The sequence below is a fragment of the Electrophorus electricus genome, chromosome 21, assembly GCF_013358815.1.
Source record: "Electrophorus electricus isolate fEleEle1 chromosome 21, fEleEle1.pri, whole genome shotgun sequence".
NCBI classification, from domain to species: Eukaryota; Metazoa; Chordata; class Actinopteri; order Gymnotiformes; family Gymnotidae; genus Electrophorus; species Electrophorus electricus.
The window spans coordinates 3683678-3751850 of NC_049555.1; the positions used below are offsets into that span (position 1 = coordinate 3683678).

Consider the following 68173-nt stretch of genomic DNA (forward strand, 5'->3'; position numbering starts at 1 on the left):
ACCGTATACAGGGTTTCTACCCACAGAGGTTTACTGCTAGTAATGTGGACTGCAGAAACTGATGCACAGATTGTTTATTGATTCACATTAATGTAGTTGTAATGAATCATCAGGACACAGGTAAGTGTGGATCCAAATGCAAGAGTTTATTTTGACAACAGGTAGGAAGGAGTGGATAGGTGAACTGGAAAGATAGTCGTCAACGGGAGGGATCACGGCGAAGAGAAGGGTTGAGGTCACAGTCTGAAGTCCAAACCAATAGGCAGAATCCGAGGTCATTCAAAGGGCTAAGAAGGCGTAGTCTGGGGAAAAGAGAGGTCGATATCCGGGAGAAACAACAGAAATAAGGTATGCTCGGTATACATGGCAGTACAATACTTCATGAGTAATCTATGGGAGCGTGGAGGCTATAAAAGAAGCTGAAATGAGAGACAGGTGAAATCAATCAATATTCAGGTGAAGGTGATCTGTGTCCGGGCAGGGAAAGGCTAGTGGGCAGGACTGGCACTGTTACAGTAGTTAAAACATGATTTAATAACCAATTAAAATGCAATCACATCTACAAATAATGTTTTCAGTAATCACTGGCGATATTCAAAATTCAGCGGGAATAGCATGGTTAAGGGGTACTGGGATTACTAATACTCAAGGTACAATACAACACAGTGACTACACTGGCCAAGATAATAGGAATCAGTGCATATACAAAAGAAAACACAACATCCCACACATCATAACACACATTCCCGATGTTTAACCCAAAATAAAACAAAATACAAATAAAACCCTACACATAAATAGGGCACACATCAAAATCAAAACAAGAACACAGCCAATATTCCAGCACTAATCCTCTGTTCCCTCCGACTTAACCACACAGTCGAGTACTGCTGACAACGCTTAACAAACGTGAACAGTGATACTGATAAATACAAGTTAAAAGTAGTTAAAAAATAAAATGTCATTCCATCCTCACGGGAAGGAAAACACAAAAGAAGAAGCAAAACAAACAAACAAACAAAAAACTGGAGAGAGGAAAAAAACAGTGGCTTGCTCTGACGAACACCTCAATCCTGTAAAATACCACAATTAACATTACAACAGGATATGATTCCCCTTAAACCCATAGCATTTCCTATCCGTTCACGTATGTTATCTACCCTGATACAGTCTGCCGGTCTTCAATCACCTGAAGCTAAACAAGCAAGCACATACATCAGCAAGAGTGCTTCAGAACCAATACCAGTTTTATAACTCTGCCATTTGGATGTGCTTACCACCAATTGCGACTCGCACTTCATGACCGAAACCTCCTGGATCCCCAAAGTAATGTCCTTTATAAAGTTAAAGACATAATTACTCTCACACTCACATACGAGTATTAAAATGCAGCGCAAGCCAATGGTTATAAACAAACTCGAACATACACTTACGTTAAAACCAAGCACTGGACAAATCCCTAGCGCCGCAAAACATCTACAGCGTCAAGCCACTGGAAAGGTTAGAATCCAGGGATTGGGGGTATCGCAAACCAACCATGGAACATACACCGTTCTTTTTCAAATGAGAACAAATGTGAGTTAAATATTTCTCATGAGATTCCCAATCGTGCAGAGGCGATAACCTTAAAGGGACACAGCACACCAAAGGAGATTCAATGTATACGGGTCCTACACATCACATGAGTAAAATGTTTTTTTTTTTGGTGTTAAATGCTGCAATCAGTTCAAGCAATATAAGCAAAGAGACATAACCCTGGTCAGAAGCCAACAACGGGTCATTAACTACTTTAATCAGTGCTGTCTCTGTACTATGATGAGGCCTAAACCCTGACCAAAACGCATCATGTATGTTGTTCTGATTCAGCTAAGTTCTTGGAAATAAATGGAAGGTTTGAAATTAGCCTGTAGTTTGACAGCTGACATGGGTCGAGGTTAGATGTTTTTGGTAAGATTACTGCAAATTTGATTGATTTAGGTACGTTACCAATGTTTAGGGAGGAGTTTATTAAATTTAATAAAGGTTCGTTCACAGGAACAATTTCCAAAAATGTGTGGGCAGTGAATCTAGTAAGCAAGTTTAGGATTTTAAGTGTGAGATCACATGAGGTTCAGGCTCATGATTCAGGATTCTAGAATCTTTTTTGGCTTGGTTGTTCTGATCTATAAATATGTTTAGGCCTGTTGATGGCTACAGCTTGCCTGGTTAGTACATTCTAGATGCCGGCCAAATCTGGGAATGGCTTAAAGTTGTTCCTTAATTTATCGCTGTCATTTAATGACTTATAGCTTTTCTGTGCTTTTGTCGCTTTATTTTTTTTCTAATATCCTTGCCCTGACTGATGTTCATCAAGAGCCTTGTTTGAAATTTCTGCATGTTACAGTTTGACCAGGAGAAGCACCTGGTGTGTTTAAATGATCTCCCAGACACAGGAGTATTACCACTGAAATAACACATAACACCTCAACTGCACACATGTGGACTTCAGTCCAGGAATTGTGTTATCTGCAGAAGAGGAAGAGCTGAATGCTTATGTAATCAATTGTTTTCTGTTTTTTGTGATTTTGTTTTGTGTGGGTTTCTCACATTTTCATATTCATTTTTTATACTTTGACATTATACAGTGCTTTGTGTTGATAAAAGGCAGAAACTGTAATTTTGTGATGTATGTTAGTAAATTATGAAAAAGCCCAGCAGAAGTTGAATTCTACTTGACTTATCCATACTTGCCCCATACTTGCTCCACAACCACCTGCTGCACTGATCTGAGTGGAGATGGTGTGGGTTCATAGTGGCAGGAGTCCTGATCTGGACTGTGGCTCATGAATAACAAAATGACATTTCAGCCCATGGTATGTGCACAGTGTCAGTGTGAACCCATAAACTGAAATGAAAAGCAGACAGTGAGGATCTGTGAATTTGATTCTTTATTTTGATGCTTTGTAAAAATATGCTTCAAATCATCAAAGCTGCATTTAATCTTTCATTATTCAGGTTACAAAACCACATCAAAGTTTCTCCACGTGTCCCTCCATCAGACACTTAAAGACAAATGCCATGGTTGGTTGTTTTTGGTGACATGGTGATCACAGTGGAGATGTGGGAGGGGAGTGCTCTGGTTTATTCTTTCAGGACCTTTGTGTCCACGTCCTCGGTGCGTGAGACCACCTTGCCATCAACCAGCTCCTCGATCACAGTGTGTATGCGTTTAGTTATCACGGGTTCATCTGAAAGGGTGGAGAAGTAGACGTCATGAGGCTCTCAGCATGGAACACCGACATTCATAAAATGATTGTGCCTTGTCAAGCACTGCTGCCAGTTTAGTCTTTTATTCTCCTTTATTGTTTGTGGAACCATTTGGATTCACTTATTTCCAAGTTCTTATCCAATTACCCAAGACCGCTGATGAAAAATTATTACTTTAATTATTGCTGTATTCTTAATAATATCAAATAGCTTACGTTTAGGAGGTGGGGGAGGGGTGACCTTGGTTTCAACAACCCTGTTCACTGTGGTTTTCCTGGAAGAACATAAATAACAGTTCACAAGAATGGAGTGCATCAGTCGCGTGAAGCACCATCAGTTTCCTCCTTTTCCATGATGTGCACAAACACTCCTTGAGTGATAATAGCGCCCCCTTGTGGCAAACATGAGGTTGCTGAACGTAAGCTAATTTAAGCCAAGCAAATGAAGCGCCTTGCATTTAAAAAACTGAAACCGTTATGAAATTTTATATAATAAAATTCAAGACCTTTGTCTTGCAGATTTGTGAAAATAACCATTTTCTAGAGGGTACCATATGTATTAATTTGACCTTTTAATAGTGGTTCTTATTACAGTATTATTAGCAGTATTTATCTTTCTATGACTACTATCAGTAAAAGGTATATCTAAATTGTTTGATTGCTCAAAATAGTTTTACTTGTATCCACTTGAAACTATTACTAATTATAAATTGCATCAGGAAATGCTGAAGTAAACGTAGACATCATTTCAAAACTAATTCTGACAATTCCTTTAATGATGACAGTATTAATGCAGACTTACTTTAAGTCTTCTCCCTCTAGCAGTCTCCTGTATTCTGCGATCTCCATCTCCAGCCTGGTCTTGATGTCCAGGAGAATCTTGTACTCACTGCTCTGCCTTTCCATGTCATTGCGAATCTGGGTGATCTCGATCTGCAGGTTGTTGATCATGCCCTGCAGCTGGCTGAGCTTAAGGCTGTAGTGTGACTCCGTGTCATGCAGCGTTCCCTCCAGAGCTGCTTTCTGTCCAATCAGATAGGAAATGATGAAGCGATGAAGAGTGGGAGGAGGACCAAAAAAAAGTCACTTTGATTGATGGGGGTCTGAAGGGGTCAGTAAAACATAGTGAATTACAGCAGAGAGTGTCTACTGAGTGTCTAAGGAGAGCGAGAGAGAGAGTGCATGTGTGTTTGTACCAGGCTGAGCTGAGACTGCAGCTCAATCTCCAGAGTCTGTAGTGTTCTCTTGAGCTCACTGATCTCACTGTGAGACGTCTGCATCACCTGTGTTTTCTCCTTCACCTGCATATTTAGTTTATCAAACTGTCGGAGAGGAAGGAAAAGGGCAAAGGTCAGAAGAACAGCCTGACAAGGACAACTACTGCAGGATCAAGTGGCACTCATCTTCACCTTGGCTTTGTACCAGGACTCCATCTCTCGGTGGTTCTTCTGGATGATTCCCTCGTACTGGGTGCGGATCTCCTCCAGCATGCGGCCGAGGTCCTGCTGAGGCGGGGCGTCCACATCCACGTTCACTGAGCTGCTGGTAATGTTGCTCCTCAGGGCTGCCATCTCCTACAGAGCAGGGACATGAAAAACAGGCTCCATGTCAAACTCTCTCACGATATGGTTTGTCCTTCTTTAGTTCTAACATTACTCTCCCATGTGGAATATGTTGATCTCAATACTGCCCCTGTTAAAGATAATCTACACCATGTGGAATGCTTTTATTTTGGCATATATACATGTACAGTACAATGAAATGCACCTCTAGAGGTAGGATTCAAATTCACAATCTTCTGATTGACAGCCCAACTTCATACCCACTAGGCTACCAGTGCCCCAAGAGATGCTAGAGGTGTTTCAATTCGGTTTGAATAATAACATGGTAAAGCACTAGTAAAAGTTAGCATTGCAGTTAATAACAGAATGTGAAGATGAGCGGACCAGTCGTAAGAGGAGTGTTTCAAAATATGCTACAAGTAATTAATCTTTGTGACCCTTGAATTCTGTAAACCTGAGTATAAAGAGCGGCATCTACTGGCTCTTTGCATCAAAATGCTAGTGTGAATTTTGGAACTTTGGAATAAATGTATAGGGAAGCGATGGCTCACCTCTGTGTCATTTTACCCACTTAATTAACTTGAGCTATTCAAACTGTCTAAAGTTCTTTCTGAACTGGTTAAAGTTGTCATACAAGCAATAAAGCCACTGAATCTTCAGAGTAGCGTAATTAAGAAGTGAAAACGTGCGTATTAAATGGTGAGTAGCATTCAATTAAATAAAGAGAATTAGTGAAGGGTTAGAAACTTTTACCAAACCTGTTTTGTCTTCGCGCGTGCAGGAAAAGGGAAAGGAACATTTACCTCCTCGTGGTTCTTTTTCAGGTGCACGAGGTCCTCCTGCAGTTCTTCGATGCGGGTCTCCAGGTTCGAGCGTGTCACCGTCAGTTCGTCTAGGCCTGACCGCAGACCGGCGACGTCAGGCTCAACTAACTGGCGTATCGCCAGTTCGCTCTCGTACCTGATCCCCCCCCCCCAAAAAAAAAAATTTATATATATATATATATATATATATATATATATATATATATATATATATATATATATATATATATATATATATATATATATATATATAATCCTAATTAAGAAGGCTACAGTAAATTATTTCACAGAATAATCTGTCGATGACCATAATATTTTAGAAATTAAGGGCTATACATATTATATTTAAAAGAATAATGTTCTGAATAATACTGACTTGATTCTGAAGTCTTCTGCAGCGAGTTTAGCGTTGTCGATGTCAAGGATGACGGGAGCGATTTCAAGACTGGCCTTCTTGATCTGAAAAAGAGAAGTTTAGATTTTCCAAAGGCTGGGACATCCAAACAGTGAAAGCGTTAAGGAGAGAGTTAGTACGAGAAATATAAACAACTATAATGTTTTGTATAATATCCAATTTTCACGATATGCACAGCGAGAATATCAACAGCCAAAATCACATGTATATTCAACCGGAGACAAAAAACTGAACTGAAAGAATTCTATAGTAAATGAGTGCAAACAGAATTGTGAATTGTGAAAATAGCGCATTTGTGTAACAGTACCAGAGGGCATGGGTTGTCAGTTACTTTAGAATTATGAGTTTGCTGAATAATAATAATAATAATAATAATAATAATAATAATAATAATAATAATAATAATAATAATAATAAGAAGAAGAAGAAGAAGAAGAAGAAGAAGAAGAAGAAGAAGAAGAATGTACTTTAAATTATTTGTCCTTATTTTACTTTATGATCCACGTAAGCTTCTTTGGTCATTTAATTACTACCATACGCTACATTGTGATGGGTTTCTTACCTCTTCGTGCAGTTTGGCGATTTCAGCGAAATAGGGGCTGTAATCTCGGTTGACCAAGCTTTTCTTTTCGGAAAACTCCCGGATCTGGAATTCTAGTTCAGCATTAGATTTTTCCAGTGCGCGCACCTTGTTCAAGTAACTGGCCAGCCGATCGTTGAGATTTTGCATGGTGGTCTTTTCGTTCAGTGACACGTTGAAGCCATTGTCAAATGTTTCATTCAGGTCAAATCCTTGCTTCAAACGTCCTGCTTGAGACACACGCACGCCACTTCCGTCGGAACCTCCATAGATGCTTGACAAGCGAACGCTAGATGTGCGCGTTGAGTACCCCCCTGAGAGGGAGACTGAGGAGTTCAGACGGGATGCGGAAAAGTTGTAAGCCGCGCTACTCATCGTTTACCCGGTTATTTCAGCCTTAACGATACCTGACTGTCGAGGACAAACAGTTACTTGTGATGTTTTCGGTCTAGGGGGCTCTATATAAACGCATAACAGGGCGGGTCGCATGCATACAGGTATGCCCAGGGCACTGTCAGCAGCAATCGGTTACCCGCATGGAGCGTAGTGCGCATAACTACTTGCACTTTACTTGCATTTTTAAAGATGTTTTTGATAAGGTGCACGAGAAATGATAACACTTTCTGGTGTGGCAAGTTTTTGATACTTGAATTCAGTAATGTGCGGGCATGGATCAGTACTTCGGAAGCGACGACTTTGTTTTGTACTTTGCTATTTACTGCATGAAAAACGATCCTTACTAAATGACAATTAACATGAAAAATCAGTGACCATCACAAATATAACAGTGACATTTTAGAGTAAACAAAACAGCAGTTGAGCAGGTCATAGTTAGGGCACACAAGTAAATATTTTCTATTATTTAATTAACTTAAAATGATTTTGTACATAGTCCAAAAATTAAACAAATGAACTCGTTCCAAATGTTCAGTGCTGTTTTCATGTGGGTGAAAAGGAGGTTCAAGGAACAATATTAGAGTATCAAAATGATGGTTCTGTATACCTGCTGCCTTTTTGCTGAGGCTGATGGCTTTCTGTTCTAGTTAAAGCTGAAAAAGGAATAATCTGGTCTCTCCCTGATACATATTTGTCATTTTTGTCTGATGCTTTTGAGCTTCAAAATACATAATTTCTGAAACACAACAATGTGCTACACACACACACACACACACACACACAAACACACACTGGATTCTAAGTGAAATTCACTCCCTATACCATGCGCCCTAGACATCCTTAACATTTACAAAATTATATTTTTATGATAATGGAACAGGGGCCTCATACACATGTTTAAGTGCAAACAAAGCTTCAGGTAGGATCATTCTGGGTTTCTTAGAGGTAATGCGTTAAGTTTTGGAAAAAATCACCAAGCAATTCATGTATTGGACTAAATGGGTAAATCCAGGCCAAACATGTAAACACCCATGACAACCAAACTAATCAGTCCTAAGATTTACCACACTGGGGTCTTTTAATCTCACTAAAAAAACAAATCAATAAAACTCTCACATGCAGCCAAGAGATTTGCTGGGCCTGAGTTATGTGTGGACACAAAAGGTCACACCATGTCAATTCTCATTAAATGTTCCTGATAGGCTCAAGTTTAAATATAAATATAAACTGGAACAGAACTAGGTAGGATGGCAATATTTTCTGATGCATTTATCCACAATTTGCTTCACATTTTAAGATTTTAAGGCTAAGCAAACCAGCAAAGATTTGTACAAAATATCCTGCCTTCCCAGGATGTCACGTAAAAACTGGCTGGACATGGGCTGAATTGTTCAAAATAAGGTGCATGATCAGTGGACTCAGGGTCAGCCTTGAGAAGGCATTCAGCTATATGTTTTGGGTCATTGGCTTGTTTAAAGACAAATGGTCTGTGCTACTGGAGACTGCAGTGGGCTTTCCTCCACCCTTTCTGTATCTGCTCCATCTACTTAACTGCCTGCATTTATGAGTTGCCTGATCTCTGAAGATGATCTGCCTCCTGAAAATATGACGCTGCTACCACCATACCTCTCCACTGGAATGGGGATCTCTGTGCAATTTGCTGGGTTAGTTTTGTTCAAAACATTTGTTGCATAGCGTTGATGTTTCAGTTTTTGTTCTGATTATCTTGTAAAATCTTTTTTTCTCACATTCCTTCAAACAAAAGCCCACTCAAGATCTGATATGAGCATTTTTCTTTTTTTAACAAAGGATTATTCCCATACTTATGTACAAGCCAGAAATTTGATGTCTCATCAAGATTCTATGAAACAACTGAAAGACTGTAAGTCCTTTAGATATGTATAGGCCTCTTTATGGCTTGCTGGATGCTGGCCTATTCTTAGAATGTGTAAGGGTTGGCTCCAGGCCGCTGCCCCCTCCGTCCACCAGAGGGAGACCTCGAGTCAGGCACATGACCAATCAGGCTTGATGCCCAACAGCTGGGCTAGGTCTATATAAGCCCACTGACCCAGTCACTCAGTGCTGGGTCTTTGCTAAAGTTTCGAAAGAAACCCCTAGATGGTAGCTCTGGGTTTTGAGGTCTGTGAGCCTGTGTGCTACACCTCTCTTCTGCTCTGTGAGGTTGTCTGTTTTTACATGTCCTCTCCCTTCTCCTGTTTTCCCATCTCTAGTCTGTCTTTCTCCCAAAGCTCCCCTAAAGTTCCTCCCTGTCTTCTGGTTTTGTTTGGGAAGTTTTAGTTTGGTTTTCCCCAGTGCATCGGGGCTGCCATTCTTCCCGTGGCGTCCTTTGTTCTCCCTTTTTTCCACGCTCGGCGTGGTGTTTTTAGTTTTTCCTCTTGTTTTGTCGTCCTCCATTCCTTTTAAGTGCGACATACGTGTGGGTCATTTGCTGGCTGCCGAAGTCTAGCAGGAGTTCATTTGCCTCGCAGCAAAGTGGCTGGGGTTCAAACACCCCCCCCCCCCCCTTTGTTTTTGTTTTTTTCTTCCTTTCATTTTACCTGTTCTAAAATATAACTGTTTTGCACATGGGCCCGTCATCATTAAAGTGTGCTGGCTCACCCAGTAGACTGTTGGTGTCGTCCCCTATCAGACCTGCGTTTGAGCCCCATTACAGAATGGTTTAGATATTTTATATTAATGATGCTTTTCTGTGTTTTTAAATATCCTTGCCCTGGCAGATGTTTTTTAAGAACCTTGTCTCAAATTGTTTCATGTTGCAGTGTGACCAGGAGAAGCAACTGATATTTAACTGATTTCCCAGACACAGGTGTATTACCACTGAAATTAGACTGTAACGAGGCAGGCAAATTCAGATGCTAGCGGATAAAAGAGGTTCTGGATATTCCTGCACTAGTTAAACCAGAACAGTAGTCAGTACACATGCAAGGGTCAGAACCAGTAAGAGGTACAAACAGGTGGATACACAGTCCAGGACGTAAACCAGAAGGCAACCACAAAACAGGCAGACAAATCCAAAGGGGCAGGCAAAGAACAGTTGAGAGCAACACAAAAACAAGATCTGAAACACAATCAGACAAACAGGAGAAAACCGCTCAGTATGTATAGAATACACTGGAAGCAATACTTCACAAAGAAGAGACTGACTTGACAGGTTTAAATATACTGAGTTATAGAGAAACAGGTGTAAATAATAGTCTGGTGATGATGATCTGGTAAACTGCTTTTGATTGGATGGTTTGTCCTCTGGGTGACTTTAACGGGACTCCAGCCCGTTCCATGTGGACAAACAGGAGAGCCAAATATTAGAGGGATAACGTGGACAATACACGGGGTTGAAAGTCTTTTATACTAATTATTCAGCTATTAGAGGGAACAAACTTGTTGTTTGCTGGAGTGCTGTAAAATAATAATTGAAATTGTCTTACATTGTTCAGGGTGGCCAACTGACTGTGTAGAAAACTACTAAAGATAATGTATATGTGTAGGTATAGATATATTTATTATAATAAGGTAATGGGAGTTTGGGTTCAAAGCATATAACTACTTGTTTTGTTCAGCGGTTGTAAGGGGACGAGTCAAGAGTCATGCCCAGAATAGAGGGGGATTTGTAGTCTTTGGTTCACATTATTGGAGCAGGTAATTTTCCAAATAGAAAGGGGGAGGATAAAATTGTGATTAATGGCTCTGTGTTTGGATATGGGTATATTTATTTTAATAAGAGAATTTTGGATAATGGGAAAGTGTTTTTAAATGATGGTCTTTATTTTGAACCATAGGGGAGAAATATTATGAATTTAATAATTTATGTATCTAGAATGGTCTGGTCTAAGGGACGAAGACTTAATATAAGGAGTGGCATTTGGAAATCAATGGAGAGATGTGTTGGTTGAATACCATAATTGGAAGCATGTTAAGTAACCTTATTTGGGTTTAATTCTCTGTTGGCATTGAGGACTGAATTTATTTATTTTTTTCTTTGGGGTTTTTTTTTTGGAATTGAATTTTTTTGCCTGCTTATGGCATATGCTCCTGTCACTGGACTTTTTGGGGAAAATAAATCTCCATCATTGGCATAATTACTACCGGAATCACCCTCTGTTTGATCTTCCCCTGCTATCCTGTTACAGTGACGAACAGAATGTTGGGACTTGTAGTGCACTTAGGACACGGGCGGCATGACAGTATCCAGACGCCCCCCTCCCCAAGAATCCGGGACAACCAAGATACAAGGATGCCCGCGACAACCCACACCAGGCATGGAGGACACCGACCCACTCTGGCACCCCTCCGAAGGCAGTCGATGAGGGCAAGCCCCAGGATGGGGAGCAGGACTGTAAGGAAACCATGCATGGAAGTCGGAAAGGAAACTGGGATCATCACAGTGGGGCACCCAGCTTTGTTCCTCAGGACCATACCCCTTCTAGTCAACTAAATATTGGATGGAACCCCCCTTCTCCTGGAGTTCATGATGCTGCGAATGGCGTACACCGGGGTACCCTCGTACTCAGTCGGCTTAGGAAGGATGTTCTCAGGAAAAACCTCATCCAGGGGACCTGAAATAACCGGCTTGAGAAGCGAGACATTAGCTGCGGTAATGCAATGGCAGATCCAATTTATAAGTAACTTCATTTACCAAGTATTTTAAAAGGGTCGATATATTTGGGTCTTAGTTTATGTCAGGAACTGGGATTACGAAAATCTCATGTAGAGCCATACGCAATCCCCAGGTTAGTATTCCGGGGTCTCAACCCTCTGTGCCGATCAGATAGTTCCTTCTAACACTGCAGTGCGTGTTCAACACGTTGATGAGTCTCCTCCAACACTGTCTCAACCAACAGAATGCTGGGAGTTGTAGTGCACTTGGGACACAGGTGGCATGACATAGACATGACACCTCAACTGCACACATGTAGACTTCAGTCCAGGAATTATGTGACGTGGAGAAAATAAGTATGTTAGTTGTATCAAGTCAATGAGCTGAATGCTTATGTAATCAGTTGTTTTATTTGTGTTTGGTGAGGATTTTATTTTCATATTTCATTTTTCATACTTTGACATTATAGAGTGCTTTGTGTTAATAAATGGTCTCTGTACTTTTGTGCTATATCTCAATAAACTGGTAAAAAGACCAGCGGGGGTTGAATTCTACTTTATTTCTGTTCTAGTGAAGAATATCCATACTTGCTCCACAACCACCTGCTGCACTGATCTGAGTGGAGATGGTGTGGGTTCATAGTGGTAGGAGTCCTGATCTGGACTGTGGATCGTGAATAAAAAAAAAGACATTTCAGCCCATGGTATGTGCACAGTGTCAGTGTGAACTCATAACCTGAAATGAAAGGCAGACAGTGAGGATCTGTGAATTTTATTCTTTATTTTGATGCTTTGTAAAAATATGCTTCAAATCATCAAAGCTGCATTTAATCTTTTATTATTCAGGTTACAAAGCCACATCAAAGTTTCTCCACGTGTCCCTCCATCAGACACTTAAAGACAAATGCCATGGTTGGTTGTTTTTGGTGACATGGTGATCACAGTAGTAATGTGGGAGGGGGGTGCTCTGGTTTATTCTTTCAGGACCTTTGTGTTCACGTCCTCGGTGCGTGAGACCACCTTGCCATCAACCAGCTCCTCGATCACAGTGTGTACGCGTTTAGTTATCACAGATTCATCTGAAGCGGTGGAGAAGTAGACATCATGAGGCTCTCAGCATGGAACCCCAACATTCACAAAATGATTGTGCCTTGTTAAACACTGCTGCCAGTTTAGTCTTTCATTCTCCTTTATTGTTTGTGGAACCATTTGGATTTATTTCTCCAAGTTCTTATCAAATTACTCAAGACTGCTAATGAAAAAAGACCATAATAAAGTGGCCTTTAATTATTACCGTATTCTTAATAAAAAATAACTTACGTTTAGCAATTGGGGGAGGCGTGACCTTGGCTTCAACAACCCTGTTCACTGTGGTTTTCCTGGAAGAACAGAAATAACAGTTCACAACAACAGAGTACATCAGTCATGTTAAGCACCAGCAGGTTCCTTCTTGTTTGTGATGTGCACAAACACTCCTCAAGTGCTAATATCACCCCCTTGTGGGAACCATGAGGTTGCTAAATGTAAGGTAATTTAAGCCAAATAATTTGAGGCACTTTACATTAAAAAAAAAAGAATTTATGAAATTAAGTTCCATATAATAAAATAAAAGACCTTTGTATTGCAGATTTGTGGAAATTTCTATCTTCTAGTGGGTATCATGCATTAATTTGACCTTTTAATATTGCTTGGCTCTTTTTATAGTATTAATAGCAGTACTTATCTCTCTATGAATAATATCAGTAACAACTATATCTAAACTGGCTTGATTGTTCAATAGTTTTACTTGTAACTGTTATTATTTATAAACTGCATCATGGAACTAAGTCTGACAATTCCTTTAATGATGATGGTATTAATGCAGACTTACTTTAAGTCTTCTCCCTCTAGCAGTCTCCTGTATTCTGCAATCTCCATCTCCAGCCTGGTCTTGATGTCCAGGAGAATCTTGTACTCACTGCTCTGCCTTTCCATGTCATTGCGAATCTGGGTGATCTCGATCTGCAGGTTGTTGATCATGCCCTGCAGCTGGCTGAGCTTAAGGCTGTAGTGTGACTCCGTGTCATGCAGCGTTCCCTCCAGAGCTGCTTTCTGTCCAATTAGAGAGGAGATGATAAGTGGGAAGAGTTATGATTGTGACACCACCAAAAAGCTCAGTTTGATTGATGGGGGTATGAAGGGGTCAGTATCAGTAAAACATAGTGAATTACAGCAGAGAGTGTCTACTGAGTGTCTAAGGAGAGCGAGAGAGAGAGTGCATGTGTGTGTGTACCAGGCTGAGCTGAGACTGCAGCTCAATCTCCAGAGTCTGTAGTGTTCTCTTGAGCTCACTGATCTCACTGTGAGACGTCTGCATCACCTGTGTTTTCTCCTTCACCTGCATATTTAGTTTATCAAACTGTCGGAGAGGAAGGAAAAGGGCAAAGGTCAGAAGAACAGCCTGACAAGGACAACTACTGCAGGATCAAGTGGCACTCATCTTCACCTTGGCTTTGTACCAGGACTCCATCTCTCGGCGGTTCTTCTCAACGATTCCCTCGTACTGGGTGCGGATCTCCTCCAGCATGCGGCCGAGGTCCTGCTGGGGCGGGGCGTCCACATCCACGTTCACTGAGCTGCTGGTAATGTTGCTCCTCAGGGCTGCCATCTCCTACAGAGCAGAGACATGAAGAACAGGCTCCATGTCAAACTCTCTCACGATATGATTTGTCCTTCTTTAGTTCTAACATTACTCTCCCATGTGGAATATGTTGATCTCAATACTGCTCCAGTTAAAGATAATCTACGCCATGTGGAATGCCTTTATTTTAGCATATATACATGTACAGTACAATGAAATGCTTCTCTTCTCAAATTTCAGCTTCTTTGGAAGCTGGGGTGAGAGTGCAGCGTCAGCCATTGTACTGCATGCCTGGAGCCGAGAGGGTTAAAGGCCTTGCTCAAGGACCCAACAGTGACAGAATTGCAGAGCCAGGATTCAAACCACAACCTTCCAACTGATAGCCCAAGGTCCTACCCACTAGTGTGCTACTGCCCAAAGGGGTAGTAGCAGTGTTTTGAATCTGTTTGAATAAGAACATGGTCAAGCTCTAGTAAAAGTTAACACCCCAGTTAATAACAGAATTGTCATGCATCAGTCACCAATAAGCCAAACATCCACCAATGGTTATCCAAAATCGCTCATCTGATCGCAATTACCCAATTATTAGCCATTCCGTTCACCTGTCTCTTATTTTCCTCCTAACATTCTTAAATCACACAGGTGCCTCCCTCCATTGCTTCACATTTGAGCTTGTGGGCCATCTGCTAAGCCTGATTTCTGACTCTTCTTGTCTTTGCATTGCATTACATTACATTCTCTGATCTTGTTTATAGTATGTTCATTCAATTTCAGTTCCATTTTAAAACTTGTGTCTAGGTCTGTAATGGTCAAAATGTCACAAGGGTATTCTGTAGGTCAGGGGAGTGGACCTGTCTTAAGAAGAGTGAAATATGCTACGTGTAATTAATTTGTGACCCATTAATTCTGCAAGCATGATTATAAACATTACGATCTACTGGCTCTTTGCTGCTACACCCTACTCCCTAGTGTTGAAATCTGGATCTTTGTAATAAAATTATAGGCTCACCTCTGTGTCATTTTACCCACTTAATTAACTTGAGGTATTCAAACTGTCTAAAGTTCTTTCTGAACTGCTTATAGTTATATAATCAATAAAGCCACTGAATCTTCAGAGTAGCGTAATTAAGAAGTGAAAACGTGTGTATTAAATGGTGAGTAGCATTCAATTAAATAAAGAGAATTAGTGAAGGGTTAGAAACTTTTACCAAACCTGTTTTGTCTTCGCGCGTGCAGGAAAAGGGAAAGGAACATTTACCTCCTCGTGGTTCTTTTTCAGGTGCACGAGGTCCTCCTTCAGTTCTTCGATGCGGGTCTCCAGGTTCGAGCGTGTCACCGTCAGTTCGTCTAGGCCTGACCGCAGACCGGCGACGTCAGACTCAACGAACTGGCGTATCGCCAGTTCGCTCTCGTACCTGATCATAAAAATGGTTACGGCGTTATTACTTGCGCTTTATGGTGAAGCGCATATATTTTTCGCATAGAAGAAAATACGTATGTCTAAGTAGAAAAATATTTTTCCTCTGATAAATGTCCAACAACGCTGCATGAATTGAAAACTTTAAAAATCAGAGGTATGTTATTCTATACAACACTGTGGTCTGTCGTTAAACTAAAAAGCATTTATTCCGAGGAAACTCAAATTTCGAATAGACTAAGACTAATTAAGAAGGCTACGGTAACTGATTTGACATAGAATAACCTGTCGATGAACATAAATTACCTTAGAAAATAACGTCGTGCTTTATACATTACTTATACATATAATATTTAAATGATTGGCTTTATGAATAATACTGACATGATTCTGAAGTCTTCTGCAGCGAATGTAGCATTGCGGATTTTAAGGAAGACCCTGGCGTTTTCAAGGCTGGCCTTTTTGATCTGAAGAAGAAATGGGAGTTTTAGATTTTCCAGTGAAAATGTTAAGGAGAGGGTTAGCATATGAAACGTAAATAACTATAATTGTATTTAAATAATCTAATTTTCACCATATTCAGAGCGAGAATATCAACAGGTAAATTGATACTCTATGACAATACATTTAATTGAAATTATTCTGCAGTAAATGTGCTTCTAGTAGCGTGCACACAGAACTGTGAACGTAAATAGCGCAGTTGTGCTATTAAATATTAGGCTACCAGAGGGTATTGATTGTCAGTTATTTTATAGTTATGAGTTTGCTATATGAATTAATTATAATGAGAATAATGTTCTTTGAATTCGTGTCCTTATTTTACTTTATGATTCACGTAAGGTTCTTTGATCATTTAATTACTACCACACGCAACATTGTGATGGGTTTCTCACCTGTTCGCGCAGTTTGGCGATTTCAGCGAAATAGGGGCTGTAATCTCGGTTGACCAAGCTTTTCTTTTCGGAAAACTCCCGGATCTGGAACTCTAGTTCAGCATTAGATTTTTCCAGTGCGCGCACCTTGTTCAAGTAACTGGCCAGCCGATCGTTTAGATTTTGCATGGTGGCCTTTTCGTTCAGTGACAGGTTGAAGCCATTGTCAAATGTTTCATTCAGGTCAAATCCTTGCTTCAAACGTCCTGCTTGAGACACACGCACGCCACTTCCGTCGGCACCTCCATAGACGCTTGATGAGCGAACGCTAGATGTGCGCGTTGAGTACCCCCCTGAGAGGGAGAGTGAGGAGTTCAGACGGGATGAGGAAAAGTTGTAAGCCGCGCTACTCATCGTTTACCCGGTTATTTCAGCCTTAACGATACCTGACTGTCGAGGACAAACAGTTACTTGTGATGTTTTCGGTCTAGGGGGCTCTATATAAACGCATAACAGGGCGGGTTTCCATTAAGTTATTTACTGTGATGCATATCTGGTACGCATGCATACAGGTATGTCCAGGGCGCGTCCACCAAAGGGTTACCCGCATGGGGCGTGGCGCGCATAACAGCACTTGTACTTTTAAGGATGTTTTGATGAGCTGCACAACAAATGATAACACTCTAGAAGGGGCAAGAAAGAAGGGGCAACAAACACGACTTTCTGGTGTCGCAAGTTTTGGTTACTTGAATTCATTGATTTGCGGACATGGATCCGTATTAGAGGCTTAGGCTTAGGAAGTGACGACATAATTAACTTTGTACTCGGTCTAAACTTCTGTCATGAAAAACGATCCTTACTAAATGACAATCAACGTGACAAATGGTAACCATCACAAATATAGCACTGACATTTTACTGCAGAGAAAACAGCAGTTAAGCAGGTCATTCCCATGCCATATTTAGGGCACACAAAGTGACTCCTTTAGTAAACATTTTCTATTATCTAATTTATTCTTTAATTCTATTATTTGATTCATTTAATTAACTTACAATGATTTTATACATTGTCCAAAAATTAAACAAATGAACTAGTTCCAAATGTTCAGTTCTGTTTTCATGTAGGTTTTCAAATACATAATTTCTCAAACACAACAATGTGTTGCCATAGACCCTCCCAGGACACAAACACTCACACACACACACACACACACACACACGCACACACGCACACACACACACACACACACACACACACACACACACACACACACACACACAGACAGGAAAATAAGTGAAATTAACTCCTTATACTACAAGCCTTATAGTGTAATAACAATTTCATGATAATGGCATGTGGGCATCATACATTTTTTCAAACTTTCAGACAAGATCATTCTGGGTTTCTCACAGAACATGGTTTAGGTTTCTGTAAACAAAACAAAAACAAAACAAAAAAAATCAAGGCATTGATCTATTTGACTAAATGGGTAAATCCAGACCAAACATATTTCACATGCAGAGATTTTAAGGCTAAGCAAACCAGCAAAGATTTGTGCAAAATATCCTGCCTTCCCAGGCTGTCACATAGAAACTGGCATGGGGCAAATGTGTGACATGGGGCAAATGTGAAATTTGTGTTACATTTGGTTTGTTTGTGAGAAAACAAGATGATAAATATCCAGTGGGCGGTATGAGTTGCATGTCGGAGCATTTTTTTAGTCAAGCTTGACATGTCTTCATTGACAGACTGTGGTGGAAGGAAAAGGGTGTCTAAACCAGCAAGCCGTGCACCTGCTCACCTGTAATGGTGCACCAAGACAGCATGTGAACATGTGACCCCAAGTTGATCAATGTGAGATGTTTCACCACTGATCAACATTGCTGACTGCTCCCTCTACTACATGTACATGAAGGCTCATGGATAATACAGTCAACCTACCATCATGGTTCACACTAAAAACCTACTGTTCTTTGTTTCTAGCTGGGAATTAATATTTTGGGTCCTGGAACCTATTTATTTTTGGTGGAAATGGGCTGAATGGTTCAAAATTATGTGAGCGAACTGGGAAGGCATTCAGTTGTATATTTTGGGTCATTGGCTTGTTTAAAGAAAAATGGTCTGTGCTACTGGAGACTGCAGTGGGTTTCACCCTTTCTGTATCTGCTCCATCCATTTAACCTCCTGCATTTATAAGTTGTCTGACTCCTGATGATGATACGCCTCCTCAAAATATGACGCCACTGGCACTTGTCACAAAATACTCCTCTTCCCATATTTCATGTGGTATGGCCTACTGTATGCAGTGGGACTTCATCGTCTTATTTGTAACCAGGCCTATGTTTATCACACACCTGCACCTGGTTTAGTGTAGTTATGTTTGTATGTATTTAAACCTTTGTTCACGTTTGTGTTGCATATTATGTTTGTAAGCTGTGTAGGATGTTTCCTGTGTTCACCTTTCCTGTTTCATGTGAATGCCACTGTGTTCGTTATTCATGTTTGTGTAATAAATGTCTGTCTTCGTCGAGGGAGTCTGTGCATCCTGCTCCTTGCTCCTTGCACTGGGGCCATTACAGAAAGACTGACTGTCACAGGACAGTTTCTCTTTGTTAAACGGACTTCTCATGTGGATGTGCTCAACGATAAGCTATCGGGAGAGCACAGAGCAGGTGCTTTATGAGAAGAAGCGTGCTCTTCCCACGATAGGGGATATTCCCTTAGCCATGGCATTTCCTGAGGGCTCCTGTTGAAGATCTCCCAAGCTGCTGCCTGGATCCCTGGATTTTTGAGAGAGGGTGTTGACCAGCCGGAGGAAGAGGAGAGAGCCCACTCCATCCAAGGAGGAGAACACCCCCTGGAATTTCTATGGGCAGCTAGGGCTACCGAGCCGGGACCACGGAGAGCCCAAGGGACCACTATGTAGCTGGTCTGGTGGAGTTCGCTAGGTCCCTGGCTAGAGATGTAGTAGCCTGTGTTCTCCCTTTTCCGAGTACAGGCAATGAGCACTGGACGGGTCCGCCCAAAGCCCAGGAGGAGGACTGCCTGAGGGGCTGTCCCTGGGTGCCTTGCGACAAGTGGGCCATAATCCGTAGCAGCATGTCTGGACCCAGGGCGTATGTGCCCTACTGTGTGTCCTTTAGGGCCAAGGACATGCCTTCAGAATCTGCCCTTCCAGTGGCTGCTGCATGTATGCGCCTTTTGGTTTGTCTACATTTGTATCTACTTGTTGTTGTGTGCACCCGTGCCATTTGTTTGTCTACAGGTGCATCTACTTGTTGTTGTGTGTACCCACGGTGCATGTAGGTGCGATACGTTGTGTGTCCAGAATGGGTCCCTCTGAGGAAGTTCTCGCCGCTGAATGCCATAGCCGTACCTCTGGACCTGCCGCTGAACATCGTAGCTGTGCCTCTGGACCCGCTGCTGTACGCCGTAGCCATGCCTTCAGAACTGGTGGACTCGCCATGGAGCGTTACAGGACTGCCCTGGGAGAGGCAAAGATTATACTGAGAAGCCTCCCCAGTTGGTGGCTCCTTGCCCACCTTGTGGATGGGCATGCACCAGGCCTTGTCAAGGGTCTTAGAGTCTCTTCAGGTCTGTGTTGCATGTTATGTTTTTAAGCTTTGTAGGATGTTGCCCATGTTCACCTTGACTGTTTCATGTGAGTGCCACTGTGTTAGTTATTCGTATTTGTCTAATAAACCTCTGTCTCCGTTTGTTTGTCCTGCTACTGGCCCTGGGGCACTTGGCCCATTACACCACCATGCTTCTCCACTGGAATGAGGATCTCTGTGCGATTAACAATATTTACAGTGTCTTTTTTCTTATATGCCTTCTAACAAAAATCCAGCTAAGATCTGATATTTATAAGGGTAGGGAGATCTCTGACTGGTTGGGATAATATAAAAGTGGAGTAGATGAGGAAAGTAGTTAAATTTGTGAATGGTGATGCAGTTAGCTAAGAGTTCATTAGGGTTAAGAGATGCCATTGGACGAATGCAATGTGATGAAACAGGCCTTGGGTCAGGTGATTCAGGAAAGCATTTAATAAATCCACATCACCAGAAAGAAAGTGAATGGTGGCTAGCTTTAGAGGTGAGGCAGAAGAGGATGCACGTCACACAGCAGCGTCACAAGGAAAACAAGGTCAGTTGTTTTGCTGGGAAAGTGTGGAGAAAAGGAAAATCACCCGACAAGAGCTGTGGGCAATGGATGCAAGTCACATCAAGTTTTTGCTTGTAGCAACCTACAAAGTCCTTCCAACTCCAAAAAACCTTGGACAGTAGGTAGGTGAAGACCCTAATTGAAATTATGTGCAGGGTTTGGCATGCTGAAGCATTTTTGATCAGTATGTAAGGTTGTTATTATTATTATTATTATTATTATTATTATTATTATTATTTTAAACTCTATTTCTTATGGATGAAATAAGTTTATAAAAATTGAAAAGTTACATGCATTTTTGTTTTCACCTTAATACATTCATCAACTTACTCTTACCCTCCTGAAAGCCCTCTCATCATCACCCTTGCTCTCCAAAGAGCCCACCCAACAACGCACCCTTACCCTACTGAGAGTCCACCTTTACCCTACCGAGAGCCCACCCTTAACCTACTGAGAGATCACTCTTATCCTACCGAGAGCCCACCCAACAACGCACCCTTACCCTGTCAAGAGCCCACCCAACAACGCACCCTTACCCTACTGAGAGCCCAACTTTACCCTACCGAGAGCCCACCCTTACCCTACCATGAGCCCACCTTTACCCTACCGAGAGCCCACCTTTACCCTACTGAGAGCCCACCCTTACCCTGCCAAGAGCCCACCCAACAACCCACCCTTACCCTGCCGAGAGCCCACCCAACAACCCACCCCTGCCCATCCACCAAGCATTTCAGAGGTGGAATGAAGAGGCTGCAGCAAGGGAGTGCAAACATGTATACATAGTGTGAGCGCAGAAATTAAAATTCAAATGAACTACTGCTGACTTTAAATAAATAAATAAATACATAAATAAAAAGATAAATAAGTAGTAGGTAGTAAACACAGTATACTATTGATGGGTGTCTGAAATGCTAAGACACTTGACTCCAGAAAAAAGGACAAGAATGGAGTCTAAGTGTAAAAGTAGAAGAGGGTTTTGTCCTATGGGTGCAAATCTAATTTTCTCCACATAGAGGCAGAGGGCCACATCTACTATGAAGCATTTGAGGCATTTGAGTCTCTGAAGAAGTACCTTTGGACTGTTTTGAGGTCTTTTATTCCAAATTAAATTCAATCTAAGCTGATTTGGGTTTTGAAGAAAGATTTAGGTAAGAGTAGAGAAATTAGGTGGAATAAGTATAAAAATGTGGGAAGCACATTCATTTTCACTGAGTTAACCCAACCAGTTAATGATAGGGGGAGAGAAGACCATCGAGAGAGTTATGTTTTGATACAGGTAAGAAATGAAATAAAGTTGAACTTTGAAAGGTCGGAATGTTTGTCTCAGATAATAATCTGATCAGATGGGAGACAATAACTGAGATATTAATAGAAAATAACTTGCTTTTTTAATATTTAATTTATATCCTGAAAATGAATTGTATAAGGCAATAATTTGGAAGACCTAAGGTAGAAAAACTTTGGGGTCAGAGATAAATAACACCACATCATTTGTGAACAGGGTGTAAAGTTAATTTATCATAGGGTTGATTTACATGTTGATTTACATGATTCACAATCAAGTGCTCAGAATATTAGCCTGTTTATTTACTTGGAGGGGTGTGAGGCTGGGATCCCAGACCTCCCTGTTGAGCCTGTTGGAGGTATGGTGGATTTAATTCAGTGAAACACTGATGAAGTGGAGTGCCTACCTAATGGCCCCTGAGAAGATCTTACAATGTTGCAGTTGCTAGAATGATATATAAGCTATGAAAAAGACCAGCAGGGGTTGAATTCTACTTGACTTATATTCTAGTGAAGAATAGCCATATTTACTCGACAACCAGTTGCTGCACTGGTCTGAATGGAGATGGTGTGGGTTCATAGTGGCAGGAGTCCTGATCTGGACTGTGGATCGTGAATAACAAAATGACATTTCAGCACATGGTATGTGCACAGTGTCAGTGTGAACCCATAAACTGAAATGAAAGGCAGACAGTGAGGATCTGTGAATTTAATTCTTTATTTTGATGCTTTGTAAAAATATGCCTCAACCAACGATGCTGCATATCAGATTTTATTATTCAGGTTACAAAACCACATTGAAGTTTCTCCACGTGTCCCTCCATCAGACACTTAAAGACAAATGCCATGGTTGTTTTTTTTTTTTTTTGTTGACATGGTGATCACAGTGGTAATGTTGGAGGGGGGGTGCTCTGGTTTATTTCTTCAGGACCTCCATGTCCACGTCCTCTGTGCGTGAGACCACCTTGCCATCAACCATCTCTTCGATCACGGTGCGTACGCGTTTAGTTATCACGGGTTCATCTGAAGGGGTGGGGAGGGGGACAATCATGAGGAGCTCAGCATGGAACACCAACATTCACAAAATGATTGTGCCTTGTCAAGCACTGCTGCCTGTTCAGTCTTTCATTCTCCTTTATTGTTTGTGGAACCACTTATCCAATTACTCAAGACCACTGATGAAAAAAAGACGATAATAAAGTGTCCTTTAATTATTACTGTATTCTTAATAATATAAAATAACTTACGTTTAGGAGGTGGGGGTGGAGTGATCTTGGTTTCTTCGACCTTGGAAACAAATTTGGTATCTACAACCTTGGATTCAACAACCTTGGTCACTGTGGTTTTCCCATAAGAACTGAAGGAAGAGAAATGACAGTTCACAAGAACAGAGGGCATCAGTCTTGTGAAGCATCACCAAGTGCCTCCTTTTCAATGATGCACACAAAACACTCCTCGAGTATTATTAGCAGTATTTATATTTATCTTCCTATAAATAATATCTATAAAAAAATATCTAAATTGGCTTGTTTGTTAAAAATAGTTTTACTTGTAAATATTATTATTTATAAACTGCATCAGGGAATACTGCAGTAAATGTACACATATTTTCAAAACTAATTCTGATAATTCCTTTAATGATGACAGTATTAATGCAGACTTACCCGGACTCTTCTCCTTCTAGCAGTCTTCTGTATTCTGCGATCTCCATCTCCAGCCTGGTCTTGATGTCCAGGAGCATCCTGTACTCACTGTCCTGCCTTTCGATGTCAGTGCGAATCTGGGTAATCTCGATCTGCAGGTTGTTGATCATGCCCTGCAGCTGGCTAAGCTTAAGGCTGTAACGTGACTCTGCGTCATGCAGCGTTCCCTCCAGAGCTGCTTTCTGTCCAATCAGAGGGGAGATGATAAGTGGGAGGAGTTATGATTACGACACCACCAAAAAAGTCAACTTGATTGATGTGGGGTTTAAAGGGGTCAGTAAAACATAGTGAATTACAGTAAAACAGTGACTTGTAAGGAGAGAGAGAGAGAGAGAGAGAGAGAGAGAGAGAGCATGTGTGTGTGTGTGTGTGTGTGTGTGTGTGTGTGTGTGTGTGTGTGTGTGTGTGTGTGTGTGTGTGTGTGTGTATGTATGTGTGTTTGTACCAGGCTGAGCTGAGACTGCAGCTCAATCTCCAGAGCCTGCAATGTTTTCCTGAGCTCACTGATCTCACTGTGAGACGTCTGTATCACCTGAGTGTTCTCCTTCACCTGCTGATTTACTTCGTCAAACTATCGGAGAGAAAGGAAAATGTCAAAGATCAGATGAACAGCCTGAAAAGGATGCCTACAAAGGATCAAGTGGCACTCGTCTTCACCTTGGCTTTGTACCAGGACTCCATATCTCGGCGGTTCTTCTCGACGATTCCCTCATACTGTGTGCGGATCTCGTTCAGCATGTGGCCGAGGTCCTGCTGGGGTGGGGCGTCCACATCTACATTCACTGAGCTGCTGCCCGTGTTGCTCCTTATGGCTGCCAATTCCTACAGAGCAGAGACATGAAGAACAGGCTCCATGTTCAACTCTCTGACGATATGGTTAGTCCTTCTTTAGTCCTAACATCACTCTCCCATGTGGAATATTTGGATCTCAGTATTGTTAAAGGAGTGATTTGATTCTGTTTGAATAATAACATAGTAAAGCACTAGTAAAAGTTAACATCCCAGTTAATAACAAAGTATTCTGTAGGTCAGGGAGAGTGGACCTGTCTTAAGAGGAGTGTTTTAAAATATTCAAACACTCTTTGCCTCCCTTGTGTGTAAACAAAAAATTGTGTAAACACTCTTTGCCTCCCTTGAATCCTCGAGCCTGGATACAAACAGCGCCATCTACTGGCACTTTGCTTATACACCGTATTGGAAACGTGTATTAAATGGTAGCAGTTAATTAAATAATTGGTGAAGCGTTGGAAACTTTTACTTATAATTTACCAAAGACGTGTGATGGGTAATGGTGGGTGGTGATGGGTGATGGGTGATGTTCGTACCTCCTCGTGGTTCTTTTTCAGGTACACAACCTCCTCCTTGAGACCTTCGATGCGTATTTCCAGGTCCGACCGCAACATCGTCAGATCGTCCAGGACCCGCCGCAGACGGGCGACGTCAGACTCAACGGACTGGCGCATCGTCAGCTCGTTCTCGTACCTGGTCATAAAAAGGTTTACTACTTTACTACTTACGCTTTACCGTTTTCAAGACGAAGCACATATTTTATTCGCATAGAAGAAAATACGTGCGTATATATAAGTAGAATTTTTTCTCTGCTAAATGTCCAGCAACGCTGCATGAATTTAAACCGTTTTTAAAAGGGTTACCCGGTTCACATATACATATGTATACAGTGCCCCATATATACTTTAAAACTCAAAAGTAGGTTATTCTACAGAATACCCCGGCATTAGCATTAAACTAAAAAGCATTTATACTGACGAAACTCAAATTTAGAATTAAGAAGGCTACGATTTAACAATAATACACCTTAGAAAAAAAGGGTTTGCATTAGACATTAATTATACACATTATAATTCAATAAATAATGTTATGAATAATACTGACTTGACTCTGAAGTCTTCTGCAGCGAGTTTAGCATTGTCGATATTAAGGATGACCCTGGCGTTTTCAAGGCTGGCAATGTGGATCTGAAGAAGAGATGATGAGAGTTTTAGATTTTCCAGATGGCTAGGACATCGAAACAGCGAACTGTTAATAACAATAATTTCATGAAAATAGTTTCATTTTCACCATATTGAGAACGAGAAAATCAACAACTAAATTTACATGTTGAACCCAAGACAATACGTTGAATTAAGAGTATTCTATAGTAAATGTGTTTCTAGGAGCGTGCAAACAGAACAGTGAACACAAATAGCGTATTTGTGTAATAACAGTACCAGTGGGCATGGATTGCCAGTTATGAGAATTAGAATTATGAGTTTATTTTAAAATAATAATAATAATAATGACGCACTTTTAAATTATTGTTTTACTTTATGACCCACGCAAGCTTACTGCCACACGCTACATTATGCTGGGTTTCTTACCTTTTGGCGCAGTTCGGCGATGGTAGCGAAATAGGGGCTGTAGTCTCGTCTGCCCACGGTCTTCTTGTCGGACCACTCCCGGATCTGGCGCTCTAGTTCGGCATTTGCTTTTTCCAGTGAGCGCACCTTGTTCAGGTAAGTGGCCAGTCGATCGTTGAGATTTTGCATGGTGGCCTTCTCGTTCTGTGACACGTTGAAGCCATTGTCAAATGTTTCATTCAGGTCAAATCCTTGCTTCAGCCATCCAGCTTGAGACACACGCACGCCACTTCCGTCGGCACCTCCATAGATGCTTGATGCGCGAACGCTAGATGCGCGCGTTGAGTACCCTCCTGAGAGGGAGATTGAGGAGTTCAGACGGGATGAGGAAAAGTTACTCATCGTTTACCCGGTTATTTCAGCCTCAAGGATACCTGACTAACGAGGACAAACAGTTACTCGTGATGTTGTCGGTCTAGGGGGCTCTCTATATATGCATAGCAGGGCGGGGTTCCATGAAGATATTTACTGTGATGCATATCTGGGGCACATGCATACAGGTGTGTCCAGGGCGCGTCCAACAAAAGGTTATGGGGTGCGGTGCGTATAACTACTTGCACTTTTAAATATTTTTTGAAAAGCTGCACGCCAAATGATAACACTCTGAACATCCTAGGAAGAAGGGCCACCAACACGACTTTCTATTCTGTAATGGCAGCATGGATCAGATTTAGAGGTTTAGGAGGTGTCATCTGACTTTGTTCTCGCTCTAAACCTCTGTCAATTTATTGCATGAAAAAAATATCCTTACTACATGACAATCAACATGACAAGTGGTGTCAGTGACCATCACAAATATAACACTGACATTTTAGTGCAGAGAAAACAGCAGTTAAGCAGGTCATTCCCATGTCATTTTTATCACACACAATGACTCCTTTAGTAAACATTTTCTATTATTTAATTAACTTAAATACTATATTTATATATATATATATATATATATATATATATATATATATATATATATATATATATATATATATCTGTCTATCTGTCTATCTATCTATCTATCTATCTATCTATCTATCTATCTATATATATATATATATATATATATATATATATATATATATATATATATATATATATAAAATGCATACATATTAAAGAAATGAACTAATTCCAAATGTTCAGTGCTGTTTTTATGCGAGTGAAGAGGAGGAACGATATTAGAGCATCAAAATGATATACCTGTATATCTGCTGTGTTTTTGCTGAGACTTGTGGCTTTCTGTGCTAGTTAAGGCTGAAAAAGGAATAATCTGGTCCTTCCCTGATACATATTTTATTATATGCACTTGAGGTCCTTAATTCATCAGAAATCTTTGTTATATGATGTTTTTGATCTTCAAAATGCACAATTTTTTAAACAATGTGATGCCATAGATCCTCCCGGGAAACACATGCACACATACACACAGACACAAATTCACTCACACTGGAGAATAAATGAAATTCACTTCCTATTCAGTAAACCCTGTATACCTTCAGCCTATAGTGGGAACAGCCAATCTCTGCTCTACTGTGGGGGAGCAGACCTTAACTGTGTCTTGTGCCATCATCAAGCCTTGATGGTGACGGTGGTACACAAACACACTATAAATCACTGAATAGGTGAAAGACACAGAGGTGCTGGCAGTATTTTGAAAAGCTCCAGGAAATGCTTGAATTTACTAGTTTCAGTGATGCATTTCACCCCTGGACTGTGGAGGATGGCTGTGACTATCGTGAGCTGAATGTGAAAGAAGAAATTCAGTCCTTTTCTTTAGCATTTGAAATGTCAGTAATAATTAACTCAAACAAGTGCAGCGGGTACTGCTTGCTTAGTTGGTTTATTTGGTCTAGGGAGTTACTGCATTGTCCTAGTAAGGTGTGAAGATCTGCACTTAACAGTTGAGTACCACACACTGAACATAATTCATTTTAATTGATTTTCAATTACACATGCCTTATTTTTATAATAATAGCATAAGGACGTCACACACATATTTAAGTACAAACAAAGCTTCAGGCAGGATCATTCTGGTTTTGTAAAGAGAATGCAAAACAAAACATCAAGGCATTGATCTATTGGACTAAATGAATAAACCCATGCCAAACACTCAAAGACCCATGACAACTAAACTAATCAGCCCTGAAGATCTACTCTGGGATGTTTCAATCTCACTTAAAAACAAATTAAAAAACCCTTTCTCACACATAGCCAAGTGATTAGCTGGGCCACAGTTATGTGTGGATGCAAAAAGTCAGAATCACACCAGGTCAATTATTATTAAAAAAAAAAAAAAAATTGTTTTCCATGTTTCATATTCCTATATTTTCACGCAGAATGTCACAATCCACTAACAATCACTTCAAAATATCTTTCTGCAAAATGGTCCAAACACCTGACAAGCACACTCAGTGACAGATGACTCATTACTTCTTATAATGCAATGCTTCTAAAAGCTCATTCTCAACCTTCACCTTTAACTCAAACCTAAGAAATCTTAACCCTGGATTCCATGGTCTAATATTTATCCAGCACTTAGACAAACCCTCTGTAATCACTAAGCCTGGACACAGCTGAGGTCCATGGGCAGAACTGGTAAGTAGAGCTTGCCTAGTATTGACTTATTTACTGTGACTGCTCATTCTTGCTAAGTCCCAAAACAGGATGAACAGTTATTTCTATTATCTGTTCATCCCCTTTTCAGCTTTGTTTGTTTGGGGTTGCCACAGAGCAAGGTGCTGAGCACCTACGCCACCCTGCCCTCCTAACCGCTGTGACAGGCCTTACACCCAAACTATGTCACTGTTCTAGATCTCTTGAAAGCTGCTGGTGCCTCTCCCTGGTGTAATTATTTTTTGAATATGTCAGCTTTGCTTAGGCCTGAGGCAGTTGGTGTCAAACAAGATCACAGTGCATCTAATGGTTTCTCTTAGCCTTTAAAATTGGTAATTCATACTTTTATATCCCCAGTGATTAGTGGTAATGTGATCCGCACATTGTGATCCACACAGTGGTAATGTGTCATTGTATGGGGTATATAAGATTTCCGGAGACCACAGGGAACAAGATTTAGCTCATTTGTTCTCAGTCACATCACTGCCAGATAATAAATTAAAGTCTTAGTTCAGGATTAAGAGGCCTGATACAGATCATGTCAGGCCTGGCAAGGAAGGGGTCGCAGGCTGTTGCCAAAACTGTGTTTCCACACTCTCAGGGCATGGGATGGATATGGATATGAACGATCCTGATGGCTGTGGACAAACATTAAATCATCAAAATCAATGATTCATTTCCACTGACCTGACTTATCTTCACCAATATGTTCATTACACCAACAGTAAGAGATTTAGATATTTATTTGTATGCAGTGACCTAAGATTTCTGCAGTAACACAGAAACTTTGAATTAATATTCAGCTGCTGTAGTCTTAAGACAAGATAGTTCACATTTGTCCTCCTTTGCAAGAATGAGTCAATTTGCTCCAGTTGATCCTTTTCTACAGTGCTTTGATAAATTTGATGAGCTGAATCAGATATTATTCATCCACTACAATTGGGAAACATTGACTTGATGGCCAATTTTGTAGCCCAATTACACAATGTCTGTCCAGATCCATATTAAGTGTAATATGACATTTGTAGTGCTAGTGGTTATAAACATACAATGTTCCCTATTGTTCATTTTAGTGATCCACATAATAAAATAAAATAAACTAAAGCTTTTAATTCTTTTTTTTTTTTTCATCCCGATGTCTGTCCATGAATTTTATGACATGAGCATACTGCTGGCCTCTTTCTTTAGTGGTACAACTGTAATACCCTGAAATGTAATGGTGTTTCTAATGAGGTTTGCATGTGCAGCAACAAAGCCTTACTTCACAATGACAAACACCTCCTTAACTTCTTCATAACGCAACAGTATTCACCCACGTGTTCTCACAATTTTTAAAACCAAAATACAATTGCTGCCACTGGGAGCCGTGAGTCACTGCAGGTCAGAGCACTGGGCGCATCGAAAGGACGGTGGGTATGTGAAAAGATGGGCATGTTGACAGGAAGAGGGGGCGTCCCGGGAGTAGATGGAACCTGTAGGTGCATCTCATTTACCGTTCGAAGGTTTCATTTCTGGCCACATGCATAATAAGGACTCTCCCATTTAAAAAGAATGTGAGATTTCCCACAGGCCTTCAGGTTACACATGCAGATCCTATTGTAGCAATGGGGCAGAGCCAGGCAAGAGGCATCAGTTCATTCATAAGCTTCCAGCGTTTGCTGTAAAGGGATGTTGTGATCCAAGTAACTGTCATTAAATATGCAATCATCAATGCTGTCATCAGTCATCAATACATTGTTAGTGTAGCATAGCTGTCTCATTAGTCAAGCACATCAGTGCAGCAGCAAGTTGGTTCATGTACGTTTAATTAGCTAGCTAATTGTGCAATGTTAGATTTATTAACTAGATTTAACTTGCCACACAGCAAGGATGGTTAAGTTTGGCTTTTTATTATTTAATAGGGAGCACAGAAAGTTTAAAATCACCAAAATAGGTATGAGACCTAGATAGATTGTATCATGTGGTACCATGTACAGAGGATCGCTGATTCGTATAACTAGCTAGCAACTGTCCTGTAATTGAGACGCAGCCATATATTGCACATACCGGGAACGGTACGTCATCTATGACTCCCATTGCGAATTTTAGAAGTCACCTGGGCTGACATGTGAGCTGTCATCTTGGGTGCGCTTGCACAGTAGATTAAAATTGGAGACAACGCTTGCGCAGTAGAGTCCGTAGGCGGGACCGTTATCTGCCCACATTTATTAGTGCATGCCCCCTCTCTCTTAATGCAGGGAGTAAACACAACAAAAGAATATGTTCTTACACATTAGCTAGTGATCCACAATAATCCATAATCAGCAAACACGTGCCTTCATTTCCATCAACAGTATTCTGGTATTAAACTCTTAATTTCTTCATCACAAAAATATCTTACGAACTTAGCTAGCAAAATATATGACATTTAATTTTTGTAAGTTAGATAAATGACCTTACATGGAGCATCAATATTCAGTCCTTCAAGATGAGATATTTAATAATCGCCGGTTATATCTATTTTAGCTAATTACAGGATCTCGTTCACGTTATTTAATTGAATTTGACACGGCAAACAATATTTTAATAAGCAACACAAAAGTAAGCTTTGCTGTCAAGTGCTTCGAGACATTTCGACAAACTAGATAGCAAGGAAGCTAGTTTGCTAACATTATGGAAGTTAACGCTAGCAGCTATCTGCTAGCAATTAGCTAGCTGGCAACCTTAGCAAACTGCAAATAATTTGACCCCAAGACACTGCTTTACTTCGAAAATGTCAAATCAAAACGTCAACATTAACAGTTAAAGGTAAAAAAAAGATGTCAAGTGAAGCTTAATATCGCTGCTAATTGTTGTCAAAAGTTGAAAGTTTCACTGCAGCAAGCCGGCAGAGGGCATCGGACAAATAGTGGTTTCACTTTTCTCCCGCTGTCGTCCAGTCCGCTTGTATATACAGTCTAACCTTAATAACTTCTTGTATATACAATCTAATCTTCATCATTTCTGGAAGCATCTCCTCTGATGTCATCATTTCGGAAGGACCATTTATGACCCAGACCTCTGTTCAGTGTTGTGCATGTAAGCAACAACTTCTTACAAGGACATAGCATTATTTAATGCTGTTATTTTATGTTTAAGCGTTCACGTTTAGGAGACTGTCCTACAATCAATACCGTACCAGTTCACTCAGGGAGTATCAGCGCAAGTCGTGACTATTTTAGTCTATTTTAGTGTATACAGACTATGGTTTTAGCTAGCATGCTACTATGTAGCCAGTTGAGCTGGTCCCCCCTCTACTACATTAGCTAACATGCTACCGATCCCCCTCAACTGTATTAGCTAGCTAACATGCTACTATTAATTTTCCTAACCAGATGGTGCGCGCACATATATATATATATATATATATATATATATATATATATATATATATATATATATATATATATATACACACACAGACACACACTATATTGCCAAAAGTATTCACTCATCTGCCTTCGCATGCAAATGAACTTGAGTGACATCCCAATCTTAATCTGTAGGGTTTAGTATGTTGGCCCTCCCTTTGCAGCTATAATAGTTCTGGGAAGGTTTTCCACAAGGTTTAGGAGTTTATGTGTTTATGGGAATTATTGACCATTCTTCCAGAAGTGCATTTGTGAGGTCAGACACTGATGTTGGACAAGAAGGTCTGGCTCGCAGTCTTTGCTCTAATTCATCCCAAAGATGTTCTGTCTGGTGGAGGTCAGGACTCTGTGCAGTCCAGTCAAGTTCTTCCACATTAAACTTGCTCATCCATGACTTTATGGACCTTGCTTTGTGCACTGGTGCGCAGTCATGTTGGAACAGGAAGGGGCCATCCCCAAACTGTTCCTACAAAGTTGGGAGCATGAAATTGTCCAAAATCTCTTGGTATGCTGAAGAATGAACAGTTCCATTGACTGGAACTAAGGGGCAGAGCCCAACTCCTGAAAAACAACCCCACAACATAATCCCCCCTACACCAAACTTTACATGTGGCACAATGCCGTCAGACAAGTACCGTTTCTCCTGGCAACCACCAAACGCAGGCTCATCTATCGGATTGCCAGACAGAGAAGCGTGATTCATCACTGCAGAAAACATGTCTCCACTGTTCTAGAGTCCAGTGGCAGCATCCAACGTTTTGCATTGCACTTGGTGATGTAAAGCTTGGATCCAGCTGCTCGGCAATGGAAACCAATTCCAAGAGGCTCTCGACGTACTGATCTTGAGCTAAGATGAAGGCCACATGAAGTTCGGAGCGAGTGACTTTGCAGTAAGTTGGTGACCTCTGCACACTATGTGCCTCAGCATCTGCTGACCCACATAGTAGCAAGAAAATTTTGTGACCAGACTTGTTGCACAGGTGGCATCCTATCACGGTACCATGCTAGAATTCAGTGAGCTCCTGAGAGCGACCCATTCTTTCACAAATGTTTGTAGAAGCATGTCTGCATGCCTAGGTGCTTGATTTTATACATTGTTGGGAGAAGTTGTTCTTGGAGGATGGTTTGATACCATTCACATTCATGGCAGTGATCGTAGGCAAACTTTTGAGCAAACCCACTCTCTTGGATGAGAAGCAACCCACACATGAATGGTCTCAGGATGCCTCACTGTTGGCATGACACAGGACTCATGGTAGCACTCACCTTTTCTTCTCCTGACAATCACTTGTCCAGATGTCCCAAACAGTCTAAAGGGGGCTTCATCAGAGAAAATAACCAATCCGTATACCTCCTGCAGAATTTCAGTCTGTCCTTGATGTTTTTCTTGGAGAGAAGTGGCTTCTTTGCTGCCCTTCTTGACACCGAGCCATCCTCCAAAAGCCTTCGCCTCATTGTATGTGCAGATGCACTCACACCTTCCTTCTGCCATTCCTGAGCAATCTCTACACTGATGGTGACCCCATCCCATAGCTGCAACCTATGTAGGAGACGTGCCTGGTGTTTGCTTGACTTTCTTGGGCATCCTGAAGCCTTCTTCACTGCAATTGATCCTCTCTTCTTTAAGTTCTTGATGATTCGATAAATGGACGATTTAGGTGGTATCTTACAAGCAGCAATGTCCTTACCTGTGACGCCCTTCTAATGAAATGTAATGATGACTGCATGTGTTTCCTTGGCAGTAACCATGGTTAAAAGAAGAAAACTTCAAGCACCACCACCCTGCTGCTCTTCTAATCAGCATGACAGAGTGATATCAGCTTCCTTGTCCTCATTAACACTTTCTCCTGAGCTAACGAGAAGATCACTGAAATTATGCTAGCAGGTCATTTTGTGGAAGGGCTGAAATGCAGTAGCAGGAATGCAGTACATTTTGTGATTAATTTTCAAGGCAAGGAATGACTTTGCAATTAACTGCAATTTATCTGATCACTCTTGACAATCTAGAGTTAATGCAAATTGCCACCATAAAACTGAAGCAGCAAACTTTGTGAAAACCAAAATTTGTGCTAGTCTCAAAACCTTTGGCTACGACGGTAATTTAAGACCTTTTTTTCTCATTGTGTAACATTTTTCGGCCTCTATGCATGAAACCACTAATGCAATTATCATCTTTTGGCATACACAAAGCAGATCATGTCGCTCACTAAACTACAAAATAACATTATCTGCAAAAATTAACGAAAGGGCCGACAGCCTGGAGTTAATGATTAACCACAATGCAGTGAGTATTGATGCATTAAAAATATCCATCGACTTTGCCTTTACAGAGGAAGAAAGGCTTAAAACAGATATGAGGGTGTTCAAAACTACTTGTCAAGATAGTGAGCAGGAAGTCATGGAACTGAAGGAGATGCTTAAAGATAACCACGCAGATGGAACCTTAGGCTTTTCGGCCTCCCTGACAATCTACATGGAGATACCAAAGCCAAAGTTCTGCGGTGCTAGTAGAAGGATGAGGGATGACAATAATGTTGTTCACAGATTGGGTTGTTACAGCTCAGCACAGAAGAAGCCTAGAGCAATCAATATCCACTTTACAAGAAAAGCAGTGCGCGACCTTTTCTGGAAGCATGCCAAGAACTCTGCATACCTTGATAAAAAAGGTTTTACCAAAGATTTGACTACCTCTGACAAAGCACTGCGTGAGAAACTGTGGGCTGTTGTAGCTGCTGCCAGGAAGGAATTTTGTTGGTGCACATGTGATAATAGATGGAAACTAAGTTTGGCCAGAAATGGCATAGTGGGTGTATGCACATTTCAGGGTTACCACAGTTAAATGATGAGTATATCTGGCTTCCGGTAGCTAAAGAACTCCTGACCCTTAAGTTGCTGACTGGAAGGTAATGAGTCATGCTCTAAGCAGGAAGTGTGACTTTATTTTGAAGTGTGGCAGGCTTATTTTTTCCTTTTTTAAGGGGTGAGAATGATTCGCTGTGATTGCCCTGTTTTTCTGTCTTTAAACATTTGTTTCTCTTAATGCAAGGGGATTAAGACATCAAGTTAACCATAAAGTTATTTCTATTTGCAAAACAACAAAAATCAGATTTTTTTCCTCCAAGAATCAAACTCAATGTTAGATGATGCTGGTCACTGGAAGTCACAGTGAGGCAGTAACATTTGGTTTGCAGATGGCTCAGTGAAAGCAGCTGGTGCTTCTATGCTAATGAATACATTTACTAGAGATGTGCTAGATTCAGAGGGGGATGCGAGGTTTATCTTATGCTAGGCTCTGCTAATGTCACTAAAGAGGGTTCATACTTGAAGCTAAATAGCATAATTTTGTGATGTGAAGTGGTAAAGTAGTAAAAAGTCAGAGATCTGATACACCATTTTGGGTGCAAGATGGGTGTATTGGCAGTAACTGGAAATTTCTAAAACATAAAGCAACAAAGTTTTTAAGGGTGTATAGGGTTTTCTTGGCTCATGAGAAGATATTATGAAGAGTGTATTATTTCACAAATTTCCACACTTGCACACAAAAACACATTAATTCTCACAGAGAGTGAGAGATTTAAAGCTTCAAACTAAACTGGATGACTTGTATAAGGCCAAGGCTGAAGGAACATTTGTAAGCTTTTTTTAAATTAGAAAAGTCTCATGCCAAAAGTAACACTATTCAGAGATTAAATATTGATGGCAATGTTACAGATTATCAAAGGGAAATAGCTAGCTATTGTTCCAATTTTTATAGCAAGCTATATAAAGTGTAGTGAGGACGCTATTTGTCAATTTATACAGTCTGTCCCCAAAACAAATGTGCTTAGTGGAATGCAAAAAGAAGATTTTGATGGACCAATTAAACTGGACAAATTTACATGTTCAATCCAATACCTTAAACCAAACAGGTCCTCTGGAGTGGATGGCTTGACTTCAGAGTTCTGTTGTTCCTAAGTCCCCAGTTGGCTAGTTTTAAAGTTAAATAAGTTAAACATAGAAAATAAAGATGCAGCCTTTGCAGTTTGTTCAAGAGAATAGCTGGTCCCGTCCGTTACTGCCAGTCAAAGATAACATGCATTTGAAGCACCCTCTGGAGAATGTCTAAGGGGTACAAAAGAGTTAAATTTTGATTAACTTCTACATTATACCCATATGCAAACTGATATTCAATACTTATACCAGTTGGATGTTGGTGCCATTACAGTCCAAGAGAAGACTTCTCTGTTTAAAAATATGACTTCATCTTACATAAGGTTGTTTTTCTGTACCGTCCTATACCTGGAGGAGAGATTATGTGTCTTACACAGAGGTCCGCTGAAGCCTACCCAGAATCCTTTGCAGAAGCCTGAAGAGGCCTCTGCTCTGTACATAGATAATTTTATAAGGATACAGAATCTCTATAATCCTTTATATTTTATTATTAATATTTATAATTAAATTTCTGTTCTGTTCTAATTCAATATTTCTGTTTAAACCTTTTTCCTGTAAACACTGTTTTTATTACCTCAGTTCTATAGGACATTTGCTGAATACCTTGATCCATTTCTTCTAGAATTCTTTTCAAATTGCATCCAAAAGATAATGCTTTCACCTACGATGACTCAAGAGTTACTAACACTAAGTCCGAAGCCTAAAAAAATCTTCTTTATTAATTCTTTATTAATAATTGGCACCCAATCTGCCTGCTGAATAATGATTATAGTGTTTGCTTTGATTTTTGCAAAAAGGATTCAAATGTATTGGATGATATTACTGATGAGACACAACCCAGCTTCATGAGACATATGCATATATCTAACAATATCAAGCTGGTTTTAGATCTCATTGGTTATTCTGATCTCTATCTGTTCTTACTTTGCATTCAGCTTTTCAATAAATTTATTAAATTTAGCCCTGTGAAAGGTATTTCAATACTTATTAGCCAGCTCACCTTAGCTCACATTATTGAAAAGACTGAAAGACTCTTCACAGGTTCCTATAGCCATTGACCTAATTCAGACATAATTTTCTAATGCTACTGGTATCACCTTATAGATTGAAAAATGTGAACTGCTTGCATTAAAAGCGCGTGACTCTCAGTCCATTGATAATACATTGGTGAAAGGATTTGTCATGTACCTTGGTGCTCTTATTATGAAAAATGCTGATATCAGATGCCATTAGGAAATCTGATGAATTCTGTTGATAATGGCGGTCTAAATTTTCTTGCCTTTTCAGCCCTCAATATCTCCTTCAAAATTAAGTGGATTATGCATTTCCTCAGAAATCCAACCTGTAAATAGAATTTAATTCCCAGTATCTTTTTTTTTTTTTTTTAAGACTAAGGGGCCTTAACTTTGTTTTATTTTGCTACGATAACATTGACAGAAATTGTCATGCTTTCATAAATACTTTCATGGGCTTTGATCTACAAGCATAATTTCCACTATATATATATATATATATATATATATATATATATATATATATATATATATATATATAAAACACGTGTTTTAAAGGAAATCTTTGTACTATGATAACTGTTTTGCCCATGTAATACTCTTAGCTCTTAGACAGTCAATTGTTTAATCCTGATTGTCATTTAATGACATACTCTGAGTTTTTACAGACATTATACTGGTCCCCCCTAGAGAATTTGCTATTGTCATTTGTGCAATTCAAACAGGTGTTAAATATTATTAAGGAACATAAGAGAGCTTCATCTGACTTTATTGCCATTGGATCACACTGTCACTGATATCAAACAAATATGTCACTGTCCTCAAGTACAGATTAATAATTGTGAAATACATACACTGTTTCAGAAGGTTTTGAATCTGTATGTTGTTTCTCAGTGGAATAACCTTGTGGGTGGCCTGAACTGGAAGAAGATCTGGAATTTGGACTCAAAACAAAATGTCAATAAAGTGAAAGTAGTGTCCTTTAAAAATGTACATACATTTTACCCCTCAAAAGGTTTTTTTTGCATGTACAGATGATATAGATGTTATTTCTTCTTTATTAACACCTGTTTCACTTGTTTTGAAACTGTTCCCACTCCTACAGCATTTGGATAGTATTTGTTACTTGATTTCATAATGCTCTCCCCTACCAAGCCAGACAAATACTATATAACCATAATATAATGCATAATGTATAATCTTATGTCTAACCAGATTCCATATTCATAAATGCAAATACTCAAACCAAAAGCACTCTTTGAATTTTTTTTATGAATGAAGCCAAACAATACCTGAAAAGTTGTTCTGATAATAAAAAAGCTTTCAAAATAAAAAGACATATACAAATATATTGAAGGATTTACATCTTTTTGTTGTTGCATCCCCTGGTTGTAGGTTGTACTCTACCTGTTCTGATTTTCTGTTGTTTGATTAAAGAAATTATTTATTTATTATTTTTTAAAAGACCTATACTTTATCAATGGGGGCTTCTCAGCGTCCCTTCAAAATTATGGACTTCTTTTTTTCTATCTCACTTGTAGGTTTTTTCTATAATAAAACAAAAACTTGCTTGCGACTCAAACTGTCATCAGAACTCCTGAGAGTCAGTGGCTAGATCTAATAAAACCCATTATACCAGGAGCGGTGCGGCACGAGTCACCGCGGTGCTCCGTGCGAGCAGTTACACAACTGAGTGCGACTTCACGCCGTCCTGCGCAGACCGATCGATGACTAGCTCGGTATGGGGCATGCCGCTTAGCTTTTGTGTCCGACTAATATCAGGCGCCACTGGTATGTCACGATGACACACGCTGTTATAATGTCGTGAGAAGGAGGCGGCTGCAGATTTCCGAGCCGGGCGCTGCAGGTGCAGTTCCTCTGGTTGCGCGAGCCGAGAGGCCTGGTGACAACATAGCGAGCCCATTGCCTTCTGTCTCCCCGACGGTGACATTTACAGGTCAAATATTCAGACCGGTTATAGACCGGTCTTCATTCTGTTAACAATGAGCACCGGTTGTACTTTCCCCGTTTTTGTTTATCCCCTCTCCATCCGACACACGAGCCAACCGTTATCTCGCAGGCAGACCACCTCTAACGACGCGTTTACGCAGATCACCACAGCGCATGTAAGGGCGGAGCGAAGCGCGCGTTAATGTGAAATATGTTTGGTATTTGCGGACGGGTGACGCCCTGCAGCGTGCCTGACGTGATTGCTCGGTTCGGGTGTGTCTGGGCGGAATACTCGATCGCTTGTGAATTCGACCGAACATGTGACTCGACTCATGAACAAACGTTGTACTCACACATCAGATATCCGCCCACTACACGTAATCATTACACACAGTAGCTGGGAAAGATGATGGTGCAACTCAGTGACAATTTGCATAATTTATTGATCTCATATTAAGAGGTTACATTTAGACAGCCAAGAGGCTGACATTCACCTCTTAACTGACTCCTTACTCTCATACATTTCTGAATATTTATTACCAGACTGGGAAGACAAGAAGAAATGAAGATGATTTCCATGTGTTTCATTACAGAACCTGATCTTGGGCAACACTTTAATCTTAAATTCCTTTGCTCATGAATGTTGAAAGGAGATCCTATTAGGAGGAGAAGCACTCACCATTTGGAAGTGAATATTATAAGGCTATCATTTTAGCAACAATTTGGGTTCAGTTCCCAGTTATGCCATGTTCCCTCAGTGGACCAAGGACTCTGAAGAAGGAAGGAAGGCAGATTAAGAGCCTGTCAGACTGCGTACTGTTCTCCTCTTAAGTTATTAATGGTGTTCCAAAATAGTAGTTCCTATAATTCCAACTGTAGCCTGGTGATAGGATCACCTGAGATCTGTTTGGACTTTGGTACCTCCAGACAACAACAGCTAAATTGACAGGTTAACAAAAACTAAATGAGTCTTATGAAAACAACCATCACCACACAACAACAGTAACAGTAACACAAGCAAGAACAACATCACACGCACTAGAAATAAAGGTAGTTGTCAGGATCCACGCAGATTTAGCAGAAGCCGATTGTGCAGATCTTACGAACTCAAAATCTTAGGTATGTACTCTTTTCACATTCTGAGAAGTTTGGTAATGTGCAGTTTCTGATGGCAGCTGTTGCTTAAAATTGGTCTTGCCTCTTAGTACAAAGTTTTGGTGTGGAAAAATTGACTTTCGCAGGCAAAATACAACAGCATATGAGAGAACAGTTAGAGAAGGTGATGTGCACTGCTACTAAAGTCACTGGTTGTGAACTCCCATCGTTTCTGTATTTGTCAGAATGGGAAAGAAGGAATTAAAACTTATTGCACAGACAGTTCACACTCAGCACAGTACATTTTAAATCTAATTCCTCCTATTAAAAAGTTAAAGAGATCCTTGTATTGCATATGTCAGCTCTGTAACAGTGCATAACCTTGGGCTATCAGAGTGTTACACTCTATCCAACAATCGTAACAATGCTTTTGAATATTAATGTATTTGAATGTTTATTGTTAATGTGTTTTTAATGCATTTTAGTTTGTTTTTTTTCTGAGACAATGTGTGAGATTTTGTTTGTGTGTGAGTGTTACTGAAATAAATCCTTCTCCATCAAGCTCTGACTGATGTGGCAATAAACTATAGAAACTTGAAGCAACAAATGTGGGCCAAAATCGTTACGGCTGTCTGTTAGGCACCCACGTTCATATCTGTCATTTAAGATGATTTATTGTCAACACACGTCTTTTAGCAAAGGACATTTAAGAATGTTACCTAATGTCTTAAAAAAGGGTGACTAATATGTAGCAATTCAAGTTATGATCCTTAAGGCACTCTGGGATAGATGTGCTTTTTTTTAATGATTTATCATTTGTTTTATTCTAGCTTTTTCCATATATTCATAATCACAAATGTTGAAATGTTCCCCAAATCACTATCAGCGATTTGTGCCTGTCTTACTGTACATTTTTACTTGTACATTTTGTTTGGAGATGTCCACAAATCTCAGTCACCCACATAAACCCTTAGGGTCACTGTGGCAAAAGACCAAGATCGCTAACAACACTACAACAGGCTAGCACGTCCGAGTTTCACCTTTATGCAGTATTGCCTATAAAGTATTTATTGGCCAAAGGGGACTTGCAATAACGGTGATGAAAGCCCTTTTCACTCTGTCTTTGGCCTTTGCAAGTGCTGACTTTGTCCCAGCACAGCACCATAGCGTATCCCCGAAGGCGCTCAGGTTCGACAAACAAATGAGACTGCGGGATTAGAGGAGCAATTCAATTAATCAGAATCTTGACGCTTCTTTTGTTTCATAGGTCTACTCTATACCCCTTTTCACTGGACCTTTCGAAACAAATTTATCCCAACAATGATTGCAGGTTATCATACTATATAGCCTAGTTGTTTTTGGTATTTTTTTGCGGCGATTTTTTCAATTATTTCAAGGGGTTATTAACAGGGCTGGCCGCCGTCAGAGAGCGCATACAAGCAGACACACGTCGGGGGATTATTAACTGCTCAAATTACTTGAGCCCTCATTCGCAAAACGGCTGTCTAGGGCCACAGTGTCATTTTGTCGCGGACGACGACGCAGCAAACAGGATAAGCGGCATTCCTCACCGTCTTCCCGCATGAGTTCAGAGGTAAGAGCGTCTGTCTCAGGCTGAACTGACAGCGTGGCTCGCCAGACCAGGCGTAGGCTCGCTTTAATCTGAGTACACACCACCAAATCAGGAGAAAGACAGATGGAGGGTGAGGGCGTGCGTGAGTATGAGTTTCAGTCTGGCAAGGCCTTTGTTTTTTTTTGGGGTGGTTTTTTTTTGTTGTTTTTTTGACAGTAATTTCCTGCATCATGTTACGTGTGTGTGTGTGTGTGTGCGTGTGTGTGAGTGTTGCAGAGGTAAGCTTTCACTTACACACTTACGACGTTGAATGACTTAACGTCGCACGTTGCTGTGCCAACAGAAACTTATTTCTCACCACGATTAGAGCTCTTAACAGCTTTCGCTGTTGGTTCGGCAAAACAATCAGTTACTCGAGTCTCAGCTTTGCAACGTCTGTTCACTTCCAAGCACTTGCTTGTTATATTTTGTTTATACAATTTAATGTTACACATTGACCGGTATGAGAACATAACATAAACTTGATGAGAGAAATATGAGAGCAGGAATAAATAAAATGGGAAATTTTCAGAAATTGAAGTTAAAAAACAGTTACAGCAACCAGTAATTTCTTTGCCTTTCCTTGTAACTTGCCATTGTCTCTACATTAGTGTTGGTTTTTAATGGCTCTCTGGCTGTGAAGCACATGGTCCTAGAGGGCTGCATGCTATTGCACTGCCTTTCATTACTCAGAGGAGCAGCAATTCACAGCCATGATTAACTGTATGTCATGGTGTATGACTTGTTTAATCACAACAGCTATTGTGTTACAGAATACAGGTATCCATGCAAACACAGTGCGAAAGCCTAATTAACATTCTGATTACAGAACAAACAAGCTAATTAAGAATTCACAAACACACAGGGCATTCAAGAACTCTTTCATATAGATGTAGCGATAGAACCACAAAACCACAAAACCACTGGAATTTTTTGTTTCATCACAGTTTCAAGCTTTCGAGCAGTTTCTGCAACTACATACCAGTATATGAGTATGTATGTGTGTGTATTTGTGTGTGTTTGAGTGCTCTTGTGCTCTCTAGCACACTCATCCTCTCTTGCGTGTGCATATGTGTGTCTTCCAGCATGCTCGGTCTCTTTTCTCTCTGTGTGTGTGTGTGTGTGTGTGTGTGTGTGTGTGTGTGTGTGTGTGTGTGTGTGTGTGCACGCACTTCCTTGTGTGCATAGAACAGTAATCCCGGATCAGCAAGCACAATGTCCCGAGTATAACGCGTGATGTCAACTGTGTAGTCACCTGCTCTTACAATGCAGTGCCATTCAGTCCCTATATTCCCAGCCAGCAAAAGTGCTCCCATGCGTGGGTCCCCTCTCTCTCTACTCCTCCTCTCCACACTTGCACCTAGCTCCCAGCCGCAGCAGTGAGACCCTCTGAACAAGTGGGACAGTGGTCCGCTTCTGATCCAGCTCCTGCTAACAGCAGACTGTGTTGACATTCTAGCTAAACATTTGCTAGGTAAACATATCTTTGAACCGGACCTGGGTGTGGGCAGGCAGGGCGGTGGTAAGCACTGGCCAGACTCTGACAGCTCCGTGTCTGGGATTCATCGCTGTGCAGTGGTGCCCCATGGAGGGACTGGAGGACCCGCGGCATGCCCTGAGGGGCCTGAACGGGAGGCTGAGGGCGTTCCTGGAGCATGTGGCGCAGCTGCAGCAGGCCAACGGCAGGCTTCAGGAGCAGATCACTGAGCGGGGCCATGGGAACGTGCTGACAGGCCGGCAATGGAGTTCCCGGGAGAGGAATGTGGAGGAGCTCCGAGCTCAGGTCAGATCTATAAGACTTGACTTCATACACATGTGCACGCGTGCACACACACACACACACACACACGAATGTATACAAACGTGACAATAACAATTTCAAGACAACAAAAGTGTGAAAACCAAATGAAACTGAGATATTGTATATAATTCGATGAACTGGCAGGAAGGAAGGTGCTGAGTAAACAGTGCAGCGTGAAGAATACATAGCATGCTTCCTGTGAAAAGAAAAAAGGGAAAGACCTAGGAATAAGTCCCAGAATGCTGCTACGGCAACCACAATAACAAAACAAGGCTAATCCTATAATGTTAGTATAATGCTAGAGCTCAGGTTTCACATTAGCTACATTACTATGAAAGCAAAAGAAAAGGTTCTCAATACACTAAGCTGACCTAACCACAAAACCAAAATACATGTACATGTCTGGCAGCATTGTGTAGATAATAAGGGTCCTATGTGAAAACGTATGCCTGAGACCTGTTCCTTTCCTCAGGCAATTCTACATAAGATCCTCATTACCTAAACTAGACAAGATGAGCAGTAGTTAGAGTGGAGACTGAGGTGAGGAGATGCAATATAAACACACATACAGCCAATGAGAAGCACCAGATACACGCCCACTGTATACGCACGCATGCACACGCACTTGTACACACACAAACGCAAATTTATACACTGCCATATGAAGTCACACCACTTGCACAGACAGACGCTATGGACAAAAATACCATATTGTAATTATATTGCTATATATCTTGCAATATGTCATTTAAGTCATTGGTAAGCATGTGATGTGAACTGATAATAGACTGGCCTGCCTTACATTCACCAAAATTATTTATGATTATGAAATTGGGAGAATGCCACTATCCATAAAAGCACTCCAGAAAACCTCATGGGAATGCTTATAGCACACTGTTAAAAATGTCTTGTTAACAGGCTCATTGGCATTGCTTCAATAGTATCAGTATTGTGCATATTGAGAAACCAAAAAAACAGTACCAAACGATATATCGTTCATCCTTGGATGAACCCAATCCCAGAGAACTTTTGTTCAAATGTCACTGCTTTGTTGAGTGAAGACAAGACAAGCCTATCCCCTCACCAAACAAACCTTCTTTCTGTTTAACTAAACATATTCAAGACTGTGAACATGTCCAAAGCTTCAGAAACATCAAGCAAAGTATTTTTTTCAGTTGTTTAGGTTTGTTTGAAAAAAGAATAACACAAAACCACATTCTCCATTGATTTGACCCAATGGAAAATTCCAGAGCGAGTTCTAGCATGGAAAGTTAACATCTTTAATTGGAAATACTTTTTTTTTTTTTCACGAACCACTCCTTGTTAATATAGTGTGAAAACAAAAGTTAAGACTCTGCCATTTGTTAAAGTATGCTACATCCAGGGGTAGTCTACACTGTCTACAGGCCACGGTAGAACATCAAACTAAATGTCAGCGTATGTTCCTACACACTAGCTGTGCCCTTACTTGTATCATATCAAAATGCAGCCTTTAATGTAGTACGCCTGATTTATGCAGATCAAAGTAATTTACGATTACTGGTTCACGTGAGTTTTTTCACGGTTGGAAAATCTGAGACAGGTCACGAGACCCGAATATGTCAGAAGAAGAAAAAGAGTGTTGATCTAGAGAAGTGCAGCCTTTGGTAATATCAGTGGAGGTGCTTTGGCCAGTGGGTTGGTGTCATATCGCACGAGTCATATCAGTCTTATCTTGGGTTCTTTTCTGAATCTGTTAGATGTTTAATATAACAAAATTTTGGAATTGTACAAGCATTTTCAGTAGTTTACAGTGTTACCTTGGAAATTTAACACGCTTAATCCAATTTAGTAATTTTACCCTTAATCTAGTAAGAGGCTTTAAAAACAGGTATGTATTAGCAGGGACAAAAGTTAAGGTTATTGTGGTTACCTGCAGGATATAAATTTACATAAATGTTTATTGTGTGTGTGTGTGTGTGTGTGTGTGTGTGTGTGTGTGTGTGTGTGTGTGTGCGTGCACATATGTAATCTCTCTTTATGCCTTTGCATTCTCAGATTAATCGGACCCTAATGGAAAATGCTAAATTGGTTCTGACCTCTGATAACATGAAATCCAGCATCGCTCAGATGCAGAGCAGGTTGGTGCCTTTGAACAAACTGCACCACACTGATGGACTGCAGTGAAGAACCAGAGGCATGTGCTGTCTGGATGGACATGACTGGAAAACAAGAACAAAGCAAACGATTCATGCAAAATAAAAAGTTCACTTCTATGAGTGCGTGTGCATGTGTGTGTGTGTTTCTCAATGTGTATGTGTGTGTGTGTTTTGGTTTGCAGGTGTGAGGTAGAGGAGAAGCTACAGAAGCGTATAGAGCAGCAGGTGTTAGGGTTGAGGCAGAGGAAGGCAGACATCGAGCTGGCCAACAGTCTTCTAAAGAAACAGCTAACCTCCTCTGAACAAGAGCTACAGACCATGCAGGAAGAACAGGAGGTAGAGACTGTGCGTGCGTGTGTGTGTGTACACATGCTTGTGTGTGTGTGTGTGTGTACTGGTCTTCCTTGCTCCTACTTGTCTGTCAAGTAAAATCATAAAATCATCAACAGCTGCCTATGTATAAGAAACCTGGGGTAACCTCATTCTTTCAGTGTTTACCTGGCACTTAATGCTTTTTAAATCTTTTTTTTTTGCATGAGTGACATTCAGTACATGCCACTATCCTAAAAAAAAAAGCCGATCTGTGCCTGCTTCCTGACCTTGAAAGCAGGGCAATGCCTGGAAGACAATGGCTTCATTTAGATGATTTCTATTACTAAAGAAACCATTGTTTTCCAGGTGCTGAAGGTGTTATGTGGTATTCAGCAAGTTATGACTTCTCCACTCTGTGTCTCAGTCGGACACCCTAAGCATCATGTCTGCACTCTTGCTGAATAGTTATCAAGCTCCACCCTCTCTCACACACACATGCACACAGCCGCCCACGCGCCAAACCCTTCTACCCTGAGCTGCAGTATGTGGGACTTCCTCGTGGCATCATCCCTCTGGCATTACGGGGCTTTCTGGACCTCTCACTGGTTCACTCTAACTTCCCTTGCCACTGCTTCATGCTGTTTGTCCTAAAACCAGTTTTAAATTCTCCTTGTCTCCCCTCTTCTACTTTCTCTCCCCCCACCTCTGTCCCCCCACCTCTCCCTCTGTGTCTCCCCCCACCTCCCTCCCTCTCTCTGTCTCTCTCTCTCCCTCTCTCTCTCTCTCTCTCTCTCTCTCTCTCTCTCTCTCTCTCTCTGAGGCAGAGGGAGCTGTTTCTGCTGCAGCAGCAGGCAGCAGTCGAAAGCGACGCCGTGCTTGCGCAGGCCGCTGCATGGGAGGATGGCAGAGGCATGGAGCTCCCGCGCATCAGCACGCAGCGCGAGTACTCCGGCCCAGCTCCCGGCACCCCTGGCTCAGCTGCGCACCCAAATCCAGCCCCAGGCTCCAGGCCTGCGTCGCAGACCCACACCAGGAAGGACAAGGGCAGCCCCAATGGAGACGCACCGCCACAGGTATGCGGACAGATGATTTTCTCTTCTCTCTATCTCCCTGTCTGTCCTCCAATCACTGCTCCAGGCAGGGCGGACACTAGCCATGGCACTGCAGTGCTATGCAGGTGTGTGTGTGTGTGTGTGTGTGTGTGTGTGTGTGTGTGTGTGTGTGTGTGTGCTTGTGGAGAGAGAAGGCCGTTTAGGAACATAATTAGAATGCTTGGCCCATCCCATGATTGCATTGTGCTGATGTTATAATGGTTGTCCTTTTCTCTCTCTCACACGCGTGCACACACACACTCTTTCTTAGGCTGATTTATTTCCTGGCAGCAGGCCTTCTGTCCCTCCCTGAGATCTAGCAGCTGTCAGCAGCATAGCCACTGGCGTAATGCTATAGTACCAATAACAGTGAAAGCGCAGACAACACCCTTGGCTCTTAGCTGCACGCAAGATACTGCGGCTATGTTTCTTACGGCTTACAGTAGACTTTGTACACACATGCTTTTAGTCGACACGCTGGACCTCGGACCATAAAATATGGTCCATCTTGATCTTCAAGTTGCTTGCATACAGAGGTCTTAAAATAAGTCCCAGTTCTGCTTAAATGTGTGTGTGTGTGTGTGTGTGTATCAAAGAAGCATCTGATATAAAGACAATGTGCAATTTGATACTCTGCAAATTTGATAAGGGATTGCTCGACATGGTTACAGTGGTATAGGGTATGACTGGTTAAAAGTAAGAGTACGTATAGGTTAAGGTTAGGGGTAGGTTTAAAGATAAGCTATTTTGGTTCAGCTTGAGAGTAGTTATGTTTGCTTCAGTTGAAGTGTGTGGTAAGTTGTCTTTGGACTATACGTGTGTAGATTGTGCCTCTCTCTGTCTCTGTATGTATGTGTGTGTGTGTGTGTGTGTTCAGGTGAGACAAGGTAACAAAACCTTGCAGGAGGCGAGGGCGGAGCTTACAGAAGTCCGAAAACGCTGGCATAGTTTACAGGTGGAGATGGAATCTTTACATGCCCTGGTATGTATACACACACACACACACACACACACACACACATTGAAAACAGTAGATACACACACAAACACACACACACACGCATGCACACCCACGCACTCCCATTGTCCTGTTCTCACACATACACGAACATGTACGTTCAGTAAATAAACACAGACATGTACCAACACCCACATTCAAAACAGTGAACACACGCACAGACAAAGGGTGTGGAAAACATAATGCAAGCGCACCATGAGAAAGTAAGTTTGAATTAATTAAATCTGAATTTCAAAGGTACCCGCATAGGTCAGAAATAACAAGCTCAATAGCACTCAGTGTCAATGTCAATAAACTTCAGACATGTCAGAGAGGTTCACCTGGCAGTGATCTGGCACATGCGTTTTTGAAGCAGCTTGAGATAACTATCAATGTTCCAGAGAGGCAAAATGTTTGGTTATAAAAGCACTTTCCCCTTTCAGAGAAAGGAAAAGGACATCTTCAGGTCACAACGGTTGTCATTTGGGGTGTGGATCGCCCTGCGTGGTACTATAAATAGCGATGCGTTTTGCAGATGCAGATGCACCGATGGTGCAAACACTGTTACTCTGTGTTTCCTTATTCCTGGTTGACAATAAGCCCATACATGCTGGAAACAAACCCAAGCTGTGCAGGGATAATTGTAAGATTGCAGATCAAGGGTCACTGGTCTCGCATTTCTTGCGTAAGATGCTTTTGGGAAAGCCAGACTGTAGGCCACTTCAAATGCTCATACTATGAGTCACTGGCTGTTTGAAAATGTTTGCTTTGAAAACCTAAAAAACAGAATGAATAGGTGGTAATAATGAAAGTTGCTGGCTTTCTGCAGCTGTGTGTATCTGGACCTGCATGGATTCAGGAGAGCACACACATGCGCGCACACACACCCAAGACACAAAATACACATGACAAAATACAGAAAACAGTCCAGACACATGCACAAACACACTACGTCTAAACAAATGCACCCCCCCCCCCCCCCCCACACACACACGTTAAAGCCCGTTTTCCCTGCACAGGAGCGCGGTCTCCAGAGCTCCCTGCTCCACACACAACACCACTACTCCCTGCAGCTGCGCGACCTCTCCCACTCCGTGCACGACTTGGAGGTGGAGCTGGAGGGCATGCGTGATGGGCTCGCTGTGCAGAGGCAACAACACAGCCAGCTGCTCAACACAAAGATGAAGCTGGAGAGAGAGATCGCCACCTACAGGAGACTGCTGGAACATGAGGAGGGCAGGTGAGGCCGTATGATGGCAGTGCTTAGAAAAGGAACGAAAAGGGAAGTTGCTATTAATGCCCAAAAGCCAGTAGGGATCTCTTAATGATTAAAAAAAAAAACTCTTAGGGATCGTTAAGGTACATAACTTGCTCCTGAAGATAAAAAAACAAAACAAAAAAACACATTATGTTTATGCACGCACACACACAGACACACGCTCTATTGTACTCAATCTAGCTTCAGATCTTTTGTAACACACAAGGCATGTGGTTATAGAAAGATATAAAGGCATGTGTGTTCTTTTGGTGTCTTTTCATGAGTGTAAAACGTTTTGCGAAAACCACAACACTGGTGCAATAAGTCTAGTAAGTGCACATCATTAACCAACGAGATTTCATTGTGCTGTTAGCCTTTATGGACTATGCATTATGGCTGTAGGACCAAGGGGGTTCCGTACGAGAAATGCTGTAAAATCTGAAGGGTGTAAAAAGTGTTGGCTCGTGCACATTTTCTGCTTTTGTTGCTATCGGCATACAGAAGAACTGCTGTGGTAATGGTCTACAGTCTAGCAGGGCAGGGGTTGAGTTCACACACCGCTTAGACTGAGGTATGATCCCTGGCCAATTTCTCTCTCCTTCTCTCTCTTTCTAGATTTCTGGGTGTGGGTGGTCAGACACAGAAACTGAGACCTTGGCGAGGGTCCACCCCATTGCTTCTGCAGAATGGTTTGTGTAACGGGTCCGAGGAATGTGTCTCCCAGGCCGCCTTCCCTGGGAAATCAGCCAGTCATGGCCAGACACAGACCCAGGAAGGCAGCCTCGTCATTCTCACAGGTCTTCACAAAACAAACACATATAGACACATATTTCAGTATAGCACTTTTAATGTCACAATGAATAAATACATAAGATTGTGCGTTGCTCTTATATATAATATATATATATACAATATATAAACTCACTGAGAATCATCTCATACATATGTATCTTATATGTATACAAATGTACACATTTGCACAAATTAAGTGATCTCTCTCTCTCTCACACACACACACACACACACACTCGATGCCTAACATGAAGTCCTTATATCTGTGGGTATTTATGTTTTACTTCCAGAGCCCATACAGAATAAAGGTGGGAAAATTTGCACAGTAAAGACTCAGGAGATTCTGGAGGGCAATGTGGTGCGAGAGAGTGCAGAAGGGCACGGGCGAGTGGAGTGAGTGACGGCACACTCTACCACTATAAAACACTCTCTACCCATCACCACACTCACTACCCATCACCACACTCTCCCACTATAAAACACTCACTACCCATCACCACACTCTCTACCCATCACCACACTCTCCCACTATACCACACTCACTACCCATCACCACACTCTCCCACTATAAAACACTCACTACCCATCACCACACTCTCTACCCATCACCACACTCTCCCACTATAAAACACTCTCTACCCATCACCGCACTCTCTACCCATCACCACACTCTCCCACTATAAAACACTCTCTACCCATCACCGCACTCACTACCCATCACCACACTCTCCCACTATACCACACTCACTACCCATCACCACACTATCTACCCATCACTACACTCTCCCACTATAAAACACTCTCTACCCATCACCGCACTCTCTACCCATCACCACACTCTCCCAATATACTGCACTCTCTACCCATCACCACACTCACTACCCATCACCACACTCTCCCACTATACCACACTCACTACCCATCACCACACTCTCTACCCATCACCACACTCTCCCACTATACCACACTCACTACCCATCACCACACTCTCTACCCATCACCACACTCTCCCACTATAAAACACTCGCTACCCATCACCACACTCGCTACCCATCACCACACTCGCTACCCATCACCACACTCACTACCCATCACCACACTCTCCCACTATACCACACTCACTACCCATCACCACACTCTCCCACTGTAAAATACTGCATTACCCATGACTGCACTCATCCCACTGTAAAACAAAATTACATTATTTATCACACTTAAAAAAAAACTACACCAACTTGACACTATACTTATCAGAATTGATAGCACTACATGGTCAAATATCACATCTGCTGTTGTGTACAATTGTGTGTGTGTGTGTGTGTGTGCGTGCGTGTGTGCGCAACAGAACGGAGAAGATCGATAAGGTCATCAAACAGTGGGAGGGTTCATTTTTCAAAGGCAACCCGAAGCTGAGGAAGAAATCAGTGTCTCTGCGATTTGACCTGCACATGGCTGTAGCAGACGAGGGCTGTGGCCAGACCAGTCAGGACAGCCTCCCAGATGTAGAGGTTCGCCTCGTCATGAGACGCTGCAGGAGCATCCCCTCCATAACGCAGTGACCTCGCAATCACACTCCGCCCTTGCTGCGATGATGACCCCACGTTTCCCTCTAGCTGCAAAAGTTTTTTTTTTTTCTTTTCTGGATGGCTCAATATGATGACATCACTGTGTTTACATTAAAGACTTTTAGCGTCTGGGAGGAATAATGTTAATAATGAGCTGAGTGCCACAGATTTGCACATTTGTTCAGAAGCGTTTGCACCACATGTAATTTAAAATGAATATTTTGTCCTTAACTTCAGACATGAATGGCAAACCATAGTTCCAAACAGAAGCTTCTATATAAAAGTGTTAAAAGTTCACTGTGATGAATTGTGAAATGAAACAAACATTAGACTTTTTTTGGATAACTTTGGTCTAGGGCAGTCTGACGAAAAAGGTCCAGTAGAATGCAGCTGGGGAGGAGATACGTCATTTATAATTCAGAAGAGAAGGGAAAGCTTTCATTTGATTTCCACTTGAAAGCACAGTGTACAGAGGGGCAGTAAGTTAGCGTTACTGCAGCTACTGCTGATATTCTGAGGCTGTCCATCCATACAGCTCACAGCCGTTAGTGCAAAACAAATTGTGTTACTGACGTTGATGCAAAGAACTACTCTGGCTGCCACCATGATCCACTTTCAAAACCTCACTGCAGGACAAAAGCTGAGCTGACTCGAAATCCTCACTGCAGTAGAAGAATTTTAAAAAATTTCTGCTCCCTTCTGAAAAAGACAGAGAAATCAAATTTTTCACCTCAGTGGACCCTATGATAAGTGTGGGCATTCGATTTCTGCGAGCATGCTTCAGCATGCCAGAGCTGAGTGGTGTGCTAAGAAGAACTGCTTGCTAAGCGAAATGCAGCAGCCATATTCAAAATCAGATTTATAAGGAGTCATAGTGACATCCTCTCACTGTTCACCGCTATCTGCCCTTTGGTTTACTGGATAAGGTTAAATGCAGATCCATCGAGCGTATCCGGTAATGTAGGCTTGGATAAAGAAGGGGCTGTGTATACAAACACTGTTAATGCCTTTATATGAATAGCAATGTAATCTTCATCTCCACGATTAAAGGGTAAACCAACAGATGTTTAGTGTGTGCACATTTGAAACGTCTTCCAAACCCGTGTAGATTAAAAGAGCCGTGATTACTATGTTTTACATGACTAATACAAAAAAGCTAATATTTAAAAGCTAACAGTGACTAAATAATATATGCTGCAGTAGTTTTATATTTGATTTCATTTGGAATCAGAATGTAGCCTGAACCAACAGCCTGAACACCAGGTGGAATTCAGCTGAACTGTAGTTTCAAACAGATCTTTAGTGGGAATGTTATGTCTGTGATTTTGTTTCTTTGTGTTCATTTTTCAAAATGAGTTTGAATTTCTTTGAAAGCCAGCTGTCAAAATCAGTGATTAGTCAATGTACTTACATGCTCTGTAATATCCATGTGAGCCAAGGTTTGGTAAGGTAGGCTGGAATAGGATGCAATGACATCTTTGCTGGTTTCAAATGCACCTTGAACTCTTTGACATAATGAATTGTCTTTTTATTTGCTTTTTTTTTTTTTTTTTGGTAAAATGTGTATTGTTTTCTGATTCTTATCAATTCAATGAATATTGTAACCTAATATATTCCAAAATTATTAATTTGTGAAATATTTGGCTGATGCTATGACGAGTGCTAAAATAAAGCTGTCATTAACACTAGCATTAAATGCCCTATCAGTATATTCTAAGAGCTAGTATAAATTGACATTGATATATCTCACAGAGAGTTAATGTACCTTATAATGAAAAGAAACTACAGTACAATAACATCATGGGACTCAGTCTAGTTCTTGGTAAGTGTTGTTTATTGCTGGTAATATTTATAAGTATAATAAACCAGATCAGCATAGCATGACATCTGGTTCCACTAAAACACCAGAATAAAACACGTCATTCTAAACTGTTGAGGTTTTCATAAAAAAAATTATATATATATATATATATATATATATATATATATATATATATATATATATATATATATATTTAAAAAAAAATATATATATATATATATAATGTGTGTGTGTGTGTGTGTGTGTGTGTGTGTGTGTTTAAGCTATGACATTATTATGGACATACAGTCGATTAGTAAACTTCATTGTTTTGTTTTTTTTCTCTCTCTCTCTCTGTCTCGCACACGGAGCAGGTTCACAGGTATCAAAGTATAAAGGCACAGATACGCCTCTACGGCTGTACAGGTTAAGATGTGTAAGGAGAGCCAGAGGCACACTAGCGTTCAGATGAATGCAGACCGAAATAAAAACGGACACACTGCCCTCTTGTGTCGTGTCCTGGACCTAAGCAATAAGACAAAGCTATAATATTGTTATTTCTGAAGTAGTCATTAAAGAAAGTCATTATTGGTTAAAATAAAATATTTATAAAGTTTTTAGAAAATGTTTTGATCTGTAAGCTGTTGTGGAATTGCACAAGTGAACGCAAGCCTACTACAACACTTTTAACAGATCGAAGACATGGTCCTCTTCTGAAGATGTGGGTCTATATCAAGTTCCACCATGTAAAAAAACCAAAACAAAACAAAAAAAACCCCAAACTTTTTTACACAAAGTACAACGTGTTTACTCAAAAAAGGTAATTTAGTCCTTTGCACTTAGAGCATTTAAGCGCTGGTTTCTCACGCACTGCACTTCAACCATCTGCGTTTGCACCCTGACCTCTGATAAGATAAACACGTGCATTAGGGACAGAGGCCATTTGGCCCCCCTCCCCGCCCACGGCGCGCTGTATTCCCCACACCAGAATGCCATATTATAGTAATAGAGCTATAGCTGCTCTATATTGTGTCAATGTGCTAAGAGAAGATGAAAGATGAATAAAAAGAAACACATTACATAACTAGGATAATGATAACAATTAAGGGGTAAAACTGTAACACATTACATACATTAATTTTCATTAATTAACTTTTCTAAATATAAAGTTCTCCATATTTTTTAAAATGTAGCTTTGATTTAAGTTCTATTGTAACGCTGAGCGGTAAGGAAGCGGACGCATGTACGGTGGAGAAAGAGATTTATTCAGGGAAAATCCAGAATCAGAGTCGTTATAACAGTCCAGGGTCATTGAGCCAACACGGAGAGCACGAAGATACATGACATACGAGACAAGGGCTAGGATACACGAGTAACTAAACACACGGAAGCACACAGGAGAAGCAGCCTATAACAGACCAGGAAACACGGAGGCACAAAGAATACGAAGGAGTACAAAGAAACAACCATCAAACACATTCAACCATCAACGAACAGCCCCGACCAAGGCACACAACATGGTTACATGAACCAAAGGTAGAAACGAGGGACAGGTGCAAGCAATCAAACGAGGTATGGAGAAAACGAAACTAAGGCATGGAACCAAGGTACACAAGACAGGGAACTATGGAGAGACGAAAACTGGGAAACGGGGAACGCTCTGGTCTGCGAACGTGACATATACATTATCTGAGTCATATCTTAGCTGACAGCACTCTCTTGCTTGGATAGTATTTTATTAATAATTTATTATTTTAATATTTAATATATAGATAATATCTGTTTAAGAGGTATTAGAATAAAACAACAACAACAAATAAACACTGGATGACCTCCAACTTTTTTTCAAATATATTTTGTAAAATGTATGAGCCCTTTTCTAAAAAGCTTTGCCATAAAAATCTCCACGACTACAAAGTGTCTTGCTGACAGTATGCCTGATCCTTGCTGGACAACCACCTGTCTGCCCAAGCATCTGTTTGATCTATCATGCCCTATCTCTAACATCTCACACCAGGCTTACTCACAGGAGGCTTGGACCTGGGTTTTTGAAAAGCTGCTCTGTGAGAACGGCTGTTGTAAAAAGCAATATATAAATAAGCTGGGATTGATTTATATTTACACAGACTAAATATTAAAACTTGCAGGTTTATATTTTTCCACGTTGTGCTTTTGGGACGTATAGTTTTGACATTAACTTGATGTCGCACATGGTTTCTAGTGCTAGTTCCAGGTGATAGCAAGGCTTGTTTTTAATTATACAAGTTATACAAATATACATTCTTATACATAGCCATTTACAGCTTAACACATCCTTCCATTCAGGTGTTATTTCTGAGAAGTGCACAATCGCAAAAGGAAAGAGAATGTGAAAGTCACTGCAAAAAGCAAGCACAGCTGAATTTTCTCAAGACGTGAGATTTGAAGGCTGCACACTCGACACTGCTGAAAGAGGGTTTATATTTGTCTTCAAAATGACTCACGGTATGTGATAATGAAATGTTTTAACATTTGGTGTTGCTGATTGGTATATGCATAATACATGACCATTTAAATCTTGTAAATATGTGTTGCTGTGTGTTATGTGTTTAGGTTATGTCTACTTAATGTACTGTTACTTTCTGCTCATGTTTGGTGCATTCATCATTTGCAGCGCTGATCAAATTCTTTGTCATGGTAATTGGGAATACTATGAATTTCCATGAGACCTTTGTGGAGCATCTCAAACTATCCTCGAACCTCACAAAAGTGTACTTGCAGATTTCTGCAGTTAAATTTAAGCCTCTGCCTATTTTATGTTTAAAATGTTTAAATTAAAATATATGTAGTAGAAATAATATTTATGTGACAGAATGTTTTACCATCACTGAATTCATTGCATAATTTACTTTAATTACTAAACACATATTTTAAACCAGTACCATAATGTGTATTCAGGATTTGAAATTGGTCTGGAGAACATGTACATTTCTGCCCCATATTGCACAGAAACAGCTTACTACATATTGTATAGCATAGAAAATGTCTGTCTTTTTGCAGGGGGTGTAAATGAATAGTACCAACTCTAAGAGCTCCAAGACATTGAGTGCCACGGTAACCTTCATCATCATTCTTCTTATTGTGGTTGGGATCCTGTTTGGGAAGCATTAGAACCTCCTTCCTCGAAGTCTTAATGTTAATCTATAAAATTCCTCCTGATTATATAAAAATAGGCATTCCATACAATGCATGGTATGCTTATGTGATTATCCTATAATTATAAAGTACTGTTTTACCTTTAATGCCTAAAATTGTCTACATCTACCTCCTGAGATTATTGTTCCTCCTGTAGCTACTCATGTGGATTACACTGTGTAAACTACCACATTTATTTGCATTAAAACTGCAGTTATTAGATTGAGAAGACAATGGACAGATGGAAGTTGAAGAGGATGTAACATACATTACATTACCTTGATAATGATAACAATTAAGGGTTAAAACTACACCTATAATATTTAATGCATAGATAATATCTATATTAAACTTAAATTTGCAACAAAATTAGAGGTGCAAGTTTATCACAAATTAGAGACAAAATCACATTCACTTAATATCCTCAATATATCATTGGATTAAATGTCCCTGCTTGGTTAATTGGTTAATAATTTTGTATACAGTCGATTCACAATGTATTCAGACACATTTACTTATACTCTTATCATATTATTATACTCTTTATTATATTGTGAATTTGATTAAAAAATCAAAGTACACTTAATTTTCCATAATGACAAAGTGAGTCTTTTGAATTTGTATTATAAATTAAAAAACTGAAATATCTTATTACAAAGGTATTTGGACCCTTTGCTGTGGTGTTCCAAAATGTTGTCAGGTGCATCCTCTTTGCTATAAGTATCCTTGAGATGTGTCTAGAACTCAGAATTGTTATGATTTTAATTGATTGGAATGGTACACATCTGGACCTATAAGGGCCCACAATTTACACTGCTTTGTCAGGACAAGAACCAAGCAATAAAATCCAAGTAACTGTCTGTGGATCTCTGTAATCAAATTGTGGCAATAAATAGTTCAGAGCATTTATATAAAACAATGTCTAAGGCTTAGAAACATCCCAGGATCACTGTGACCTCAATCATTGTGAAATGGAAGAATCTTGGCACAACTCTCCTAGTGTCCTTATTTTCATGGTTATCCTGTCTGCTGGATTTGTTTTGCTTCCGTGTTTAGTTTTCTCCGCCCTTGATTTGTAGCACCTGTGTCTTGTTAAATTCTTATTAGTACATGTATTTAAACCCTATATTGTTCCCTGTTTGCTTGGCTGGTCATTGTGTTAATCATAGCTGCTGTGTGTTATTCCTAACTTGTGTGTTAATTATAGCTGTTCAGGTTCTTACCTCGTGTTATTCTCTGCCTATTGTTCATGTTATCTAGCCCTAGTTCTCGTTAATGTTAGTTGTTCTTTAAAAGCACTGTGAAACTGCATGCTGATAGATCAGCCAAGCTTCTCATTCTACTATATGCTGATGATAATCAACTGATTATACCAATACTAGCAAACTTAGTACATGTATTTCTTATGTATTCGCAAAGTACAAGGGCAGTGGTAACTCAGTGATTGCAATGTTTGACTTGTAATCAGAAGGTTGCCAGTGCGAGCCTCACCCCTGCCAAGTTGCCACTGTTGGGCCCTTGAGTAAGACCCTTAGCTCAAAGTTGTATTCAGCTATGATTGTAAGTTGCTTTGGATAAAAGTGTCAGGTAAATGTAAGTATTGGTTTCATTGCATCAATGAAAATGCAGTGTGTTATTAATTTAGAATGTTCATGGGTTACAAAAAATTGTTCAGTTAACGTTTACTCATAGACTAGCAAAAGTAACTATATCTATGTGAAACGCAATATCTTAATTTAGGCTTTCCTTAAATACATACAGCCTGTATAGTTGGTTCTATGGTTACTAAATAATTCTGTATTCTGATTGTATCTCAGACTGAGAACCGGGATACATACTGCACATTATTTAAATAGGCATCGGATCTGGCTTGAAACTGGTTCAGTGTAGGTGATCATAAAGAAATATTTTAACATTGGGTGTTGGTCTTGGTGAAATCACACAACCCTTCACGGTTTCTGCCCATCTTCACAAACCTGCTATAATTTAAATTCGAGTTATTGGGCTACTGTTACCATCACACAACGCTGTTTGTGTTGTTTCATTCAGTCTGTCACCTCAGTAGGCAGGACTGGATATAGCTTGATGGCTAAAAATGAATTAAGAATGTTTTTCAAGGGGAGTCAACTTCAGTTGCCACAGAAAGTGGTTCAGCATTGTCATCAACCACTGAACCGGGGAGTGATGTTTCAGGTTTGGGAGTCTGCAGCTGTAATACTTATTCTAATAGCAGTCAATTGGTGAGATGAGTAAACCTAACCCAGTTAGCAAAGGAATGTTGAATCAATGTTGATTCATCGTTGGCCAGTTCAACACAGAACTGTTAAGTTCACATTGTATTATGGCATTGATTCACCACACATACAATTCTGCATTGAATCAACATTGAAAACCAGTTGAAATTACATAGTGAATCAACTATTATATAATAGTAATAGTAGTAACAAAAACAATAATACTAATAATAGTAATAGCAAATAATACTTATATTGCTATTCTCCAACTGCTAATAATAATAATAATAATAACAACAATGCCAATATAAAACACTTCGAGGGTTCCCTGTTAGAGGATGGTATGATCTGCGGGAATTCCAGAATTTACATGTGGTTTTGCATCAATGACAGTGTACAGGGTTTACCGTCTTACAGGACGCCTCCAGATAAGTTTAGTGCACTCAATTTACTAGTAAAAATTGTGAATTAAAGAAAAAGGAAAATATATGGTTTTAAAAGTAAACAGAGTTTCAGTAGGATTCTAATGCTCCTCAAACATTAATCAGTCCTGTGCATATTGTTATGCCCCTGGTCGGCTATAGTGCTCTCCGGGTCCAGTTCGGGATTTGAGTCTTCCTGCCTACCTTGTTACTGGCTCTGCCCTGCCTTAAGTGAATTCTATTGCCTTTATAAGGACCCTGCTGGAAGAAGAAGGAAGCTTGCCCAAGACCACTCTTGTGTCATCCTAGCTTGGTGTGGTTTTGCCTAAGTGTACAATTTGTTTGTTTATTTGTTTGTTTTTTTGGACTTGTCTGCGCATACCTTGTCTTTTGATATCCATAGTAATCATGTGTTTGTGCATGTCTAGAGCTGTAAGCATACACTGGACTCCACTTGTGTTGTACTCCTGTGATCTGCCTATAATTGTGATCCCTGTGTTGGAGTACATGTTCTAGTGTATGTGTATAGTTACTGATTGTAGGTAGTGGTGCCTTTTTGTTTGGGATCGGGATTATTGTCTGTTTATTGTCAGGGAGATAGTGTAGAATTGTATTTTATTTTTATCTTGTGGAGTGTAGTTATATGTGGTGTTTCTTTTGTTGTATGGGTTTTGTTTGTTATGTCGACATTCAACCACTCCAGAAGCTAATCAATGCATATATAATATCTGTGTTCACAATTCTTTATTCAATACACCAAGTTCCATTTAATCTACTAATCCTTTCTTTTGTCATCCCACATACCATTCCACTATTGGCTACCAGTCTTTCAACATCACATTGCTGTTGCGACCTCACCACCTAGACAGGGTCGAAAAACAATTCGGGCTTCATCCTCCATTTGTTTTTGTTGGTTCCCTCTTCTTCTTTGGGAGGTTTGCTGTTCTGTCCTTGGTTTGGTTTGGTCTTTGTTTGGCTGGTGTGTTTTTTTTGTTTTTTCTTTTTTGGGTTGGGGTGCCTTGTGATTCTGTGATTGTAGGCCATGTCCACTTTTGACTAGGAGATTACTGTTTGTCCTACTGTTGAGCAGTTCGTAAAATGTCATAAGGCTGACTTGCATTTAATAACTGACTTTTATGATGTGGCTGTGCCTTGTTCCACTTATAAGAGTAATATCAAATTGATGTTAGCTAACGATGGGGTGCCTTGAGGCAGATCTCCCAGTGTTGCCGCTAACTCTGCCCGGAGCGCAGAAAGAGCGGAGGCTGTGACTGGCTCGGCAGGCAGGTCAGGCATGGATCCTGGCAGGTATCAGTCTCCTGGAAGGGATCCTATGTTGGAAATAAGATTAAAAGTACTTGTGCTGGAAATCAAAAGACAGGAGCATGAGACAAACTACTCAGTGTGGGGATTTCAGGTGGAGGCTGATAAAGAGGTCACCTTAATGAGGATTGGAAAACGGGATTGGAAAAACCTGTCTCTCTTCCTCAGGAAATGGTCTCACCAGTGCCAATCTCTGCCACTCATGCCAGAGCTCCAGTTCCCATCTGTGAAGAAAATAAATGTATATCGCAAGGTGACTATAGACCCTGCGAATTGTTAAGTACCAACTGCTGAAGTTGAGACTGTCTTTAAGCCTTTTGAGTTCTCAGGAACCGTTCCGCTGACAGAAGGTGAGCAGAGCCACTTCATAACTATCCTGCAGAATACTGGGGCAGCCCAATGGTTTGTTTTGGACAGTATACTACCATTTTCAGAGTCATCATATTGTGGAAATGACGTACTAGTGCAAGGAATCGAACTTGGGGTATGTAGAGTTCCTCTCCATCATGTATATTTGTGTACAAATGAGAGCTCCAGTTTATATAAATTTGCAGTTAGCTCTGAATTACTTGTTTAAGCGGGTTTCATTTATTCTTGGTAATGATATTGCTGGTAGTACACTGTTTCGACTTCCTGAGGTTGTGGATGAACCATTGGAACATATGGCCATTCTTGATAAGAATTCAGAGCATGTATTCCCTGCATGCATCATGACTTGTGTCCAGGCACATAAGTTCTGTGAGGTGAGTCTCGGAATCTGGAGTTACAGAATAAGCAGCCTTTAGTTACTCCCCAGGTTGAAAAACATAGTTTTACAGATCCGATTAATAGGACTGCTTTGATTGCTGCTCAGAAAGATGATACCAGTCTTGCCACTTGTTTTAAGGCCAGTACAGACAATTCTGGTATTCCAACAGGCTGCTTCATATGAAATCATGTTTTAATGAGAAAATGGTCTCCTGCAAATGCAAGTGTTCAATGGGAGGAGGTGCTGCAGATTGTGATTCCTAAACCCTTTAGGACACGTCATGTCTTTGGCTCACAATCACCCTTTATCAGGACACCTAGGTATCTGAAAAACCATTGGTGTCACATTTGGTCAGCTGGCTAGCAGGAGGGACACGCCCACTCCTGCTAAGGATCACACCTCTTACTTGCCCCATTCACAGTTCCCTGATTACTGATTGCCTTAACCTGTTCCTTACTCACTTTCTGCCATATTTAAACCCACAGATCCCAGGAGATGGGCATTAGTGCATTAGTGGTGACCGAAAAACGAGTCTTTGCATTTCTCTGAAGAAGAGTAAGGCTTCTATAATTTCTGTTTTGTTGAGTGCTTCTATCATTGTGAACCCGATGGATAATAAAGAGCACCTTTTCAACCCCACCTCTCGCTTCCACTCAACCGCTAACGTCACAATTGGGTATTTCTTGAAACATTTCTTTTGGCCTGCTAAGAAGTCAGAATTCATTGGTTACTGTCGATCTTGTCATACATGTCATACTTGTCAGAAAAACAAATCAAGTCATCCCTCCTGTTCCCTTGTGTCCAATTCCAGTAATGGGAGAACCTTTTGAGAGATTGTTAATTGATTGTGTAGGACCCTTATCAAAGACTAGTTCTGGAAATTGTTATTTGCTAATGCTTATATATACAGCTACCGGATTCCTAGAACAATCCCATTGCCATCACTAAAGTCAGAAACTGTAATAAATGTGATATAGTGAAAAGTGAACAGGATTAAGTAAGCGACTGATGAGAAGGTGCATGCACAGAACCCGTGTAATTAAGGAGGGGGATCTAAGTGCGACGAATTGAACAGTATAAAAAAACCATAGGCTAAAGTATGGGTGGATGGCGTTTGGCAAGTGTTTTAGCCGGCGCAAACAGACAAGGTTGCAGCGGTAAGTGTTTTCTTTTTAACTTGACCCAATCCTGGGGCTGGTATGGAGCCGTGTTTGATCTAAAGTGCTGATGTATTTGTTTTATATGCAACTTAAGAGCAGGTTGTGTCCTGAATGAAAGGTGAGCGGTGGGAAAATTAAAAACATTTCAAGTGGGTACATGCAATTCTGGTAAATATGGAATATGATGGGAAGATGATATGATGTTTAAATATGATGTGTTTTAATGTTTGTTAATTATGCTTAATTTTTGTTATGATGTGGGATAATCTGTTTTGTATTTTGTTCGAAGGGAACTGAGTCACGTTTTTGATCCCATTACAAGTGTTTCCTAATTCTGTGATCTTTTGTGATGCAAGATTTTATGGCAGGGTTTTATTAGGGGTGGTGTGGAAATATTTGTACTGAATTGTACTGATGAAGTGATTCTTGCACATGCGTGATGGTGACCAGGTCAAATGTCAGTGAAGCCCTTGGTGCTTGAAACTCAGAATTTTCCGCTCATTGTATTTAATTTTATAGTTCTTAATTTGTATAAATAAACCTGTAGTTTGCCCTGACACTGGTGGTGTTGCCTAAGGAGGTACCTGTTACATAAAGGCTCTTGTAAAATTCTGAACTACATACGGTTTAGCTAAGTATGTTCAGTCCGATCAAGGATCCAGTGTCAGAATTAAAAAATCAACACCACGTATCGAGTGCATATCATCCTGAAAGTCAAGAAGCATTAGAGCGATTCCATCTGATGTTTAAGAATATGCTCCGCTCTTATTGCTTGGAAGCAGGTAAAGACTTGGATGAAGGTGTTCTAGTTTGTGCTATGTTTATTTATTTATTTATTTTATTAATTTTTAATAAATTATTTTAGAAGATACAGGCATATTGATGATTGCATATAAATACACTAGTGTTTCATATATAATGGCGTAAGTATTTTGCAGTTAGTACATGATTTCCTCTTGCTAAGCAATGCTAGTTTATATCTTTTTTTAGCTTTGCAGAAAAATAAGTGACCTCACAGGCTGGCCAATGGCTTTTAACGTTAAAAAAACATTTTGCATACATAATGAAAATGTGGATGAATTTGTTTTTGTTTTCATTTGCATCAGTGGGTTGGGGAGGTCCAGGTGTGTGGCTACGGCATTCAGCAGTGGGTCTGTGAGGTTTGGTGATGTGGCTATGGCATTCAGCGGTGGGTGCGGGAGGTCCTGGATTCACCCTCTCGTCAGTTCCCAAGGCTCACACTTGCAATTGTGCTTGAGAACACACAGAGTACTGTAAAATGGGTTATCTGAGCCTTCACTCCTCCTACTCACATTTTCTGCTGCTCCCCCTTTCAGCATTAGTCAATACAGGCAGGCTCATTGTCATTATCATGTATGGGATCCTGTTTTTTCCAGGAACATTTTTACATTTTATGGCATTTTAAGATGCTTTTATTCAAAGCAACTTACAATTATGACTGATTACAACTTGAGCAATTGAGGGCTATGGGCCTTGCTCAGGGGGCCCAACAGTAGCAATTTGATGGGGGTGGGGCTTGAACCAGTGTTGTCATGGTAGCATGTGACATGGACCATGGAGCACAGGTTCTTCATCAGAGAAAGAGAGAGAAAGAAAGAATGACTAAATGAAAAGGAACAGTAAGCCTCAAGTTCCAGGTCACATCTCTCTTAAGACAGGGTTTAGGAGTGCAGGCACTGCTTGGGATTTTGCCTGCTTAAACATGCCGCTCGGACAAATCCTTTATATGGCAGATTTAGTTGGTGTGTAAGAGTGTTGGAGCAGGAAAATCATCACTTTGTACTGCACTGTTCTACCACCATGTGTAAGGACAAGAAATCCCTCTCTAGAAAGTTCCACATTCATGAGGTTAGAGCCACATTTGGAGCAATTCCAGCTTGAACAGCAAAATGTGAAGCTCTTTTTCAGGCCCCTTACCTTTGATTATAGAATCTTTTGTTTTTGAATGGGCTACTTACCTCCTCGATCACATGCCGTGGAGCTTGGGCAGAAGGATGTTTGAATATTTCTGCAACAGAGATCGCACCAGAGTCAGGCCCTCGAGCTTCTTCTCCCTTTTCTAATACACGGTGTTAGAACATGGTGTACATACATAGAGTTGTGACATTAGTGATGTTAAACTGGTTTCATCAATAAAATTGTCATGGGCATAGAATAATAAAAGAAAGAAAGAGAAGCAAATGAGTCCCCAACTGAAGCATTTAAAGGAACAAAAACAAAACCGAACATAAGTGCTCTAATGTGAACAAATGAGCCAACATTACAATAATGACCAACATCAGTCATACAAACTAAACAGGCTTAAATACCAACAACATAATAACATCATAAACCCCAGGTGGTGTGGCTACTTATATCCAACACACACCATCTGAAGAAAGCATGGACAAACATAAGACATGACGAGGTAACAAAGGAATAAAACAAACAAAAGTCCACATACACCATCGGTTGCGGTTAGATGCCAATTTTAGGTATCCTTGGTAATGGCTCTTTGATGTCTGTTGGCTTAAAACACGATACCTAGCTTTGTCTTATCTTCAGTCTGCCAGCCAGAGCTCTGTAAAAGCCTAGAAGTCCTCATCACCCAGGAGCTGAAATGTCTAATTGAGGGCCAGCTCAGGTCTGGACAGAGGCTGCTCCCTAATCAAGTACAGAGACTCTGCCACTTCTCCTTCACCCTGGATAACTGCTGCAGCCTTAGGGGCATCCCTTTTCTCAGCTGGCTTGTTGTGGGATCTTGGCACTACCCCCTTGGATGAACCAAGCCACCCTCAGGCCAGTCTTGCTGCAGTGGGGTTTTGGCTCCCGCCGCTGACCAGATCTTGGTGCATTTTTGATGGCCTGGTTACCTACAGCCTCATGACAGGCTTCTGAGCCCTTCATCTGGTTAATTTGGGCTCTTACACAAAATAGCTTGCTACCTACAGACGCCAGTTGTTTTTTAATACTCTTTACTGCTCTGTTCCCACAGAGACCATACTGTATTACAACTCATTGAATCCATGGAGACAGAATTTTCATACTGTTAATTAACTTTCCATTGATTATTAAAATACTTTCCTTAAGATTATGCTAGATTATTATGATACAGGTCTTTTCTAAATATACAGTATTTTAATTACAGAAATGTGTAAAATTGGGGAGTTAAATATGGCCCCTGTGTTATTGCTACTCTAAGTGTTTTAAATCTAAGTTTTCCAGCAAAGGAACTCACCCGGCACCTCACAGGCTGTGTCCACAGCCTTGGCTCGCTAGTGCAGACCCAGCAGCCTGGGGAGCCTACTGGACTTGGCCACAACTGGTGGAGGCAGAGGTGTCTGTAGAGCAGAGAGTGCCTGGAGCTCACTAGGCATGCATGTGTCCACTAGTGTACACAAGTCCACAGGGGTGCCTGTGTCCATGTAGCTTGGGGTGCAGCGGGAGGCCAATAATGCTACTGCCGCAATCCTTACAGCTCCGTGGCCAATGGATCTGGCATTCCAGGTCGCTATCTGCACTTCCTCGTGGATGTGGGCCTGCATGGCTTTTACTTCGGCATAGAGACTTGGGGTGGGGGTGGGGGTCTCCAGCCTGAAGGGCGACTGCTCCTCTCTGACAGCAGCTTGTGGGCCCCGGATCCTTCGCACTCTCTGTTCCTTCTCCAGTGATGGGCAATTGCTTACAGAGGAAGCATCTGCATCAGAGTGGGAGCTACTCTGGCTTTTACTCAGGGGCTCCCGTCTGATGGAATCACATACCATGAGGTTGCCCCTGGTGGAGTGGTGCATCACAGCCTTGTGTCGTGGTACAGATGTGTCTGAGAATGGCCTCCTGCCTTTATTCTTGCTTGAAGTTCCTTTCCTTCAGCTTCCAGACACGGTCTGCCAGCAACTTTTACTGCTCTCGCTCCAGCCTGTCCAGCTCGTAGGAGTAAGAGATTATACAGTTTGGCACTGGACTTTCTTGCATGTAGTCCTGAAGACTGGGACAAAGCACACATGTAGATATATTTATTTATATTATTTTTAATACATATCTGGCAAAATTAAGGGTTTTACATATATACATTATTTTAATTGCTATAGTATTTCCTGTTTTCAAAGTTTATTTGTCACATACATAGTCATACACAGTATAACTGTCAGTGAAATGCTTTTTGTAACTGCTCTTTCCGTGGCCGAGGACAAGTTACAAACCTGGATAAACAAATTTCATCATGGAAAACTGAATGCAGCATCTATTTGCAGCAGACATTCCAGCCATTCCTCTTGTGTTGTAGCATGATGCTTTGTGGCATTACTGGCTAATAACACTACATGATTGTACAACAGAATGCGATCAAGTCTCCACAAGACTGTAACGTTACACTCACAATCCTGTGTAGGATTCTGCTAGCTAGCTAAGTATCTAATGACTCCGGTATTTTTATGCTGAGTTCTGCCTGCCAGCAGAGAACTACGTGTCTGTTTACTGGCCCATGAACAGCATTCCAAACACACTGTTGTTTAAAGCTGAGAGAGGGATCTGTCTGTTTAAGATGGCCAATCAGAGAAGCCTGGGCTCATCCAAGGTGGACACAGGAGCTCTCACGTAGCGTTTCAGACAAGGTGATAAAAGATGTATGAGAAAAATTATGTGTTTTTGGTACACTGAAGCCATTCTAGTAGAACCTCAAAGTAAAAATGATGAACGTTGAAAATTAATACAATACGTGCCCTTTAAATCAGTTTTACACCAGAAAAAGTACCGCTCGCGGTACGTCGCGGGCAATGCACCACTATATTAATGTAAACGTTTTGTCACCACCTTTTACACCAGTATAGGCAAAGTTCGCGGCAACTTTAAAAATACACTTTAGGTCTATTTTGTCACTTGAAAAGAAATAAATTATTCTTGCTATATAATGCAATATAGGCAAATAATCAAAACAAAAGTCCTAGATGTCGACAGAGGGACCAGGGAGAAACTTTTTTTCCCTTAATTTTTACTATTCAGCATTAATTAAGCATTTTGAAGGAAATCTATGACACAACTCATCGGTAACTTTGGGTTTAGGTCGAACCATCCCGGAAAGATAGTCACCGTTGCTTAGTTATTTGCTATTTTGTAAAATGGACTTTGGTTTTTTCGACGTTAGTGGTGTATAAGAAGCTAGGCCCTTCGATATTATTCCCACGCAACTAGCTAACCCACTCATAACGTGATGTGATTTGCATGTACATGCACAAAGACGGAATGTCAGGGTTTGTAGTATAGGCAGTTGCTAAAAGAACATGTTTTATCTGAAATCCATTTTTATGCATATTTTTTTATGCACAAATGCACGATTCCCTCCGTGTTCTGTGCATCGCGGAAATCATATGACCCTAAATAGCAAGCTACATCAATAAGTTATTTGAAATAGCATATCGGTGTGGATACGCCGCTGGTGCCGCTGCAGTTCGGCTGTGAAAACTCTTTCTGGTTCCCAAAGCGAATCAACCATCTTCCTTAACTCTGCAGCGCGCTCCTGTAATTTGTAACAGTAAGATCAATAAGATCTCGATAATCCACTTTGCAACGTCAAGCGTATCTAATGCGTGTCGTTTTTCAACAAATGACTGTTGAATGACATGTCTCTATATATGGAGGGTTATGTGTGACGT

At 40.7% G+C, this 68173-nt stretch overlaps 3 protein-coding genes across 7 annotated transcripts; 1 reads left to right on the plus strand and 2 right to left on the minus strand.

The window, feature by feature from the left end:
- Nucleotides 1-3120: 3120 nt before the first annotated feature.
- On the minus strand, nucleotides 3121-26455 carry LOC113588502 (keratin, type I cytoskeletal 13-like). Of its 5 annotated transcripts, none has more exons than XM_027027697.2 (8): nucleotides 6609-7001; nucleotides 6008-6090; nucleotides 5611-5767; nucleotides 4655-4819; nucleotides 4442-4567; nucleotides 4048-4268; nucleotides 3462-3520; nucleotides 3121-3227 (listed from the first exon to the last, which is right to left on the minus strand). In XM_027027697.2, the coding sequence occupies exons 1-8, from the start codon at nucleotides 6999-7001 to the stop codon at nucleotides 3121-3123; spliced, it is 1311 nt and encodes a 436-aa protein (XP_026883498.2). The 5 variants fall into 5 exon arrangements, with proteins under 5 accessions (XP_026883498.2, XP_035376706.1, XP_035376708.1 ...); XM_035520813.1 differs by lacking the exons at nucleotides 3121-3227; nucleotides 3462-3520; nucleotides 4048-4268; ... (3 more) ...; nucleotides 6008-6090; nucleotides 6609-7001 and adding exons at nucleotides 22694-23050; nucleotides 23308-23350; nucleotides 23664-23878; ... (3 more) ...; nucleotides 25590-25672; nucleotides 26075-26455; XM_035520815.1 differs by lacking the exons at nucleotides 3121-3227; nucleotides 3462-3520; nucleotides 4048-4268; ... (3 more) ...; nucleotides 6008-6090; nucleotides 6609-7001 and adding exons at nucleotides 22694-22995; nucleotides 23516-23541; nucleotides 23658-23878; ... (3 more) ...; nucleotides 25590-25672; nucleotides 26075-26455.
- Nucleotides 12609-16959, minus strand: LOC118240436 (keratin, type I cytoskeletal 13-like). The gene is made up of 8 exons (XM_035520816.1): nucleotides 16567-16959; nucleotides 16058-16140; nucleotides 15515-15671; nucleotides 14122-14286; nucleotides 13909-14034; nucleotides 13507-13727; nucleotides 12957-13015; nucleotides 12609-12715 (listed from the first exon to the last, which is right to left on the minus strand). The coding sequence occupies exons 1-8, from the start codon at nucleotides 16957-16959 to the stop codon at nucleotides 12609-12611; spliced, it is 1311 nt and encodes a 436-aa protein (XP_035376709.1).
- A 16839-nt stretch (nucleotides 26456-43294) lies between the features above and the next one.
- On the plus strand, nucleotides 43295-53351 carry krt222 (keratin 222). Its single transcript, XM_027027696.2, has 9 exons — nucleotides 43295-43492; nucleotides 45548-45630; nucleotides 45831-45984; nucleotides 46785-47033; nucleotides 47929-48033; nucleotides 49068-49288; nucleotides 49922-50103; nucleotides 50389-50491; nucleotides 51444-53351. Exons 1-9 carry the CDS (start codon nucleotides 43295-43297, stop codon nucleotides 51655-51657), a joined length of 1509 nt encoding a protein of 502 aa, XP_026883497.2. The 3' UTR covers nucleotides 51658-53351.
- The last annotated feature ends 14822 nt before the right edge of the window (nucleotides 53352-68173 follow it).

Bases quoted from the DNA above. Each gene is read 5' to 3' on its own strand.
- krt222 (XM_027027696.2), top strand. From the start codon at position 43,295: ATGGAGGGACTGGAGGACCCGCGGCATGCCCTGAGGGGCCTGAACGGG. The intron at 45,631-45,830 runs GTTGGTGCCTTT...TTTGGTTTGCAG, and splicing joins ATCGCTCAGATGCAGAGCAG to GTGTGAGGTAGAGGAGAAGC. The intron at 45,985-46,784 runs GTAGAGACTGTG...TCTCTGAGGCAG, and splicing joins CCATGCAGGAAGAACAGGAG to AGGGAGCTGTTTCTGCTGCA.
- LOC118240436 (XM_035520816.1), bottom strand. From the start codon at position 16,959: ATGAGTAGCGCGGCTTACAACTTTTCCTCATCCCGTCTGAACTCCTCA. The intron at 16,141-16,566 runs GTGAGAAACCCA...TTTCTTCTTCAG, and splicing joins TCGCCAAACTGCGCGAACAG to ATCAAAAAGGCCAGCCTTGA. The intron at 14,035-14,121 runs GTGAAGATGAGT...CCTCTCCGACAG, and splicing joins AGTCCTGGTACAAAGCCAAG to TTTGATAAACTAAATATGCA.
- LOC113588502 (XM_035520812.1), bottom strand. From the start codon at position 26,455: ATGAGTAACTTTTCCTCATCCCGTCTGAACTCCTCAATCTCCCTCTCA. The intron at 25,673-26,074 runs GTAAGAAACCCA...TCTCTTCTTCAG, and splicing joins TCGCCGAACTGCGCCAAAAG to ATCCACATTGCCAGCCTTGA. The intron at 24,268-24,353 runs GTGAAGACGAGT...TCTCTCCGATAG, and splicing joins AGTCCTGGTACAAAGCCAAG to TTTGACGAAGTAAATCAGCA.